The following is a 72,089-nucleotide window of genomic DNA, read 5'->3' on the forward strand; positions in this document are numbered from 1 at the left end:
AACCCAAGGTTCTCTTTCATTACCATGTTTCTCAGCAATAAAATCTTCTTTAGTGTACTTTTTATTTTTAGCATGCTTTTCAGGTTCTTCTTCAACCTCTTCTTTATCAGAAGCATCCTTCTTATCATTATCTTTATCATGTTCATTACCACTTTCAGTTTCAGCATCAGAAATAGAAATACTATTAGGATCATTAGCAGGTTCAGAGGATTCTACAACATTTTTATGTTTCTTCTTCTTTTTCTTCTTAGAATGAGCACTAGGTTCAATGCGTTGAGAATCTTGTTCAATTCTTTTGGGATGCCCTGCAGGATATAGAGGATCCTGGGTAGAGACACCACCTCTGGTTGTTACTTCATAAGCATGTTTCTCTTTAGAATTATTCCCCAACAAGTCATTTTGCACTTTAATGAGTTGATCGATTTGAATTTGAACCATATGAAAATGTTTAACAAGCATCTTAACATCATTGGAGGTTCTCTCTACAATATCATGCAATTCACTAATAGCTCGAGAATTTTCCATTAAATGATTCTCTACTCTCTTATTAAAATTTTCTTGCTTAACAATATAATTATCAAACTCATCTAAGCATTGTGCAGGAGGTTTCGAATACGGAATATCTTCCCTAGTAAAGCGTTGAAGGGAGTTTACCTCAATCATGGATGAAGGGGGAATTATCTCACATATATCTTCTATGGGAGGAAGATTCTTCACATCTTCAGATTTAATACCCTTCTCCTTGAGAGACTTCTTGGCTTCCCTCATATCCTCATCATTCAATTTAATTAAACCCCTCTTCTTTAATATTGGTGTTGGAGTTGGTTCAGGCGTAGTCCAATCATCATGATTCCGGCCTATTTTAGCCAATAATTCTTCAAATAAATGCCCTGGAGTTCTTTTCCTGAAAACACAACCAGCACAACTATCCAGGTATGCCCTAGACTCAATGGTTAGTCCACTATAAAATATATGAAGTAAATCATGCTTTTTCAAATCATGGTCAGGCCGAGCTCTAATAAGAGAGCAAAATCTCGCCCAAGCCTCAGGCAATTTCTCTCCATCTTCCTGGTCAAAATTATAAATTCTCTGCAAAGCAATATGTTGAGCACTAGCAGGAAAGTATTTACGGAAGAAAACATCAAGCAATTCTTTTGGACTTTTAATAGAATCAGGTGGCAAACTATTATACCAAGTTTTAGCGTCATCCTTTAATGAGAATGGAAAGATTTTAGCAACAAAGTAAGTACGCATCTTGACATCATCAGAAAACAAGCTACTTAGAGTAGATAACTCAATCATGTGTTCAACAGCAATTTCTTTTTCAGTACCACAAATGGGTGTTTTCTCAACAATAGCTATATGAGATAGATCAAGAGAAAAATCATAATCTTTATCCTTAATGTTTATAGGAGATGTGGCAAACTTAGGATCAGGAGACAGTTTATATCTAACAGCATGTTCTGCAAGCAACTTTTTAATTTTTCTTGCATCAGTAGTAGCATTGCATTTTTCAATAAAATCATCATTAAGCTCCACATAATCTTCATCAGGATCATCACTAAAATAATCAAGTTCAGGTGAATTAACAGGTGTAGTAGCATTTTCATTAGGAGTTTCAGTATTTTCAATTTGTCTAGACCTAGCAATTGTAGCATCTAGAAAAGATCCCAATGAACCACTATCATCAAGCACAGCAGAAATATTATCAATATTATGAGAGTTTTCAGATTCAGCAGAAGTACCCGCATGTGAAGCATGTGGCGGTGAAACAAGTTTATCAATCACAGATGGTGAATCAAGTGTAGCAGAGGTACTCAGAATTGTACCTTTTCTTGTAGTGGATGGTAATATGGCGACCTTAGTATCGCGAGTTTACCCATGATGGAGAATTTGCAGCGAACAATATCAATCCAAGTGAACTTCCAAATAAAGCTATGCTCCCCGGCAACGGCGCCAGAAAATAGTCTTGATGACCCACAAGTATAGGGAATCGCAGCAGTCTTCGCGGGTAGTATAACCCAATTTATTGATTCGACACAAGGGGAGACAAAGAACACTTGGAAGCCTTAACAGCGGAGTTGTCAATTTAGCTGCACCTGGAAACAGACTTGCTCGCAAGAGTTTATCAGTAGTAACAGTTTTATAGCAGTAGATAGTGAAATAACAGCAGAGTAACAAAGACAGCAGTAGTGATTATAGTAAACAGCAGGATTAAAATACTGTAGGCACGGGGACGGATGACGGGCGTTGCATGGATGAGAGAAACTCATGTAACAATCATAGCAGGGCATTTGCAGATAATAATAAAACGGTGTCCAAGTACAAAGCAATCAATAGGCATGTGTTCCAATTATAGTCGTACGTGCTCGCAATGAGAAACTTGCACAACATCTTTTGTCCTACCAGCCGGTGGCAGCCGGGCCTCAAGGGAAACTACTGGATATTAAGGTACTCCTTTTAATAGAGTACCGGAGCAAAGCATTAACACTCCGTGAACACATGTGATCCTCACATCACTACCATCCCCTCCGGTTGTCCCGATTCCTGTCACTTCGGGGCCATTGGTTTCGGACAGCGACATGTGTATACAACTTGCAGGTAAGATCATAAAACAATGAATATCATGATGAAACAATAACATGTTCAGATCTGAGATCATGGCACTCGGGCCCTAGTGACAAGCATTAAGCATAGCAAGTTGCAACAATATCATCAAAGTACCAATTACGGACACTAGGCACTATGCCCTAACATTCTTATGCTATTACATGACCAATCTCATTCAATCCCTACCATCCCCTTCGGCCTACAGCGGGGGAATTACTCACACATGGATGGGGGAAACATGGCTGGTTGATGTAGAGGCGTTGGCGGTGATGATGGCGATGATCTCCTCCAATTCCCCGTCCCGGCGGAGTGCCAGAACGGAGACTTCTGGCTCCCGCGACGGAGTTTCGCGATGTGGCGGCGTTCTGGAGGGTTTCTGGCGACTTCGACTTCTCCCCGTGTGTTTTTAGGTCGAGGCCGATAAGTAGTCCGAAGGAGGGCGTCGGAGGCCGGCCGAGGGGGCCACACCATAGGGCCGCGCGGGCCCCCCCCTAGGCCGCGCCGCCTTATGGTGTGGGGCCCTCGGGCCTCCACCTTACTTGACCTTCTGGCTCCGTCAGTATTCTGGAAAAATAGGGCCTTCTGCATAAATTCCGAGGATTTTCCCGAAAGTTGGATTTCTGCACAAAAACGAGACACTGAAACGATTCTGAAACAGCGTTAGTCCGTGTTAGTTGTATCCAAAATACACAAATTAGAGGCAAAACAATAGCAAAAGTGTTCGGGAAAGTAGATACGTTTTGGACGTATCAGAGATTCACGGAAATAGCTATGTAGTACTACTTACAGGGCGATCTTGAAATATAGGCTTCGGTTTCCATCGACCCGGAGCAGTATTGATGAAACGTTTCCAAGCCCTGCCGGCAAAGAAAAAATGAGTTATTGATTCAAATGAGAAGAGATGAAGATGCCGATACAATATTGATTGAAATTACCTCTGGAGCATGTAAACCATGTTTTCCCATTGCCCATGGTCTTCACGTTTCGATTCCATGATAAGTACTACTCCTTTGTTAAGCTGAATGATTAGGAGAATATAGGCAAAGCTGCACACGCATAACTCGCCGTATTATTTTCACTTCACATCGAGTAAGCGAAATCGAATGTATGTAAGACAGTTATAACACTCAGTCGAAGTTGTAAGGAAAGAATATTTCCTATTTGTTTGATTTCTTCTGTAAAAACCTTAGCAAGTTGTCCTCTGTGTCCTTGGCATACTCTCGAACCGTAACTTCATGAACAGTGTTTGGGTCAATGAACCCAATGTCATAGAGCCTGCCTCTTCTGCATTCGAGCATCTTCATTCTACAAATATATAGCATACAAAAAGAATATAGTGAGGATAATTGTTAGTGCAAATGAATGAGCTAAGCTACATACTTAATTACATAAATAAATCACTTATAGGTAGTAGCAACCGATGAGAGATTTGTCGAGGGCGTATTGATTGAATAACTGAAATAGTTCTTCAAACTCAATGTTTATCTCCTCCTCCCCCGGAAGTAATGCTCATATCTAACTCTCACTGTGAGGTAGAGATCCGAGTTCCAACAGGCTTGCAGGTATCATTCATGCAACTTTCGTATCTAAGTCCCTTGATGCGGGAGCTGTCCAGGTCTGACGAGAGTCTTCCCGTATGTGTATGTGTATTTTACTTCAGCCATTGGAAAGTAACCTTCGTACTGAAAATCTTCTCCAAGATCTCTAGCCTTCCTTTCGATCATCGATGCCGCCACCGGATCATCAAAGGAGTGCACGACCAAGGGGGTAACGATTGATTTTTCTGTTGTCCGAGTTGGGCAATTGTTTTCGCTTTTCTCGCTCTAGAGAACTGTCCAAGAGAGTAGTCATAATGAGTTGCCAACTGAGCTTTCTTTGCTCTCGTCTTGGAAAAGTGCTTCATTGTATTTGGTGCTATAAACAGATTTGGCGGAGGCTTCTTCGGCGCAAAATGCGCCTTCAGCTGGGTGTTTGCGATTTTGTCGTTTTGCTCATCTGTCCTCTCGTATGGTAAAAACTCAGGAGTCTTAGACCTCTTAGGAGTTGATGATCTCTTCGGAGCTGTAGTACTTGCCGCGGTACTCTTCCTCTTTGGCTTAGGTCGTAGACTCGGCGGAGTCTCCTGATGAGGAGGAGGCGACGAAGTATGCTCACGCGGAGGAGAATCATCACGCAGAGGAGAATCATCACGCGGAGGAGACTGCAGAGGCGGTGGAGGTGTCGGAGAATGAGATCGAGGTGGCCTACTTGGGTTCGAATCTGGAAACACAATGTTTTCCTTCCGCCATAGAACGGTGGTTCTAAGGGCTTCTCCCAGTTCAGTGATTTTCCCATCTTCACCTGCAGGGTGGTCAAGCATCAACGTCTCATATCCTACCGTCACTTTATCCACCACCACAAGAGCATAGCCATCTTGGACCGGACGACAATGGTAAGTTCTTGTAAGTAAGACATAGCCGACCGCCGCCTTCATGGATATGTTCACAACTTTTACATGCAGCTCACAAGGACGCCTCTCTGTGAGATCATCCACGAGGTAGCGAGGAGGCACCATCACCTGATCATCATTATCGAGCTGAGTGGAAGCCACGCTGCTTTTCTGGTGCTGAGATTTCTGCGGGTCAATAGCATCGAATGCAGTATCTTCATTGTGCACCTGAGATCGCTGGGTTGTAAGTACTTCGTTAATTTGGGCTTTAAGGACGCTCAGAGATTCCTCTAAGGACGATATGCAGTCTGCTTCCCTTGCCTTTCTCCTCGCATGGCTTTTATGAGGAAATCTCTTCCTTTTCCCGGGAAAGCCATACTTTCACGGAACGAAGCGTTCTTTGCCTCGTGTTCGTCCGTCGTGTTCTTTGTTCCCAAGGGTGCGTGTGTCAGCTCGTCGTTCTCTCTTTCGGGACGGAACCTCCCCTCCCGCACGTCCCTATGTGCAGCTATAGGGGCTTCACAAGGGTTTTTGAGATGTTCTTTATTATAAATACACTTCCCGGTTTATGGGTCCAACCTTCCCCCATTCCCGTAGAACCACTCCTTCGACCGTTCGGTCCAATCGAATGTCCCTATTTGGATCCCTTCGCTGACCAGTTCCGCCTCATCTACCTGCCACTTAGGCCTATTGGCCCTATAGCCACCTGGACTCGTAATTTGGTGATATTTCTTCAACGCAAAAATTTCCTTATTTGTTGCCGACCTTTTATCTTCTCATACACTCCAGTGAAGTCCAGAGTCTTCTTTTGCTTTACAAATTCCTGGTGCAATTTTTCTTGTAGTTCTTGAATAGTTCGGCTATCTTCTTTAGAGCAAACTCCTTGGCTGTCTCCTCCATCTGTCCGGCTCTATCGACATTCTCATCTAGAGGTACGTTGAAATGTGCCATGAGCCGACGCCAAAGGTTGTCTTTGGATACATCATCGAAATAATGACCTGCTTTAGCCTCTCCCTTTGGCTTGTGCCATTCTCGAACGGTGATCGGGATGCAGTCCCTAACAATCACTCCGCATTGACATATAATAATTTTGCAGCCTTGTCGGGAGAAGTCGGTCGGCCACTCTGATTGATTTTGACGATGTCGAAGCTAACACCTTCGGATAACTTTTTGGCCGGGCCTCGCTTCGACTTTATAGAAGAATTGCTCGATCCGCTGGGCTAAAAAAGAAAGAGTTCATCGTCAATATATATACAAATTAGTTAATGTATCTAGTCAGCAACGACTTAATTTATATACCTCGGTGGACTTTGTAATAACTAAGGTTCCATCAGCGGAGCCATTATGATCTTATTCTTGACTAGATAAACTTCGCTCAAGATCCTCCGCTTCCTCACCGGAGTCATTGAAATACGTGTCGGGGAATTTTCATTAAGATCATTTTCTAGCGCTGTTGTCGGGGAATTGCAAGAGAGCTACATCATAGTGGTTGCGGTGTGGTGAAACACAAGTCTAGTGTAGTATTTCAAATAAAATTAGCTTTTATGCAAATGAACCTACATCCTTCCTTTGAAGTCTCATGTAGATATATTAGGTCTTGCACGAGGATTTATGTTGAGTACTCAATGTACTCATGGCAAAACTTTTGCTGATATTTAGACTACTTTAACAATGGTGAAGTCTATGGAGACTGGTGATGCTAACGAGTGAGGTCTTGTGGACTATATCGACAACATGTGGCTGAGATGGAGTCACCACATTTTTTTTCAATCCGTTTTGCTATCAAGTTGAAATAAATGTAAAATTATATTTCACTTTCTATCTTAAAATTTGTAATAATTACTTTTTGCATGTTCTGCAAAGATATTCATTTTGTTGTGTCATCAAGTTAATCCAAGCATTGTCTAGTACCACAGGGGGTCGGAAATTTACGTTCCGGTCCTCACACTCGGTCACTGCCTCACGCTAAAACTTGATAAAATCTTCGCAATTATTATAATTTCATAATGTAAATCATATCCGGAATGCTTAAGACGTTTAAGTCGTTCATATGTTGACCAGCATTTGGCTCTAGCATAGTTTGAAGCAAATTCAGTACATTTTCGTATCTTTAGTAAGGTTACAGTTTCTTCAGTAACTTCAGTATTTTTATTATATTTTATAGTTTGTCTAGTATAGTTGGTGGCATGATCAGTTTGTGATCTATGGATTTTAGGTGAAGGACCAAATGAATTGTGTTATGCCGTAGGCGACCTTCTAACAACTGTGGTAGGGTACATATGAAAACAACAAGTTGCGTTATCGTGGTTGATGGATTCCTACATGGTGTGTTAAGTTTATATTCTAGTTTCATTTACTACTTTCTCTCAGTTTTGCAGTTGCATAACTCATAATTTCTCTTAATGTTGACATTGAAAAACACTTCTCTTTTGTAGATAACTAGTACTTGTATTAATGTATTTGACAATTAAATACATACTTTTTTAAATATTAACTGGATATTAGAGTATGTGATATTACATGTGGTTTTAAAATGTGTTCACTAGTTATATGAATTAATATTAAATAGTTATTAGGGTTTTATTTCCTTGTGATACAATAGTCAATCTTATTTGTTAGTAGTTACTAGTTTATAGGTTTTATCAAAGAGTATATTTAACCGGACTTTGTTCTTTATGTACAAAATGTTCCTTGTGCATTTAGAGAAATGTTGAACAAATTACCTTGTAACTGGCTAGTTGCCAGGAGCCTTAGATTCCACACATTTTATTTGTTCATGAGGAAGGATAGGTTAACTACATAAGTTTGTGGTCCTTATTGGAAATCTTTAGTCAGACCTTATGATATAGGGTTGGGAGATGTGCTGCATTTTGAATATAAGTCCATTTTGAGTCTTTAGACAACTTATTCAATGTAACAATTTACATGAATAATGTTGAGGAAAATGTAGTTGAAGATACTGGTATGTGCTGGCAAAAATTGTTTAATTCAATGTTTTGCTTCTTCTATTATTGTTTTTGTATATTACTTAACTTGTACTACGCTTCTTTGATCAGTTGTTGACGATCTGCCTTCTACCATAAGAAGCATTCTCTACATACCAATCTTCTCCGACCTCAATTCCATCATTGAGCAGGATATGGATGAAATATTATTTGGCATCTACAAAGATGTTTATGTCACAGAACATGAATTATATGAAGCAAATGGTGAGAAAAAAATTTGGGTGCACAAGATGGATGAAGACAATCAACATTTCAATGCAGTGGTTAGTTTCCACATCTATCATGTTTGTAGATTACTTTTAATATTTCTCCTATGTTTGTGTCACTACTAGGAAAAGAATTATATGCCCCGAGTTACTGTTGGCGTGCCAAAAACAGGTCAGCCGGTACTATATTACCGGCGGCGCACCAAATATTGGTGCGCCGGTGATGCCCAAATACCGTTGGTCCACCAAATATTTTGAGTGTCGGGGGTAAGCCGCGCCCTAGTCAGGGCCATGTCACCATCGTTCCCTACACAATATACCAGTGCACCACTATTGGTGCAGGCAGAATCTACCCCACCCCCTAGTGAATTACTTTTTCAGTTTGTTTAAAGATAATGATACAAACAACATAATTCAAAATCATTCGATATGTTCATAAGTTATGTCATCTATTTCTTAGAAAAAAATAAGAAAATTTAATTTTGATATAGTTTGCAAAATGGCGTCATGTTTCGGTAAAACGGCTCAGATTTTGCATACAACCACCGAGGAAAAAGTTTTTTATATAAAAATTCATCTACAGAACAAGTAACATCCGATTTCAAGGGCCCAAGGAAATTACCGATTTTTTAGAATCGTAAAATTCAAAAAGGAAAATAGAGTTTTCAGGTGTTTCAAATTTTGGCACATTTTTTTTCAAAAGGGATCATTTACCGCCGGTGCACCACCATATTGGTCCACTGACGGTAATTAACCTTCACTTTAATTTGAAATCAGCTGGCGTGACCAGCTTTTCCTTTCCCCTCCCCCCTTTTCCTCTTCCCCTTCTCCACCTTCTCCCTCCTCATCTTCCACTTCTCCACCTTCTTTCCCTCCTTTTAACATCCTTCCTCTCCCTCCCTCCAGCGACCACCTCCTCAAGCTACTGGATCCCTCTATCGATGGAGTCGCATGTTCTACCGAGTCACATATAATGATTTATTGGATTTGCATTTGTTTAATGTTATTTACATATGTTGATGTTACAACTTAAGTATGTATCTATCAAGTTTGCTCGGATCTGCGCTGTAATATGTATTTTAATGTATTTCCCATACTTATGTTTGGGTTACTTTCATGAAATGCCCCTAAATATGATATTTCAGGGGCTATTCGTGAAAAATGTACCTAAAATATTATTTGCTATTTTTGGAGGTACTTTTTAAAGTGTCTCTAAAAATAACATTTCTTCACATATTAGTCTTCCTCATTGATGAGAAAATGGTATCGTCACTAAATCTTTCAAATGAAACAAAACATAGCATCTGGACTATATGGGTTTGCCAACCCAACTGTACCATCAAGTGGCAGGAGGCTGATCCGTAATAGCCATCTGTTGGCGTCGAGACTTCTCGACGGACTTGGATTTAACAGTCATCGGCGTGCTCCGTCGCAAGCTCTCCCGCCACAATGCTGTAAGAGGCGTGCGCTCTCTATTGGCACGAGACGAACACCTCGACGTCTGGGGTGCCTATCGCAGCAACACCGTTGCCTGGTCTACTGGACCACCGAGAAATTTAGCCTTCCAGTTGCGACTTGGCGTCACAACCTAGTAGCATCAGGTGTTGCAGTTTCAATCCAACAGCAAGTTTTAGAGAAATATTTACTGCAGAGTGTTAAACTGCTAGCTACCATGACTTCCTCTGCACGGCGCTAGGTCAACTATTTCATGAGGCCTTCGGGTAATATACATGATACTACACAGGATATAAGACAGTAACTGAATATATAAGCATACGGGCTTAACTGGACCTTAGGGCATCCACAACGCCCGTATCTAAATCAGCGTAAGATGCACTGGTGGAAAAAGGGCCTTTGGCCGCGGTTCGCAACTGTCATTAGTCGTGGTTGCGCAACCGCGACCAAATTAGCGCGACTAAAGGCCCCCCCCCCCCCTTTAGTCGCGGTTGCTTACGAACCACGACTAAAGGCCCGTCCACGTGGGCGCCAGGCGACCGTCGGGGCGGAGGACCTTTAGTCGCGGTTCTTCTGGCCAACCGCGACTAAAGGCCGCCGCAGGTTTAGGGTTTTAGGCCCCCCCTAAACCTGCCCCCCCCCCCCCCTAAACATGTTTTCTGTTTAATTTGTATTGTTTTATTTCTTTTGTGCTTTATTGTAATTTTGAAGGAGTTTCACATATTCTACGGTACTACATACATGCATATGAATGTACAATTTCAAATAAATTTGAAATTAGAACCAAAAAGAATTCAAGAGGAATATACAATATATATTCAATATCATCGGATGACCATATACAAGTTTGAACAAGTTTCCATACATAATTTAATGCATGTATAGTTCTACGTCCTCGTAATGGTGTTCTCCTTTAGGATCGAGGACTTCCCTCCTGAACCATCCAGCTAGTTCCTCTTGAAGTGGTCGGAAGCGAGCTTCTGGACTAAGCATCATCCGGAGGTTATTCCTCTGAGCATTGGTATCACTCGGAACGCGCTCAGAGGTGTATCTCCGGATCATCTCACAGACATAGTATCCACATAGATTGGTCCCCAGTGGCTGAATATCGCTACCATTCTTAGCCTTTGACCGCATGAAATGTAGCTCTTTTTTGAATTCACCGACCTTTGTATCTGAGAACCGTCTCCAAACCCTACGAGGCAAAGAAAATTAAATGAACAAGAGAGTTATTAGTTAATTACTTGAAGCTTAATTAGGAAATGAACGAAATAGGCCGATCGATATAGAGCGCAAATGAATGAAAACAATTACTTTTGAATCATTTTTCTCATGTCGGCCCAACGCGCCGAATCCATATTCAGAGAGTCGTGGACGAGACATTCTTATTTGTCAACTTTAATTACTAGCAGAATCCAGTGGAACCTGCGGACACGATACATGCACAGTACGTCATGCATAACTCATCGATTAGCCGGCCACATACCATGCATGGAGTAAACAAAAGAGAATGTGCTCAAGACATAAACACTCACCCAAAATGGTAAGGAAATAGAATATCACTTTTGAGTTCCTGCTTTGTAAGAAACTGCCACAGGTCTGCCTCCACATCGGCGGGGTGATGCTGTAACGTATATCCATTAACGATGTGTGGGTCAATGAACCCAACATCATGGATGTTCCTTACTCTGCATTCCTTAATCTTCATTCTGCATGTATAATAGCGGACACAACAATATAGTTAGGACATATATATATATAGTGCAGGCAATATGAACGAGATGGGGAAGAAATAAATCACTTACAGAACGTAGCAACTGATGATAGATTTGTCGAGCTCGCGCAGATTGAAAAGCTGGAACAATTCACTCAGATGAATTTGTACAGAGTACTGTTTGAAGTGATGCTCATATCCAACTTCCGCATAAATATATTCTTTGGCGTTTTTATTTTCTATGTAACCCTTGTACCATTTCAGCAGACCTTTCATTTGTGGAGGTAGATCCTCTTCCTGCGCAGGCTCGACGAGAGGCCCATTCTTCACATATGTAAGTACTACCTCCTTCACTGGCGCCTCATCAAGGCCTAACAGTTCACGAAGAGTAATACCTAAGTTGGCCGCTTGTTCTCTGGCACTCGTTACAGTCAATCCCTATCCTGCCGCAGCTTCTATGATATCGGGGGCATCCGGACCGGCGGCTGGTACTATAAGCGGGGCAATCGATTGTTTACTTTGTTCCCCGAGCTGGGCAACTCGTTTCCCGCTTTTTTTACTTTCTAATTCCGCTTTCTCGGCCTCCTCTTTCTTCTCCTTGAACATGCGTGCCTGAATACGAAGTTCACATGCATAGTCGTCAGGGCAGATTCTTCGCGGCTTGGGACGGTGTGTTCAAAAATGACTTAGCCCACTTCTTTTGCTCATCAGAAAATACTGGCTTGGGCTCGGGCTCTCTTTTCTTCTTGCAGTCCGCCTTCCATTTCTCATATTCAGCAGTCGCGGCCGCCTCGACTTCCTCGGCACTACGTTCCCAAGGCCTCGTGGGGAGAGGCTTCAGTGATGGCTCCGGTACCTTTGTTATCTTAGGTACATAAGGGTCCGGGTTAATACTCCAGGACTGCTGCTTCTGCTTCTTCGCCGGAGGTGGATTGGGGGGCGGCGTCAGCTTACCCGCCCGGGGCGGACTAGGGGGCGGCGGCTGCTTACCCGCCGGAGGTGAATTGGGGGGCGGCGTCGACTGACGTGAAGGAGGTGTAGGTGAAGCACCACCACCACCACCGCCACCGCCACCACCACCACCGTAGGGGGGTGGACTTGTTGGTGCCTCGCCTGGAAACTTGATAAACTTCTTTTGCCATAGAATGAACTGGCGCTTGACATCTCCAAGTCTTCTCGCCCCTTCAGGTGTAGCAATGTCAATGTCCAGGTCCTCAAACCCTTGGACTATGTCCTCCACCATGACACGAGCATAGCCATCTTGAATGGGGTTGTTGTGGTGGAGTGCTCCAGGTAAACATGGTAAAGCACTGCCGATGGCTACCTTCATGGACATGTTCCCGATAGGATAATACAGATGACATTCTTTCATCTCCTTTATATCGTCCACGGGGTAGCGAGGAGGCTCCGGTGCAGTAATTTCGACCACCAGAGGCTCCGGTGCAGTAATTTTGATCGTCGGTGCACCAGCCGGTGGGGCCTCCGTGGAAGCCACGCTGCTTCTCCGCTGCTGGCTTCCGAGATCCAATGGATGATCTTCATGCTGTGCCCGAGCTGCATCTCTTTCGGCTACTAGTACACTCACAGTTTTCTTCATCACATCCATTTCCGATGCCAACCGTGCCACAACATCTGCTTCCCGATCCATCTTTCTCTTACGGCTTCTGTAACCGTACGGGTCATCGTTCTGGGGGAACCCTATTTTCCACGGAATGTGCCCCATGCCTCGTACACGTCCTCCGTGTTCAGGATTCCCGAGGGCTTTTGTCAGCGCGTCGTTCTCTCTGTTGAACTTGATCCTCCCCTCTTGAGCATCCCTCATTGCCTCAATAAGATTTTGGGTGGGTTTAATTATTTTGCCCCGGTAAACACACTCCCATGTCTCCGGGTTCAGCGATCCCCCATGCCCGTACCACCAGCTTTTGGCCCTTGGGTCCCATCCCTCCGTACCTGGACGGATTCCTCGCGCCCTCAGCTCGTTCTCCATCTTCTCCCACCTAGGCTCCCAAAGGCGATACCCTCCTGGCCCCATAATATGATTGTACTCCTTCTTAGCCGCATTTTCCTTATTTTTTTCGATATTTGAATGAACTGCTCCGATTTCTTTTGCTTCACAAATTCTGGCCAATCATGTTGCAGTTTCTCATATTGTCCTTTGAAATCCGGAGTCTTGTTCTGCTTGACAAAGTCATGGGTTAGATTTTGCTTGTATTTCCGGAATGCGTCGGACATCTTATGAAGAGCGAACTGTTTGACTAGCCTCCTCCTCTCCTTGTTTTCCTCAATCTTGTTACCCTCCTCATCGTATTTGTTGTATTCCGGAGGTAGAACGAAATGTTCCATAAGCTTCTTGAAGCAATCTTTTTTTGTTCTCTTATCGACAAAAGTGAAACCAAGACGTGCCTTCTTTGGCTGATTCCACTCCTGGACGGTGATCGGGACGTTGTCTCTAACAACGGCTCCGCATTGGCTGACAAACTTGTTGGCGTTCTTGCGGGGCTCCAGCGGCCTGCCGGTTGCTTCCTCGACAACCTCGATGGTGCATGTTTCTCCTTGTTTCATCGTCTTGGTTGCGCCACGCTTTGACGACGTACTCGATTGTTTCGACGATCCGGCCGAGGGCTAAAATAAGAAAGAGAGTCGCGCACGTTAGTACACACATATTTATTCAAATCAGTTAGTTTGTATCACCAGAGGCTCAATGTATATATATACCTCGGCGCCGGAGGTGGTTGCTACTTCCAATTGAAGATCGTCGTTTATCGACGTTTCTTCGGCATCATCTTGCTGACGGCGCCCTTCATCTTCACCGTCAAAGTTCAGATAAGAAGAGATATCATCTTCTTCTTGTCCGGTCGGCACATATAGAATATCGCCGTTTATGATGCCGAAAATATGGTCTTCAGCGTCCGGATCATAGTTGTCCATAATCGGGTCAGCTCTATCGTCCGCCATATGTCAGTCCTGAAAACATGTAGTCAAAACAAATTAATTAAGTGCAGAAGGGGGGCGGTGGCGGTGGCGAAAGGGCGGTGCCAAAAGGAGGGGGCCGGCGAGCTGGAAGGGGTGGGAGAGGGTGTCGCGGAAGAGCGCGAGACGGGGCGGTAGACGACGGCGTCACGGAGAGGGAGGCGAGGACAACACACACACATAACCCTCGCCGCCCCCTCTCGATCCCAAAAAAAACACCGCGCGTATACGGAGGGGCGACGAGGGGCTCGCTCCCCCCTGAGTATACGCGCGCGGTGGCGGTGGTGAAAGGGTGGTGGCGAAAGGGCGGTGGAGGTGCCGAGGACACATAACCCTCGCCGCCCCCTCTCAATCCCAAAAAAAACACCGCACGTATACGGAGGGGCGACGAGCTAGCGCTGCCCCCTCCGTATACGCGCGATGGTTAAGTTATGTGTCCTCGGCGCCCTAGTGCGTGTGTGTGGTTAAGTACGTCAAAATTATTAAGTCAAAAAAAGTAAAAATTTTAAGTCAAAATTGTTAAGTTTTAATTTTATTAAGTCAAGATTTTAGTTAATTAAGTAAATTTGTTGTTCAGTAAACAAAAAAGTGTAATTAAATTTGTAACTCCATTTTAGTTTTGTTTTTTGAATTTGTAACTAAGTTTTTTTTTAGTTTTTTGAATTGTTACTAAGTTCTTCACATATAATACACGTTTAAAATTTAATTAAGTTACAATTTTAATTTAAAAAACTTAGTTACGATTTTAAAAAAAACAAAAAAAAACCAAAAAACTTCTCCCTCTCCTCTCTGTACTGGTTCTCTGCCGAGCGGGGCGCACCCCGCGCGCGCGGCGAGGGCGCGCCGGCGGCAAGCTGTGCCCTGCAGAACGATGACCGGGAGAGGGCGCGCGGCAGCGGTCGCGGGGCAGCGGCGAGGGCGGCAGCGGTGCCGTCGTCTCCATCGTCGATGCGGCGGCGGCGGCGCGGCAGGAGATCGAGCGGCGGCCGGGGAGGGGGCTCGATTAGCGCGCGCGCGGATGGGAAGGGCTACGGCGGCGCGTGTTCAGCGACGGACGTGCGGTGTGTGGCGGCGGCGGTCGTGCGGCGGTCAGAGCGTAGCTGGCACGACCTTGAAACCATTCCGGATGCCGGTCATCAGGGTCTTTCAAACGTTGCTGGTCCTGCCGTGCTTCCTTTGTATCATTTGTCTTCCCATACACGCCCAAGAAGCTTAGGAGGTTCACGCAAATATTCTTCGTAACGTGCATCACGTCGATTGCAGAGCGGACTTCTAGGACTTTCCAATATTCTAGCTCCCAGAATGTAGATTTCTTCTTCCACATGGCTGCGTGCCCGTCAGCTCCCTTCGGAACTGATTGTCCGCCAGGACCCTTTCCAAAGATGACTTTCAAATCCTTGACCATATCAAATACCTCAGCACCAGTGTGTTCCGCAGGCTTCGGCCGGTGATCTGCCTTGCCGTTGTAATGCTTGCCTTTCTTTCTTACTGGATGAATTTTCGGAAGAAATCGACGATGCCCAAGGTACACGTTCTTCTTACAATTTGGCAAATGTACACTTTCAGTCTCATGTAAGCAGTGCGTGCATACATTGTATCCCTTATTTGACAGTCCCGAAAGGTTACTAAGAGCAGGCGAATCGTTGATGGTTACGAAAAGCAACGCTCGTATGTCAAATTCCTCTTCTTTGTGCTCATCCCACACACGGACACCAGGTCTGCCCCACAGCTGTAAAAGTTCATCAACTAATGGCCTTAGGTACACATCGATGTCGTTGCCGGGTTGCTTTGGACCTTGGATGAGCACTGGCATCATAATGAACTTCCGCTTCATGCACAATCAAGGAGGAAGGTTGTAGATGCATAGAGTCACGGGCCAGGTGCTATGGCTGGAGCTCTGCTCTCCAAAAGGATTCATGCCATCTGTACTTAGACCAAATCTTATGTTCCTTGCGTCAGCTGCAAAATCTTTGAACTCTCTGTCGATCTTTCTCCATTGCGTTCCATCTGCGGGGTGTCTCAACTCCCCGTCCAACTTACGGTCATCTTTGTGCCATCGCAACAACTTGGCATGCTCTTTGTTCCTGAACAGACGTTTCAACCGTGGTATTATAGGAGCATACCACATCACCTTGGCGGGAACCCTCTTCCTGGGTTTCTGGCCCTCAACATCGTCACCAGGGTCATCGCCTCTGATCTTATAACGCAATGCAGTGCATACCGGGCATTCATTCAAATTCTCGTATTCACCGCGGTAGAGGATGTAGTCGTTGATGCATGCATGTATCTTCAGAACCTCTAAACCTAGAGGGAAGACAACATTCTTTGCTTCGTACGTACTGGCGGGCAACTCGTTATTCTTTGGAAACATATTCTTCAACATTTTCAGCAAGTTTTCAAATGCCGAGTCAGCTACACCTGCCTGTGCCTTCCATTTCAGCAAATCCAGTGTGCAGCCCAGCTTTTTCAGACCATCATCGCATCCGGGGTACAGCGCCTTTCTGTGATCCTCTAACATGCGATCCAAATTCTCCCTCTCCTTTTCAGTTTCGCAACGTCTCCATGCATCAGCAATGGTCCGACCAAGATCATCAACGGGATCATCACGTGCCTCTTCTTCACCTTCCCCTTCACCTTCCCCTTCACCTTCAGCATCCTCCATGAAAGTATCACCGAAATGAGCAAGATAGTTTTCATCGATGAAATCATCCCCTTCTTCATCTTCTTCCATTATAACCCCTCTTTCTCCATGCTTGGTCAAACAATTATAGCTTGGCATGAAACCGTGCCGAAGCAGGTGCATGTGAACATCTCTTGAGGAAGAGTAACCCTTCTGATTCTTACAGTTAACACATGGACAGATAACAAAACCCCCCTGCTTGTTCGCATTAGCCACTACGAGGAAATCTTTCAAACCCGTAGTGAACTCGCCGGAGAGTCGGTTACCGTACATCCATTGCCGATTCATCTGCATTATTATAATATAAAATATATAATTAACCATCATGCATTTGTTAAACTAACTAGCTACACACATGCATATTTTATCAATGACACATATGAAAGGTTCAAGTTGCTAACCGCGACCGAGGAGGAAAAAATAAATGAGGAAGCTCAAGTGTGGCTCCGACACTTCATATCATGTGTGTTTCATGCTCTTGGGGCATTTCATCAAACACCTTGTGTGCATAAGAGGAGCCAAAAGCAAACCTACACCCCCTTGTGAAGTTTGTGAAGAGAAGTGGCACCAAATGGCTAAGTGCTGTGGGCTGAACGGTATATATAGGGGTGGGGCTTTAGTCGCGGTTGGCCTGGCCAATCGCGACTAAAGGCATTCGGGCACCTTTAGTCGCGGTTGGCCAGGCCAACCGCGACTAAAGCTCCTCCCGTCCACCAGCTGGCCAGCGAGCGCTCTGGGTCCAGGCCTTTAGTCGCGGTTCGCCTCCCGAACCGCGACTAAAGACTCCGTTAGTCGCGGTTCCTATACTTTCGCGACTATTGGGGCTGGACGGAATCCTCTTTTTCTACCAGTGATGTCTTCCACCTCAGCTAAGTGCAACGCTACCACAGTGGATTGTATCTAATTTCATTAATGCATGGGCCCGGTAAACAACCAATCAAACGAGGCTTGTGTGGTTTTGCTGTGCGCTCGCTGAGAGCGGATGAATGAATTTGCATCGGGTTCAATGATAGGAGTCGTATCGAAAATAAGATACGGTAACTCTCTCTCTCGTCTTTGATTAGGCTGCCACGTTGGATTTGATCCTAGCTGGCATATATTAGATACGATCTGACTAGGTGCGTTGGGGTTGCACTTACAGTGCTTGACAACTTCAGTCTACGTGTTCTCTATCTGGTCATAAAATCAGTAGCTCTGATGCTAGGATATGATGCATCGTTATCTTGAAAAGACAGGGACGGAGATTTATTGATTACCTCTGCAACTTATCCCAAAATTATGGAACACTACACGATGTTCTAGAGGCGCAATGGAGAACATTATGCATGCCCCTGCGACATATATTCCAAGACATAATCATTAATCACCCGCTGAGTTATCTCTCAACAAGAAAAGGCTTTTGATTGACACGACCGTGTTGCAGTTGCGGAACTACACGGAAAAATGTGGGCGGGCCACTTTGAAGAAGAGCCAAATAATATACAATGAATCAGACTTATGTAGGGCTAGGCTTTGGTATTTTGCTCCAAAACTGGGCGTTTGCTCCTACATAGGTCCGCCACTGCCGTGTTGGGAAAATGGGGTGGCATTTGGTGGTTTGGTCACATGACGTGCTGCCACTCTCCAAGCGCATCCACGGAACCCTAGTGCCGACCGTAGAGTTCGTCCTGATCGCCTTGTTTCGTTGCCTAATTAATCATGCTAGCTAGTTCTTCACAAGCTCCGGACACGTGGGCATCCACCTCTCTAGCCTACCATGCATCCACGAATTCACTGCTTCTACTTTGCGGGACAGTTCACAAGGCTATCATGCACTCTTGCTTCGTGCTAAGAAAACCAATAATTGATGCAGTCCTCACGAACATTTGTTCCTCACACATGCATGGAAGATGGCGACATGGGGCTAAAAGAAGTTGGTAAATCAAACTTGAACGTAAGCGGGACCAGGGAATATATATTCCATGTTTATTAATTTGAGATATATTGAGCAACCTCAGTTGTCAATTCAGATAGACATATACTCCCTAGTTACCCCACATTCTGGGTTAAGTCAAAGCCAATATTCGTAAAGGTTAATCAAGTATATGGGAAAATTACTAACATCAAGGATATAAAACAAATATTGTTAGAGTCCCCTTACAACATTGTAATGAGGAAAATTGTACTGAGGAAGGTCGATTATTTTCCACCTAAAATTTTGGTCAACCTATTTTTCCCTTTAGATGGCTGCCTTGGTCAGTTGTGCTTGGCATGGGAGTGGACCGGCCATGCCATGCATTTGCATGTGTGTGCAATATCTCTCCATTACTCTCATATCTTGCCCAACCAGTCAGATTCTCTGGAACTGGACCTTACCACACACCAACACGACCACTGATAGCTCTTAGATCTACGACGTGCACCACAACGCAGTTCTTCCCCTTCTATCCATGGTGACCACGTCACCCTTTGCACACCCCTGTGCTGCACACCATCTCCTTTCCTTGTCCTTTTAGACCATGATCCCGCACAGAGCGCTGCAGTAGCCCCTCCCTCTCTTTCACTCCCCCGTTCAGCCATACGCCCTCAGACCGCCGCCCAGGACCTAGCCTTGCCACGAATTTTCGTCAAACATCTCGGGGTTCACATCTCCACATGCAAAGCCAGGCAACAGCTAGCCTCCAAAACCGCTATCCACACGCAGAGACGCTCACGGCCAATGGTGAGGCCATGAACCTGTGCACCCCCCGCCCCTTTCCCGATCACGGTGCACCGACGACGTTCGGTTTATAGATCAAGCAAGAGCTCTCACTCACCCTCTTCATTGCATCCCCCTCACTTTCTGAGACCTCCAATAGCGGTCCAGGGCGTTGTTGTCCTCCCTCTGTCTTGGAGAACGTGCAAACGGACACCTTGGTTCCGATGTTGAAGGAAGAGGTTGAGCATGTCCATGTCGCACTCCGCCCTCCATCTCTAATTCTATGCCTTTTTACCCCTCTCTAGAAGCCTCAACTCTGACTCTTCATTGCCAGATGCTTTCCAGGAGGACGTCCCCGTTGAGTTCGTCAATGGTGTTCCCGGTCATATCGTGAAGCTCGCCCTTGGCCTTGTCGTCATCCTGGAGCCCGGCGACACGTCCAAGTCGTCATGGGGATCCACCCTAGACCGAAGGACTCCCGAGATCTGGCTTATAAAGGTGCGAAGATCTAGGTTTATAAGGAGTAGGCTAGATCAGACTCTACTAGCACTATTCTAATTGGTACAACATGCCTTACACGCAAAGATTCGACTTGCCAAGTGTCTACACCCGGATTTTTAAGCCCAGATGCCTATTATGCCATACCTCGCAATCCCAGGAATATTGTTTTTGCGAGACATAATAGATTGATATCACAACACATCATTCATTACATACCATAATCGTCTTACAAATAGAGGATCACATGATCCAGTCTTACAAAATAGTGGATCTAAAGATCCAAATACAAAACACATAGCGGAAGCGAAGTAGCGCGTGCGGTCCATCTGTTCCGCAGGCAACTTTTGACGTCAGGAGTAGTCCTAGTTATCGTAGACATCCTGCTGTCCATCTTCATGGTACTGGTTCTCCTCTTCATAGTCTGGCCATTTGAATAGCCAGGGACAAAGCCATGAGTACTTTATAGTACTCGCAAACTAATACTAAGGTAAGTACTATCAACTATGGTAAGGGGGTGCTAAGCTCTAGGTTTATTTGCATAAAGCCAATTTTATTTCATAAGCACTTTAGTAATAAAAGACTCTTCATTCGCTTAACTTACTCAAGTGGGAACATTAGTGTCATTCCCACAACTATGTTGTGATTCAAGTCAAAATTCACCTTTCAAGTTCAAGTCACAAGTCACCAGTCACATGTAATATTTTTGGAAAGTTCTGATGACGGAACAATATGGCCTTTCCAACCGTCCATAACCGTGGACATGGCTATTCAAATAGGTTTACACTCTGCAGAGGTTGTACACTTGTGCCACAATATTTGATTACATCCGTCAGGGATAGCCCTGAATAATCATACTCAGTATGCGGATCATCAACCATAACCTTTCACTTACATATCCTAGTATAGGCACCTCTCCCCATGAGCTTGGCCTCCCAGTGAAGACAAACCGTCAGCCTGGGAACTGCACAGGGCTTGGGCCGGACATTCACCTCATTTCACGTCATTTCACATCATTTCACTTTCAACGGAGGCAGCCTCAGCATAACCCCTATGACTCTTGTTTAGAGGGAACCCATAACAAGACACATAAACTTCCAGTTAAGCCCTACCCATAATCAGGTATTGTGGGGGTACTCAAAAATTGGAATGGTATCGCATCCGAACCCAACCATCAGTTTTTATCAAATTTACCAGGTCATTCACAAGTCGTATTCACCTTCAAAATCTTTCAATAGAATGACTCCTCATTCCAAGGTTTTCAAATTCATTGGTTTTCACTTGTTCCCATCTAGAGTAGTCACTTTTAGTTTTAGCACTAGCAACTAGTCATGAGGGGTGCTAACTAGCTTATAGCTTTCTAGGCTAAGTGTGATGCTATTGTACTACTCCATAGCTAAACCAAGTGAATCATGACTCAAAAAGTAAACTTTGATAAACCAAAATCAAAACTTGCAAGGTAAAAACTTGGGATGGGATCATTAAGCATAAGTATTAGGTAATGGTGCCTTGCTCTTGTAGATCTTTACGTTTGCAAGAATATTAACTTGCCTTCAGTGGTGTATTGATCAAAGTGGTCTTCTTCTTCCTGGAAGTAGGCCTCCTCCTCCTGGTACTCCTCGGTACTAGCGTCTAAAAACGGATACGAGGTAACAATCACCAAACAAAGCTTAAGAGCTAGACTAAGCACACAATTGGTTCATACAAGCTATTCTAACATCACCATAATATTAACACGTTGGTTGACTTTGTTTTCTTTTTAAGAAAAATAATTTCCTTTCATTACAAATATGGATTAGGGTTTCTATTTAGTTCTTTGGAGAAATATTTTCCTCTCATTGAATCTTGTTAAGATTTAATCTCCTCAAATAGTGATGTATGAACCCATGTTGACCAAGCTCAACCATTCATAATTATCATTTGGGAAAATGATTTAAATGAGGTATCACACCTCATACAATTTAACACTACTATACTTATAATTTAAAATTCAATATGAGATAATATATACCAAGGTCACTACTTCATGTGGGATTACTTGAGACCATGATTTAAATGAGAGAAATACCTCTTATATGATTTAATAAATAGTTTTGGATAATTTAAATAGACTAGAAATAGCCATAGAGCCATTATTTAATCTGGACCATGATTATGGGGTTCGTTGCATAGAAAATAAAAAATTTCCTACCGCAAAGACGAATAAATCCAAGATCTATTCTATGGAACACCCAAGATCTAATCTACAAGATCGAAGTAACGAGATGGAGATGAGACTAACCCTAGAAGATTCCAAAGCTTACGAGATTAATCTCGTTGTTGGTGTAGACGATCGTCCCCGGTGCTGCAATCCGACGGCACTTCCGTACTCGGTCGCGCGTACGGTGTCGATGAAGGCCCTTCCTCTCCCCGTTCCAGCGGGCAGCGGAGGTGTGGTAGATCTCCACGGAATCCCAGCAGCACGACGGCGTGGTGGTGGTGGTGGAGAAGAATTGCTGGAGGGCTTCACCTAAGCCTGCACAGCGTATGGAGGAGGAAGAGAGGGGGCGGCTAGGGTTGGATCAGGGGTGTGGTGGCCGGTGATAACCCACAAGTATAGGGGATCGCGGCAGTCTTCGAGGGAAGTAAAACCCAAATTTATTGATTCGACACAAGGGGAGGTAAAGAATACTTATAAGCCTTAACAACTGAGTTGTCAATTCAGCTGCACCTGGAAAAGCACTAGTAACAGGGGTGATGTGAAAGTAGCAGTAATATGAGAGCAGTAGTAACAGTAACACAGCAGCAGTAATAGCAATATGAGAGCAATGGCACCGGAAAATAGTTGATACTACTTCCAATGACATGTAGAACGAGTATATAATGATGAGAGATGGACCGGGGTTCCCAGCGATCTACACTAGTGGTAACTCTCCAATAAGTGACAAGTGTTGGGTGAACAAATTACAGTTGGGCAATTGATAGGATTCAAAGCATTAAGACAGAACATCCAGATTATTAATTATGTAGGCATGTTTTCCAATTATAGTCGTACGTGCTCCCAATGATAAACTTGCACAACATCTTTTGTCCTACCAGCCGGTGGCAGCCGGGCCTCAAGGGAATCTACTGGATATTAAGGTACTCCTTTTAATAGAGTACCGGAGCAAAGCATTAACACTCCGTGAAAACATGTGTCCCTCACATCACCGCCATCCCCTCCGGTTGTCCCAATTTCTGTCACTTCGGGGCCTTTGGTTCCGGACAGCGACATGTGCATACAACTTGTAGATACAATCTAAGAAATTCATATAGAGCTTAAATCTAAGATCATGCCACTCGGGCCCTAGTGACAAGCATTAAGAATAACAAGATTGCAGCAACAATAACTTCACAAACTTTATAGATAGACTAATCATAATGTATCATCCATCGGATCCCAACAAACACAACACCGATTACATCAGATGAATCTCAATCATGTAAGGCAGCTCATGAGATCATTGTATTGAAGTACATGGAGGAGAGAATACCAACTAGCTACTGCTAGAACCCGTAGTCCCTGGGGGAACTACTCACGGAGCATGATGGAGGCGGTGGCGTCGATGGAGATGGCTTCCGGGGGCACTTCCCCGTCCCGGCAGGGTGCCGGAACAGAGACTTCTGCCCCCCGAATTGAAGTTTCGCGATGGCGGCGGCGCCCCTGGAGTCTTTCTGGAGTTTCGTCAATTGGTACTGTGTTTTTAGGTCGAAAGGGATTATATAGGCGAAGAGGCCGCGCAGGAGGGTCGACAGGGTGGCCTCCCCATAGGGGGGCGCGGCCAGGGTCTGGCCCGCGCGGCCCACCCTCCTGGTGGCCCCCTGGCTCTCCTCCGACTCTCCTTCGGTGTTCTGGAGCCTTCCGGGAAAAATAAGATCTTTGGCGTTGATTTCGTCCAATTCCGAGAATATTGCCCGAACAGCCTTTCTGAAACCAAAAACAGCAGAAAACAGGAACTGGCACTGTGGCATCTTGTTAATAGGTTAGTTCCGGAAAACGCATAAAAACATTATAAAGTGCAAGCAAAACATGTAAGTATTGTCATAAAACAAGCATGGAACATCAGAAATTATGGATACGTTGGAGACGTATCAGCATCCCCAAGCTTAGTTCCTGCTCGTCCCGAGCAGGTAAACGATAAAAAGAATAATTTATGTAGTGACATGCTACTTACATAACCGTGATCATACTATTACAAAGCATATGAAATGAATGAAGTGACTCAAGGCAATGATCTATAGTTGCTAACAAATAGATAACATATAGCAAAACTTTTCATGAAGAGTACTTTCAAGACAAGCATCAAAAGTCTTGCACAAGAGTTAACTCATAAAGCAATAAATTTAAAGTAAAGGCATCGAAGCAACACAAAGGAAGATTTAAGTTTCAGCGGTTGCTTTCAACTTTCAACATGTATATCTCATGGATATTGTCAACATAGAGTAATATGATGAATGCAAATATGCAAGTATGTAAGAATCAATGCACAGTTGACACAAGTGTTTGCTTCTAAGATGGAAGGAAGTAGGTAAACTGACTCAACATAAAGTAAAAGAAAGGCCCTTCGCAGAGGGAAGCATTGATTGCTATATTTGTGCTAGAGCTTTGGTTTTGAAAACATAAAGAGAGCATAAAAAGTAAAATTTTGAGAGGTGCTTGTTGTTGTCAACGAATGGTAGTGGGCACTCTAACCCCCTTGCCATACAAACCTTCAAAGAGCGGCTCCCATTTTATTTTATTTTTGTGTGGCACTCCTTCCAACCTTTCTTTCACAAACCATGGCTAACCGAATCCTCGGGTGCCTGCCAACAATCTCATACCATGAAGGAGTGCCTTTTTATTTCAGTTTTATTATGATGACACTCCTCCCCACCTTTGCTTTCTCAAGCCATGGCTAACCGAATCCTTCGGGTGCCGTCCAACAATCACATACCATGGAGGAGTGTCTATTTTTGTTAATTAATTTGGGACTGGGAATCCCATTGCCAGCTCTTTTTGCAAAATTATTGGATAAGCGGATGAAGCCACTAGTCCATTGGTGAAAGTTGCCCAACAAGATTGAAAGATAAACACCACATACTTCCTCATGAGCTATAAAACATTGACACAAATTGAGAAGCATTTTGAATTGTTTAAAGGTAGCACTCAAGCAATTTACTTTGGAATGGCAGGAAATACCACATAGTAGGTAGGTATGGTGGACACAAATGGCATAGTGGTTGGCTCAAGTATTTGGATGCATGAGAAGTATTCCCTCTCAGTACAAGGTTTAGGCTAGCAAGGTTGTTTGAAGCAAACACAAGTATGAACCAGTTCAGCAAAACTTACATAAACACATATTGCAAGCATTATAATACTCTACACTGTCTTCCTTGTTGCTCAAACACTTTTACCAGAAAATATCTAGACCTTAAGAGAGACCAATCATGCAAACCAATTTCAACAAGCTCTACAGTAGTTCTCCACTAATATGTTTAAACTACATGAAAAAACTTAATCATGATCTACTTGAGAGCTCAAAACAATTGCCAAGTATCAAATTATCCAAGACATTATGAGGCATTTTCTGTTTCCAACCAAATAACCATAAGTATTGTAGCTTCCAACTTTTATCATTGAACATTAAAAGTAAAACGAAGAACAAGTGTTCATATGAAAAAGTGGAGCGTGTCTCTCTCCCAAACAAGGATTGCTAGGATCCGAATTTATTCAAACACAAACAAAAATAAAAGCACACAGACGCTCCAAGTAAAGCACATATGATGTGACCGAATATAAATATAGTTTCAATAGAAGAAACCTGATAAGTTGATGAAGAAGGGGATGCCTTGGGCATCCCCAAGCTTAGACGCTTGAGTCTTCTTGAAATATGCAGGGATGAACCACGGGGGCATCCCCAAGCTTAGACTTTTCGCTCTTCTTGATCATATATCATCCTCCTCTCTTGACCCTTGAAAACTTCCTTCACACCAAACTTCTCATAAACTTTATTAGAGGGGTTAGTACTCAAAAAACTTGAATCCACCTTGGTCTTGTAGTGGCACATTGCAAGAACTCAATAAAACATTAGCTACAGCTCTCCACGTGTAGAAAGCCTTGCTTAAAGTCCACAAGAGACAATACAAAAAACAGAGACAGAATCTGCCAAAACAGAACAGCCAGTAAAGACGAATTTTAAATAAATACTTCCGTTGCTCAAATCAGAAAACTTAAAACTAACGAAAGTTGCGTACATATCTGAGGAACATGCACGTAAATTGGCGTATTTTTCTGAGTTACCTACAGAGAAAACAGCCCAGATTCGTGACAGATAGAAATCTGTTTCTGCGCAGAAATCCAAATCTAGTATCAACCTTCGATTAGAGGCTTCACTTGGCACAACAAAACACAAAACTAAGATAAGGAGAGGTTGCTACAGTAGTAAACAACTTCCAAGACACAAATATAAAACAAAGTACTGTAGCAAAATAACACATGGGTTATCTCCCAAGAAGTTCTTTCTTTATAGCCATTAAGATGGGCTCAGTAGTTTTGATGATGCACTCGCAAGAAATAGTATTTGAAACAAAAGAGAGCATCAAGAGGCAAATCCATAACACATTTAAGTCTAACCCACTTCCTATGCAAAGAAATCTTGTACACAAATAAATTCATGAAGAACAAAATGACAAGCATAAGAAGATAAAACAAGAGTAACTTTGAAATTTTAGGCATATAGAGAGGTGTTTTAGTACCATGCAAATTTCTACAACCATATTTTCCTCTCTCATAATAATTTTCTGTAGCTTCATGAATAAACTCAACAATATAACTATCACATGCAGCATACTTTTCATGATTTCCAAACACACAATTTTTATCAAATTCAAGAATAGTGGAATTAAAACTTTCAAACTTACTTTTATTAATAATATAACAAGGTAGTTGATCAATCTCAAGAGATATGGGACTCATAGAATAAGTCAAGAATTCACCAATCCCATTTTCATTAGTAGTACAATTAATATTATCAAGTAACATAGGACCATCATCTAGAGCTTTATCATAAACATTTGCTACGCAAAACTCTTTAGTACCATGCATTTCGACATCAGGCACAAACAAAGCATTATCATAAGATTTATCAAAGTAGCATGGATTATCATAAATAACAGTAGCATAATTATTCTCGCAAGTTTTACTCATAGGGAATATTTCAAGAGAATCCACAGGAACATAACATTCAACCTCTTTCGGTAAGCATGGAGGACAATCAAATAGTGTAAGAGATAAAGAGTTACTCTCATTAGAAGGTTGGCATGGGTAGCTAATCCATTCTTCCTCCTTTTGTTCATCACTCTCCTCTTCTTTTTCATCCAATGAGCTTTCAGGTTCATCAATTTCCTCGTCTTTTTCATCCAATGAGCTTTCAGGTTCATCAATTTCTTCTTCCACAGGTTCCTGCAAATTGTGAGTGCATTCTTGTGCATTAATGAGTCTCTCTTTATAATCAATGATATAAGGATTATCACTGTAGCATTCTATGCAACAATTAAGGATAGAAGAGACATAATCTTTAAGGTCCTTACAAGCAACACAAGTTTCATAATTCTTAACCATGAAGGATTGTATCTCGGAGGCTCCCATAAATAAGACAAATTGTTCTACCTCTTCGAACCCATAATGAATATAGCAATTCCGATTATAGTTCTTAATTAAAAATTCCTCACTAAAGCCACATTGAAATTTAAGATGTTTAGTATCCTGTTGAGAGCAACAGTTTATATCATGGCGTTTAAGCAAGATTTTAGCCATTGTATTCAATTTTTCTATCATAGCACTCATTACTTTACCAGTTCTTGATTCTCTATAATTATTATAACATTCTATAAGCTCCAAGTAGGTTGTTGGCTCTCCCATAACAGCAGTTTTTAATTTTTAGGTTTTTCAAATTTTTATGGATTTTTGGGTATATGAGATAAATAAAACAAGACAAAAGGAAACTAAGCAAAAGTAAACTAGGCAAAATAATACTAGACAGAAATAAACTAAGCACAAATAAACTAGACAAAAGTAAACTAAGTAAGACAAAATAAAATAAAACAGAGAGAGAGGTAGAGTGTACTCCCCAGGTGAACTTATGAGTAGAGCTATGCCTCCCCGGCAACGGCGCCAGAAAACAGTCTTGATAACCCACAAGTATAGGGGATCGCGGCAGTCTTCGAGGGAAGTAAAACCCAAATTTATTGATTCGACACAAGGGGAGGTAAAGAATACTTATAAGCCTTAACAACTGAGTTGTCAATTCAGCTGCACCTGGAAAAGCACTAGTAACAGGGGTGATGTGAAAGTAGCAGTAATATGAGAGCAGTAGTAACAGTAACACAGCAGCAGTAATAGCAATATGAGAGCAATGGCACCGGAAAATAGTTGATACTACTTCCAATGACATGTAGAACGAGTATATAATGATGAGAGATGGACCGGGGTTCCCAGCGATCTACACTAGTGGTAACTCTCCAATAAGTGACAAGTGTTGGGTGAACAAATTACAGTTGGGCAATTGATAGGATTCAAAGCATTAAGACAGAACATCCAGATTATTAATTATGTAGGCATGTTTTCCAATTATAGTCGTACGTGCTCGCAATGAGAAACTTGCACAACATCTTTTGTCCTACCAGCCGGTGGCAGCCGGGCCTCAAGGGAATCTACTGGATATTAAGGTACTCCTTTTAATAGAGTACCGGAGCAAAGCATTAACACTCCGTGAAAACATGTGTCCCTCACATCACCGCCATCCCCTCCGGTTGTCCCGATTTCTGTCACTTCGGGGCCTTTGGTTCCGGACAGCGACATGTGCATACAACTTGTAGATACAATCTAAGCAATTCATATAGAGCTTAAATCTAAGATCATACCACTCGGGCCCTAGTGACAAGCATTAAGAATAACAAGAATGCAGCAACAATAACTTCACAAACTTTATAGATAGACTAATCATAATGTATCATCCATCGGATCCCAACAAACACAACACCGATTACATCAGATGAATCTCAATCATGTAAGGCAGCTCATGAGATCATTGTATTGAAGTACATGGAGGAGAGAATACCAACTAGCTACTGCTAGAACCCTTAGTCCATGGGGGAACTACTCACGGAGCATGATGGAGGCGGTGGCGTCGATGGAGATGGCTTCTGGGGGCACTTCCCCGTCCCGGCAGGGTGCCGGAACAGAGACTTCTGTCCCCCGAATTGGAGTTTCGCGATGGCGGCGGCGTCCCTGGAGTCTTTCTGGAGTTTCGTCAATTGGTACTGTGTTTTTAGGTCGAAAGGGATTATATAGGCGAAGAGGCGGCGCAGGAGGGTCGACAGGGTGGCCTCCCCATAGGGGGGCGCGGCCAGGGTCTGGCCCGCGCGGCCCACCCTCCTGGTGGCCCCCTGGCTCTCCTCCGACTCTCCTTCGGTGTTCTGGAGCCTTCCGGGAAAAATAAGATCTTTGGCGTTGATTTCGTCCAATTCCGAGAATATTGCCCGAACAGCCTTTCTGGAACCAAAAACAGCAGAAAACAGGAACTGGCACTGTGGCATCTTGTTAATAGGTTAGTTCCGGAAAACGCATAAAAACATTATAAAGTGCAAGCAAAACATGTAAGTATTGTCATAAAACAAGCATGGAACATCAGAAATTATGGATACGTTGGAGACGTATCAGCCGGCCACCCCCTCCCCTCTTTATATAGGGGGAGGGGCCAGCCTAGGGTTTCCTTGGCCGGCGCCTGAGGGGGGGAAATCTCCCCCCCCCCCCCCAATTCTTCCCCTTTATCTCTTCATTTAAACACTTTAATCTTGAGATAGATTCTATCTCTAAATTTAAACCATTTAAATTAGAGATAGATTCTATCTCTAGGGGTGGGCCGGCCTGGGCCCACATGTCATAGTGGGCAGGACCCACCATGCAATGTGGCGCCTATGTGGCCTCTCCCGGGGTGGTGGGCCCACTGGTGGCCCTCTAGATCCTTCTAGAAGCTCCGGTCAAAACACCGAACTTTTTCCCGAACCCCGGAAAATGACTTTCCTTATATGAATCCTATTCTCCGGACCATTCCGGACCTCCTCGTGATGTCCTGGATCCCATCCGAGACTCCGAACAAAACTTTGGACTCCATCTCATATTCCGAATCTACTTATGCGACATCGAACCTTAAGCGCGTCACCCTATGGTTCGCGAACTATGCAGACATGGTCGAGACTCCTCTCCGAGCAATAACCAATAGCGGGATCTGGAGATCCATAATGGTTCCCACATATTCAACGATGACTTAGAGATCGATTGAACCATTTACATACGATGCCAATTCCCTTTGTCACACGATATTTTACGTGTCCGAGGTTTGATTACAGGTATCTCCATACCTTGTTCAACCTCGTTACCGACAAGTACTCTTTACTCGTACCGTGGTATGTCATCTCTTATGATCCAATCATATGCTTGCAAGCTAATCAGACGACATTCCACCGAGAGGGCCTAGAGTATATCTATTCGTCATCAGGATGGACAAATCCCACTATTGATCCATATGACTCAACTCACACTTTCCGAATACTTAATCCCATCTTTATAACCACCCATTTACGCAATGGTGTTTGATGTAATCAAAGTACCCTTCAGGTGTAAGTGATTTACATGATCTCATGGTCGAAGGACTAAGGCAACTATGTATCAAAAGCTTATAGCAATTTGAACTTAATGACTTGATCTTATGCTACACTCATTTTGGTGTGTGTCCATTATATCATTCAACTAATGACATAACCTTGTTATTAATAACATCCAATGTTCATGATCATGAAACCATGATCATCCATTAATAAACAAGCTAGTTATACAAGAGGCTTACTAGGGACTCCTTGTTGTTTACATAACACACATGTATCAATGTTTCGGTTAATACAATTATAGCATGGTATGCAAACATTTATCATAAACACAAAGATATTATAATAACCACTTTATTATTGCCTCTTGGGCATATATCCAACACATGATCCTATGAAGCAACCATGTCATATTTTTACATATTCAGAAAGACAATAGGAATTGTGATTTTTGAGAGTTGGAATCAACTCAAAAGCATTTTTGGTTGATTTTTAATAAATGTTTGAAGCTTAAAAAGGCCCTGCATTGTTATTTTTATCACATTAATTCTACAATGAATCTAGGGTTGGGACTAGTGTAGTTCTTTAGATAATTTTCTAAGCTTTCCAAATATATAAAATTTATTAAATTTGGTTGAGTGGATTTATTTCTATTTAGTTTTGAATAGAGCATCAGTATTGAGTTTGAATTTAAAAGGAATAAACGAATTCAAATTTTGGGCTCAGGCGGGAAACCGAAATGGGCCACAGAGAGGAAAAAGAACTGGGCCGGCCCACTTTGCGTCCAGCGCGAGCAGGCCGCCTGATGAGGTGGGCTCCACCTATCAGCGATACATAAACACCGAACCAGTATGTTTTGATTTGGACCGTAGGATTAGATGACGATCGAGCAACGCAGAGACGTCGTCGTCTCCGGCGAGAGGGGACTACTAGCGCGGCGAGGGTTGGGGTCCGGCGAGGTTGCGTGGCGGCGTTGTCGAGGGTGGCGAAGCTCCTTGTGCAGATGGTGTTACCTGATGTGGCATCTATCTCCGGCGAGCTTCTGCGGCAGCTCACGGGCTCCGGTGATGCAATTGGAGGGCTCTGGTGGCTAATGTCGAACAGAGAGGGGTCAAGGAGAGCAAGTGAGAGGAGGGGAAGCTTGCAGTGTGAAGGATTTGAGAGGGGAGGGGCTCCTTTTATAGCGGCGAGGCGAGGCCGTGGTGCTGCGGAGAGGGCGGTCATGGTGACGCGTCTACAGGGGCGCAGAGGGGCTGGCGATGACGCGAGCGTGTTGGCGACGTCACGACGGCCACGCTGCGCTTGATTGTGGGGAAAATGAGGCGGTGAAGAGGGCGAGCGAGTGTTGTCTCTGTCGCGGGTACTGACGGATGTCGTCGACGGTGTCGTCGTCTACAGGGTTCCCGCGGGCCAGTGGGCATGTCTATGGCGTAGCTGGTGGCGTGGCAGAGCTGGTGGCGAGCGGAGAGAGCACGGGGTGGCCAGAGGCAGTGGGGGAGCGTCACGCTCTAGCACTCTCCGGTGCATGTCCTTGCGCACTCTGGCGTGCGCGGTGCGTCACTGGGCGTCCTCGTGCCGGCTCGTGGCGTGCTCCGTTTGGTCGACCAAGATGTCTAGCACGTGTAGGAGAGTGAGAGGAGATTGTTTGACAAGGTTTGGCACGGTGGAGTTGACCAGAGAGAAGAGTGGCATGGGTGAGTGGTGTCATGCCACGGCATGAACCAATGGTGATGAAATCTTGTACCCCTTTGTGTCTCTGAGGCTTGGCATCGTGCAAGGAGTAGATAGGGGTACTCAAGGTGACATAGGCTCGATGGTTTAGTCAATGGTCCACTGGATTTTAGGATGTATAGGGTTGGCAGCAAGGTGCACACAAGGTGCTCGGTCAAATGGCCGCAAGAGATAAAGTTTGTAATTTTGAAATGAATTTTGGTGGAGTTGATTCATATTTTATTTGGCACACAATGCTCGTGGTGGTGTGCAAAGTTGAGTTGATTTACAAAAATTCAAAATGTGTATGATCTTGTTTTTGTTTCAATGTTGCTACTTTGCTTGCTCATAATTTGAAATTGGGAAAGAATTTGGAGGGGTGGTTTTGAACAAAGTTGTTCACCTTGATGTGGTCTTGGATGAGGTGCAAAGAGTTGGGAGGTTTTAGTTTAGAAAACTCTTAATCCAGGGGCTCAAAGTGGGCATCATGAGATAAGTGGCAGATTTGACCATTATCTCATGTGAGCTCAATTTGAATTCAAATTTGACTTGATTTGAGTTTGTTTGATTCAAAAAGTGTTCTTAAGTGTTTAGTGACATTCTACAACCAATGGCACAAGCCAAATTGGCCTAGGTCAAGGTTTTGCAAAATGGCCTAGTGACATGTATGTGTTGATTTGGATTTTTCTCATTTTCTTTTTCTTTGACTTTCTTTGAACCCAAAAGGTGTGGTGTTGTGTTCCTTTTTATTATTTGAGTTTAGGATTGTGTTTCATCATTGCAAACAAAGGAGTAGGGCTTAGGCTCAAAATTTGCAACTTGGCCATATACCCACATATGACCCTATGTATATTTTTATTTCCTTTCTGTTTCACCTTTGATTTAGTTGATGATTACTAGGTTGGGTTTGTTGAGGTTTTTCAAGCCATCTAAACAAGGTAGAATATGGCATAGTTGATTATTTGCAAGAATAGCCATAGGCTTACATAGGCCCTTTCTTTTTAATTTAATTTCTTTTTATTTTGTTTTATCTTGGATGGTGAAAAGAAAAGTAAGGTTTAAGGTTTTCGGAACATTTGATAAGCATACCAACAATCATCATGGCAATAACACAAGGATCAAGAATGAGCACTATGAATAGTACCTCATTTAATAAAAGTTTTTGTTGGTTCTCATTTTTGGAAAAAAGGAAATTCATTTTCTTCTTATTTTGAAAATTTGGGATGTTACAAACCCTTCCCCCTTAAAAAAATCTCGTCCCGAAATTTTAAGAAAAGTTAGGTTCCTAAGAGAGATTGGGCAATTGGATTAACATGAAAACATACTTGGCATGACCTGAGGTGCTTCCTGTGCTTCTGTTGCATTCATGTGGTAGAGGCGGCCGTTGCGGTTGTTCGGGTTCCTTCTAGCTGCAAAGCGGTGCTGTTGCTGGGCAGGTGCAGCGGTATTGGGGGCGTTCTTTGCAAACCCTTTGGGGCTCTCATTGGAGTAGTGACCCACAATTCCACATTCATAACAAGTTATGGTTGACTTGTCTTTTGGGGTGACGGGAACAGCGTTGCTTCCAGTCCTTGGGGCAGTATTGAGGTTGTTGTTGTTGCCATTGGGGTGGTTGTTGTTGTTGTTGTGGTTGTTGTGGTTGTTGTGGTTGTTGTTGTTGTTGTTGTTGTTGTTGTGGCCTCCATTGTTGTTGTTGTTGTTGTTTGGACGGTAAGTCTAAGCAGGTGGCTTGTTGTTTCTTGGGGAAAATCCCCCAGATGAATTGTTGCGGTACTTCTGTGTATGGTGGGGTCCATTCTGTTTCATCATTCTTCTCTTGCGGTTCTTGTTGGCTTGGTGCAGTTTTCCTTCCATCTGGATGGCTGATTCCACCAGGGCTTCGAGGTCAGCAAACGGAATGTTCACTAACACAGTTTGCATCTCGTCATGCAGTCCGTTCAGAAATCTCTCCTTCCTTTTCTCGTTGGTGTCGGTCTCATCGGGGGCGTACGTTGACAGAGTGAGGAATCTGTCGCGGTATTCCACCACGGACATCCTTCCTTGCTTGAGTTCGCGGAACTCGTCTCTCATCTTCTTGATTAATCCCTGGGGCACATGATACTTTCTGAATTTGAGCTTGAAGTCTTCCCAGGTCATCATTTGTCCCGCATTCATTGCGCGGGCACTTGTCCACCAGGCTCTGGCAGGTCCTGACAGGTAGTGGGTGGCGAACAGTACTTTTTCTGCGGCTTCTACTCCCGCTACTTCCAAGCTGTTCTCCATGGTCTGGAGCTAGTCATCAGCATCTAGGGGTTCTTCTGTCTTGTTAAACATAGGAGGGTTGGTGTTCTGAAAGTTCTTGAGTTTTGATCCAGGGTGATCATGGTTTCCATGGCCTTGATTGTTCTGGGATATCTGCTGTAGTGCGGCAATATTGGCTTGTCGTTCAGCTCTCTCGGCTTCTCTATCTGCCATCATCATTTGGAGCATCTGCATCATTGCATCTTGGTTGGTGCTGCGGGTTGGTGGGGCCATCTGAATATTGAGGTAGATCATGAGATAAGAGGGAAATTTCTATGGTTTGTTTGGTTTAAGGTTCAAAAAGTTTCAAAACTTGAGTAGTGTTGAGGGGGTAAAACCAACAACACTTTTTCATTCATACCAAACATCACACATTACAAAGCTAACACACCGTTGGTTTTAAGAACCATTCATTCGCTCTACGATACAAGGGGACCGATACAAACTCACACCTACAGAAGTGATCAAGTGAAACTACTACTCATCATCCACATCTATCGGGATGCAGTCATCCTCTCTGGCCTCCAGAAACTCATAGTCTTCCATATCAGTGTTCTCATCTTCCTCGAAATCCTCATCATAACTTAGGAAGGCCGCTCCTCCCTGAATGTCTCCACCTTCTTCTGCTAGCTCCATCAGCTGGTCCTCTTGGGCCTTGCCCAGTTGCCTCCAAGGATACTATCTTTGCGCGGAGGCGCGCAATGGTAGCGTCCTTCTTGGCACGTGATACGTCTCCGACGTATCGATAATTTCTTATGTTCCATGCCACATTATTGATGATATCTACATGTTTTATGCATACTTTATGTCATATTTATGCATTTTCTGGCACTAACCTATTAACGAGATGCCGAAGAGCCAGTTGTTGTTTTCTGCTATTTTTGGTTTCAGAAATCCTAGTAAGGAAATATTCTCGAAATTGGACGAAATCAACGCCCAGGGGCCTATTTTGCCACGAAGCTTCCAGAAGACCGAAGGGAAGACGAAGTGGGGCCACGGGGCGCCGCCACACTAGGGCGGCGCGGCCTACAGGGGGCCCGCGCGTCCCTAGCGTGTGGGGCCCCCGTGTGGCCCCCTGACCTGCCCTTCCGCCTACATATAGTCTTCGTCGCGAAACCCCCAGTACCGAGAGCCACGATACGGAAAACCTTCCAGAGACGCCGCCGCCGCCAACCCATCTCGGGGGATTCAGGAGATCGCCTCCGGCACCCTGCCGGAGAGGGGATTCATCTCCCGGAGGACTCTTCACCGCCATGGTCGCCTCCGGAGTGATGAGTGAGTAGTTCACCCCTGGACTATGGGTCCATATCAGTAGCTAGATGGTTGTCTTCTCCTTATGTGCTTCATTGTCGGGTCTTGTGAGCTGCCTAACATGATCAAGATCATCTATCTGTAAAGCTATATGTTGTGTTTGTTGGGATCCGATGGATAGAGAATACTATGTTATGTTGATTATCAATCTATTACCTATGTGTTGTTTATGATCTTGCATGCTCTCCGTTATTAGTAGAGGCTCTGGCCAAGTTTTTACTCTTAACTCCAAGAGGGAGTATTTATGCTCGATAGTGGGTTCATGCCTCCATTAAATCTGGGACAGTGACAGAAAGTTCTAAGGTTGTGGATGTGCTGTTGCCTCTAGGGATAAAACATTGATGCTATGTCCGAGGATGTAGTTATTGATTACATTACGCACCATACTTAATGCAATTGTCTGTTGTTTTCAACTTAATACTGGAAGGGGTTCGGATGATAACCTGAAAGTGGACTTTTTAGGCATAGATGCATGTTGGATAGCGGTCTATGTACTTTGTCGTAATGCCCAATTAAATCTCACAATACTCATCATATCATGTATGTGCATTGTCATGCCCTCTCTATTTGTCAATTGCCCAAATGTAATTTGTTCACCCAACATGCTATTTATCTTATGGGAGAGACACTTCTAGTGAACTGTGGACCTCGGTCCATTCTTTTAATTGAATACAATCTACTGCAATACTTGTTCTACTGTTTTCTGCAAACAATCATCATCCACACTATACATCTAATCCTTTGTTACACCAAGCCGGTGAGATTGACAACCTCACTGTTTCGTTGGGGCAAAGTACTTTGGTTGTGTTGTGCAGGTTCCACATTGGCGCCGGAATCCCTGGTGTTGCGCCGCACTACATCTCGCCGCCTTCAACCTTCAACGTGCTTCTTGGCTCCTACTGGTTCGATAAACCTTGGTTTCTTACTGAGGGAAAACTTGCCGCTGTACGCATCACACCTTCCTCTTGGGGTTCCCTATCAAGACTATTTTCTGGCGCCGTTGCCGGGGAGATCAAGACACGCTGCAAGGGGAGTCTCCACAATCCAATCTCTTTACTTTGTTTTTGTCTTGCTTTATTTTATTTACTACTTTGTTTGCTGCACTAAATCAAAATACAAAAAAATTAGTTGCTAGCTTTACTTTATTTACTGTTTTGCACCCTATATCAAAAACACAAAAAAATTAGTTACTTGCATTTGCTTTACTTATTTCAACATGTTTCCTTTTAATTTCACTGTAAAAGATATACCGGTGGGACAAGGGTCTATAATTGGAAGAGATAATATAGAAGAATTTTTCACCCACGTTAGTATGCATGAAGATCTTAAAGATATACCCCTTGCAAAAGCTGTCCCTACTTATGAAGATGCTTCTGTTTGTTTGGTACGCATGATGGAAGCTAGATTTATTAGTCTCAACCCCATGATACAACACATGTTTCTTACACTTTCTGATATGGAGAGGGGAGAGAAGAGAGATTTTGTTCTAAAGGACTTAGTGCGAGAATTTGCGGATATAGCTAAAGAAGCTAGAAAAGTTTTTAGTAAGCATGATAGGCTTGGCATGATCACCGATTTTAAAAGAACACTTGAAAAAATGGATATGGATAGAATCAAGTACACTAATAATGTTAATGATGGTGGGGAGATTAAAGCGCCAATACCCTGTAAGCTCCTAGCAATGCATGAGGCACTAGAAAATAACTATGCTTGGCTTGTTCCTGAAAATTTGTTTGATGAGAGTAGCAAGCCCAAGACTAATGAAAAGGGAGCCGCTGAAAGTTATGTATCCAAAATACTATGCATGGTTGAGAAAACTCCACAGCCCGCTGTGGATGCACCATCTTTTGATAACACTTGATATACACTTTCTGCGCCTAGCTGAAAGGCGTTAAAGAAAAGCGCTTATGGGAGACAACCCATGTTTTTACTACAGTATTTTTATTTTATATTTGAGTCTTGGAAGTTGTTACTACTGTAGCAACCTCTCCTTATCTTAGTTTTGTGCATTGTTGTGCCAAGTAAAGTCGTTGATAGTAAGGTTCATACTAGATTTGGATTACTGCGCAGAAACAGATTTCTTTGCTGTCACGAATCTGGGCCTAATTCTCTGTAGGTAACCCAGAAAATTATGCCAATTTACGTGAGTGATCCTCAGATATGTACGCAACTTTCATTCAATTTGAGCATTTTCATTTGAGCAAGTCTGTTGCCTCTTAGAAATTCGTCTTTACGAACTATTCTGTTTTGACAGATTCTGCCTTTTATTTCGCATTGCCTGTTTTGCTATGGTTGATGGATTTTTCGATTCCATTGACTTTCAGTAGCTTTGTGCAATATCCAGAAGTATTAAGAATGATTATGTCACCTCTGAACATGTAAATTTTAATTGTGCACTAACCCTCTAATGAGTTGTTTTGAGTTTGGTGGAGGATCAAGAGAGGGAGATGATACAATATGATCAAGGAGAGTGAAAGCTCTAAGCTTGGGGATGCCCCGGTGGTTCACCCATGCATATATCAAGAAGACTCAAGCGTCTAAGCTTGGGGATGCCTTCATCGACAACATTATCAGGTTCCTCTAGTGAAACTATATTTTTATTCCATCACATCTTATGTGCTTTGCTTGGAGCGTCGGTTTGTTTTTGTTTTTGTTTTGTTTGAATAAAATGGATCCTAGCATTCTTTGTGTGGGAGAGAGACACGCTCCGCTGTTGCATATGGACAAATATGTCCTTAGGCTTTACTCATAATATTCATGGCGAAGGTTGAATCTTCTTCGTTAAATTGTTATATGGTTGGAATTGGAAAATGATACATGTAGTAATTGCTAAAATGTCTTGGATAATGTGATACTTGGCAATTGTTGTGCTCATGTTGAAGCTCTTGCATCATATACTTTGCACCCATTAATGAAGAAATACATAGAGCTCGCTAAAATTTGGTTTGCATAATTGGTCTCACTAAGGTCTAGATAATTTCTAGTATTGAGTTTGAACAACAAGGAAGACGGTGTAGAGTCTTATAATGTTTACAATATGTCTTTTATGTGAGTTTTGCTGCACCGGTTCATCCTTGTGTTTGTTTCAAATAAACCTTCCTAGCCTAAAATCTTGTATCGAGAGGGAATACTTCTCATGCATCCAAATCCTTGAGCCAACCACTATGCCATTCGTGTCCACCATACCTACCTACTACATGGTATTTCTCCACCATTCCAAAGTAAATTGCTTGAGTGCTACCTTTAAAATTTCCATTCTTTATCTTTACAATATATAGCTCATGGGACAAATAGCCTAAAAACTATTGTGGTATTGAATATGTACTTATGCACTTTATCTCTTATTAAGTTGCTTGTTGTGCGATAACCATGTTCCTGGGGACGCCATCAACTACTCTTTGTTGAATATCATGTGAGTTGCTATGCATGTTCGTCTTGTCTGAAGTAAGGGAGATTTACCACTAAAATGGTTAGAGCATGCATAATGTTAGAGAAGAACATTGGGCCGCTAACTAAAGCCATGATCCATGGTGGAAGTTTCAGTTTTGGACAAATATCCTTAATCTCATATGAGAAAATTAATTGTTGCTACATGCTTATGCATAAAAGAGGAGTCCATTATCTGTTGTCTATGTTGTCCCGGTATGGATGTCTAAGTTGAGAATAATCAATAGCGAGAAATCCGATGCGAGCTTTCTCCTTAGACCTTTGTACAGTCGGCATAGAGGTACCCCTTTGTGACACTTGGTTAAAACATGTGCATTGCGATGATAATCCAGGTAATCCGAGCTAATTAGGACAAGGTGCGGGCACTATTAGTATACTATGCATGAGGCTTGCAACTTGTAAGATATAATTTACATGACACATATGCTTTATTACTACCGTTGACAAAATTGTTTCTTGTTTTCAAAATCAAAGCTCTAGCACAAATATAGCAATCGATGCTTCCCTCTGCGAAGGACCTTTCTTCTACTTTTATTGTTGAGTCAGTTCACATATTTCTCTCTACCTCAAGAAGCAAACACTTGTGTGAACTGTGCATTGATTCCTACATACTTGCATATTGCACTTGTTATATTACTTTGCATTGACAACTATCCATGAGATATACATGTTACAAGTTGAAAGCAACCGCTGAAACTTAATCTTCCTTTGTGTTGCTTCAGTACCTCTACTATGAATTATTGCTTTATGAGTTAACTCTTATGCAAGACTTACTGATGCTTGTCTTGAAGTACTATTCATGAAAAGTCTTTGCTTTATGATTCATTTGTTTACTCATGTCATTTACATTGTTTTGATCGCTGCATTCATTACATATTCTTACAATAGTATGATCAAGGTTATGATGGCATGTCACTCCAGAAATTATCTTTGTTATCGTTTACCTGCTCGGGACGAGCAGAAACTAAGCTTGGGGATGCTGATACGTCTCCGACGTATCGATAATTTCTTATGTTCCATGCCACATTATTGATGATATCTACATGTTTTATGCATATTTTATGTCATATTTATGCATTTTCCGGCACTAACCTATTAACGAGATGCCGAAGAGCCAGTTGCTGTTTTCTGCTGTTTTTGGTTTCAGAAATCCTAGTAAGGAAATATTCTCGGAATTGGACGAAATCAACGCCCAGGGGCCTATTTTGCCACGAAGCTACCAGAAGACCGAAGGGAAGACGAAGTGGGGCCACGGGGCGCCGCCACACTAGGGCGGCGTGGCCTACAGGGGGCCCGCGCGGCCCTAGCGTGTGGGGCCCCCGTGTGGCCCCCTGACCTGCCCTTCCGCCTACATATAGTCTTCGTCGCGAAACCCCCAGTACCGAGAGCCACGATACGGAAAACCTTCCAGAGACGCCGCCGCCGCCAATCCCATCTCGGGGGATTCAGGAGATCGCCTTCGGCACCCTCCCGGAGAGGGGATTCATCTCCCGGAGGACTCTTCACCGCCATGGTCGCCTCCGGAGTGATGAGTGAGTAGTTCACCCCTGGACTATGGGTCCATAGCAGTAGCTAGATGGTTGTCTTCTCCTTATGTGCTTCATTGTCGGGTCTTGTGAGCTGCCTAACATGATCAAGATCATCTATCTGTAATGCTATATGTTGTGTTTGTTGGGATCCGATGGATAGAGACTACTATGTTATGTTGATTATCAATCTATTACCTATGTGTTGTTTATGATCTTGCATGCTCTCCGTTATTAGTAGAGGCTCTGGCCAAGTTTTTACTATTAACTCCAAGAGGGAGTATTTATGCTCGATAGTGGGTTCATGCCTCCATTAAATCTGGGACAGTGACAGAAAGTTCTAAGGTTGTGGATGTGTTGTTGCCACTAGGGATAAAACATTGATGCTATGTCCGAGGATGTAGTTATTGATTACATTACGCACCATACTTAATGCAATTGCCTGTTGTTTGCAACTTAATACTGGAAGGGGTTCGGATGATAACCTGAAGGTGGACTTTTTAGGCATAGATGCATGCTGGATAGCGGTCTATGTACTTTGTCGTAATGCCCAATTAAATCTCACAATACTCATCATATCATGTATGTGCATTGTCATGGCCTCTCTATTTGTCAATTGCCCAACTGTAATTTGTTCACCCAACATGCTATTTATCTTATGGGAGAGACACCTCTAGTGAACTGTGGACCCCGGTCCATTCTTTTAATTGAATACAATCTACTGCAATACTTGTTCTACTGTTTTCTGCAAACAATCATCATCCACACTATACATCTAATCCTTTGTTACAGCAAGCCGGTGAGATTGACAACCTCACTGTTTCGTTGGGGCAAAGTACTTTGGTTGTGTTGTGCAGGTTCCACGTTGGCGCCGGAATCCCTGGTGTTGCGCCGCACTACATCTCGCCGCCTTCAACCTTCAACGTGCTTCTTGGCTCCTACTGGTTCGATAAACCTTGGTTTCTTACTGAGGGAAAACTTGCCGCTGTACGCATCACACCTTCCTCTTGGGGTTCCCAACGGTCGCGTGCTGTACGCGTATCAGCACGCTGCTGGCGGAGTGTCTTGCGCTCATGGGCAAGGATCATGATGGTGTCGGTCTGCTGCACTATGTGGGCGTGAGTCTGGTTGGCGTAGACGCGACAGTTGTCCAGCTCCTTCTGGGGCTCGTGCAGCATAAAGTCCACGTGCTCCATGTGATACTTCAGCTTCGGGTGGGGTGACAGTGCCCTGGGTCCTCCGATGGAGTCATGCCTTGCAAAGTGAGCAAAGCGAGTCCCATAAATCTCAGTCACATGCTGCCCACACAGACGGGCAAGTGCTTCCTGCATGGCTCTAGCTAGTCCATCTAGCCAGTTGCTTTCCATGACAGAGAAATGGATCCTCTCAGAAATAGGAGGCTCCCTCTTGCCACTCAGGTCCGCAGTGATAACCCACTGAAGTTCCCTTCCGGGCTGGTCGTCCACTTGAGTTCCAAGGAACTCCAGGTGCGGGCGTCCGAGATGCTCAGACAAAGCGTCTAAGTCCCTCTCGAAGATCAAGTTCCCACCATTCCCCAACTGGTAAAACTTGGTGTTGTGGGGCAACGCCATCTGAAAGAGAATTGGGTGAGTAAGTTAGAGAAGTGCAAGTGTGTCAAATTTTATGTATAATTTCAAGAAAAGTATAGCATGAGTTTCTCTTTTGAAAAAGATCTCAAAGGTAAGAGTGTGAATAAGTTTTCATAAATTTTCACTTCATTGGGTACGGAAGCAAGCTGGCGGCGAACGAGAGCGGGCAGCGGGAGTGGGAGGACTACCTGTTCCACCTCGTGCACCCCGACCACGCCGCGAACCACGAGAGGTGGCCGGCGCATCCGCCGGAGTACGTCCCCGTGACACGGTAGTTCGGGGAGCTCGTCAGCGGGCTCGCCTCCAGGCTCCTCGCCATCCTCTCGCTCGGCCTCGGCGTCCCCGCCCCCACTCTTGAGCACCACCTCCGCCTAGTCGAGCCCACCCAAGACAAAGTCGCAGACGACGACTGATAACCCACATGTATAGGGGATCGCGGCAGTCTTCGCGGGAAGTAAAACCCAATTTATTGATTCGACACAAGGGGAGACAAAGAATATTTGAAAGCCTTAACAGCGGAGTTGTCAATTCAGCTGCACCTGGAAACAGACTTGCTCGCAAGAGTTTATCAGTAGTAACAGTTTTATAGCAGTAGCAGTAGTGAAATAACAGCAGCAGAGTAACAGAGACAGCAGTAGTAATTATAGTAAACAGCAGGATTAAAATACTGTAGGCACAGGGATGGATGACGGGCATTGCATGGATGAGAGAAACTCATGTAACAATCAAAGCAGGGCATTTGCAGATAATAATAAAACGGTGTCCAAGTACAAAGCAATACATAGGCATGTGTTCCATATATAGTCGTACGTGCTCGCAATTAGAAACTTGCACAACATCTTTTGTCCTACCAGCCGGTGGCAGCCGGGCCTCTAGGGAATCTACTGGAGATTAAGGTACTCCTTTTAATAGAGTACCGGAGCAAAGCATTAACACTCCGTGAACACATGTGATCCTCACATCACTACCATCCCCTCCGGTTGTCCCGATTTCTGTCACTTCGGGGCCTTTGGTTCCGGACAGCGACATGTGTATACAACTTGCAGGTAAGATCATAAAACAATGCATATCATGATGAAACAATAACATGTTCAGATCTGAGATCATGGCACTCGGGCCCTAGTGACAAGCATTAAGCATAACAAGTTGCAACAATATCATCAAAGTACCAATTACGGACACTAGGCACTATGCCCTAACAATCTTATGCTATTACATGACCAATCTCATCCAATCCCTACCATCCCCTTCAGCCTACAGCGGGGGAATTACTCACACATGGATGGGGGAAACATGGATGGTCGATGGAGAGGCGTCGGTGATGATGATGGCAATGATCTCCTCCAATTCCCCGTCCCGGCGGAGTGCCAGGACGGAGTTTCTGGTCCCAGAGACGGAGTTTCGCGATGTGGCGGCGTACTGGAGGGTTTCTGGTGACTTTGACTTCTCTTTCACGATTTTTAGATCGAACCCCTTAAGTAGTCCAGTGGGGGGCGTCGGAGGCCAGCCGAGGGGGCCACACACTAGGGCGGCGCGCCCCCCCTGGGTCGCGCCGGCCTGGTGTGTGGGGCCCTCGGGCCTCCACCTGGCTTGCCCTTCTGGCTCCCTGAGTCTTCTGGTAAAATAGGCCCATTGATATAAATTCCGAGGATTTTCCCGAAAGTTGAATTTCTGCACAAAACAAGACACCAGAGCAATTCTGCTGAAAACAGCGTTAGTCCGTGTTAGTATCCAAAATACACAAATTAGAGGCAAAACAATAGCAAAAGTGTTCGGGAAAGTAGATACGTTTTGGACGTATCAGCTCCCCCCAAGCTTAGCTTATTGCTTGTCCTCAAGCAATTCAGTTAACAACTGAGTGCGATAAAAGAACTTTCACGAACACATTTTCTCAGATGATGTAAATATTCTCAGGATATGGCTAACACTTAGGCAATTCATAATAAGGTACATGCAAATAAGATCATCTAACAGCTATGTCAATCATGGAAAGGTACCAACAATTAATAATAAGCATCATGAATCATGTCTATAAGCAGGATTGCAATGTTCATAAAAGAGTATGATAAAGTGGTATCTCGCTTGCCCGAATTTGAAAAGCAAAACATAAATGCCCAGGCACCTCTGAGGTTCATAGAAAGACTAGAAATAGAGATTGTCAAAGATAAAAGCATCAAGGTTATACCACAGTCAATCATATTTTGGGACAAGCATATTATACTAAGAATGACAGTTGTGCTCTCAAGAAAGTGCTCAAAGAAAGGATGGAGACACAACATAAAAGTAAAAGATTGACCCTTCGCAGAGGGAAGCAGGGATTAACATGCACTAGAGCTTTTCATTTTTAAAACAGGAGTAAAATCATTTTGAGAGGTGTTTGTTGTTGTTAACGAATGGTAATGGGTACACCAACTACCTCGTCAACCAGACTTTCAAGAGCGGCTCCCATGAAGGACGTTATTTCTACCAGCAAGGTAGATCATCCCTCTTCTCTTTTGTTTACACATGTACTTTAGTTTTATTATGGGTGACACTCCCCCCAACCTTTGCTTACACAAGCCATGGCTAACCGAATTCTCGGGTGCCTTCCATCAATCTCATACCATGGAGGAGTGTCTATTTGCAAAATTAAGTTGCTTACTGATGAATCAGAGCAAAACATGTGAAGAGAATTATTAATGAAGTTATTAGTTGGGGCTGGGCACCCCGTTGCCAGCTCTTTTTGCAAAATTATTGGATAAGCGGATGTGCCACTAGTCCATTATGAAAGTCCGTCAAGAGTAAATGACAAGGTTGAAAGATAAACACGACATACTTCCTCATGAGCTATAAAACATTAACACAAATTGAGAAGCATTTTGAACGTTTTAAAGGTAGCGCATGAGAATTTACTTGGAATGGTTTGAAATGCCATGCATAGGTATTTATGGTGGACACTTTGGAACAACTTGGTTTTCAGGTGTTTGGAAGCACGAGCAGCGTTCCCTCTCAGTACAAGTGAAGGCTAGCAATAGACTGGGGAGCGACAAATCAAGAGAGTAGTTACTGTCATAATTATGCTTGCGGCAAAATAAATTAACGGAGGCATAAAAGTGATACAAGAACTCTGAGGCAAAGTAAATCATCGAGGCTTAATTGACTTTTGTTCAGTCATATGCATGCGTGAGCATGTGCCAAGTCGATTCAAATGAATTATTCAGAGGAGGATACCACAATGTCATACCTATTTATGAATAAAACAATGCAAGCAAACATCCATGACATGCTACTCATATTAATAAATTGGAGCTAAACATGAGAGATCATGAACTACTAGACTTTCTTAAATGACATATACCTCACATGAACCAACTAAGCATGCTCACATAGATGAGTATATGTACAAAAATGAAAACAAATAGAGTTCATACCAGCCTCTCACCATAGTCGAATTGTCGTAGATCGTCATTATTGCCTTTCACTTGTGTAGCTTGTATAATATGAAATGAAAACCACGCTCCAGCCACCGAAGACCATTGAACTCATAGTGAATTTTACAAACCAAAGAAGAACAACAAATATTTTTGGTGTTTTCGAATTGGAAACAAGAACAAAAGAAACAAGCCAATAAAGCAAAATCTTTTTGGATTTTCTTATAGCAAACCAACGATAGCAAATAAAGCAAAATAAAAGCAAGAAACCAAAATAAACAAATGGTGAAGAGAAACAACTGAAATGTTTTTGGTCTTTTTGTGTTTTAGGAAAGAAACAAAGCAAAAAACAAGAAATGATAAACTAGAAAAGTCACATAAACACAAAGCAGCAGAAATTCATCAAACTTGACAGCAGTACAGTACTTGATTTTTAAGAAATTCTTCCACTGCTCAAATCGAAAAGTGTTCAACTAATGAAAGTTAGATAACAACCTGCGGAACATGCAAAAAAATTGGCTTCGCAAAATATCGTTCTGGCTATTTTTGAGAATTTTTTTTGGTAACAGTCCAGAATCTGTTTTCAGGCAGCACTTCCCCAAATATCATCTCCCTCTCATTAGAAAACCACTTAAAGAAACAAAACAAGTATATACAAGTATCCAGCAACCATAATATGCAAAGAATGAGTGATGCCGGTATACCTCCCCCCAAGCTTAGGCTTTTGGCCTAAGTGGAGTTCAACCCCAGCGAGGGTCGCTGTTCCACGCCGGTGGATCATACATGGCGTAGTCATAGTGAGGTCCCTGTGCAGAAGAAAATCGTGGAGGCTCCACATGTCCAAAATGTTGATGCGAAGAACTTGCTGCATCGGATGACGAGTCGAGGTGTTCCTCGGCCTCCTCTGTGTTGTCTCTTACATGATGGCCTCCTCCCTCTATGTGTGCATTCAGTGCACCTTCTGTGACTGACCAATCCTCCCTGGAATCAAGGTTAAATAGAACAGGCGCAGGAAATCTTACTAGTTTTTCAGTTTTCTTAGTTATTCTTCAAGCTTTCTTATAAAATGTCATCTTGTAAAATAGGTTACCCAAATTAGATGAATCAGAAACAAATTCATGTTTAATCATGGAGACTATGTCAAATTTTTCCATGGGAAGTTGAATATCAAGATGGTGAGGTTCTACTCCATGCAAAGCTAGTAAACGAGAGGCGATGAGACCTCCACAAATTCCACCCTTCTCACGGTTAGTAGCAAGTCTATAAGCTATCAATGCACCCAAATTATTAGCCCTATTGCTTTGCAGTGCAGCAGCTAGAAAAGCTAAATCCTGGATAGATAATTTACTACCATTCTTTCTAGCAAGTACGCACTTGGTAATGAAATAAGCAAAGTAGCGGATAGCTGGGAGTTGAATGCTACTGATTTTACCACCATCCTCTGAGAAGCTCCTTCCATGACAAATCCTCTTGAAAAGGTTTAAGAGCTCTCGCGGCGATCCCCTTATCTTCTCGCATGATCCACATTGCGGTACTCTAATTGATGTACAAAAATCATTGAATGGCAAGTTGACAGTTTTATTATAAATTTTATACTGAACCATGGGGTTAGATTGCGACCAATTGAACTTAAAATCATGCACAACAGACATAGTCAATTTTGCATATTGGCATGGTTCTCCGTCAACAAAATCATTCAACCCTGCACGAGAAATTAGATTATGAATATCTCCCAAGATTCCTGCACTTCTCATGAAATCTGTGCACGGGTAGTAAGAGGGGTATACTCCTTCGCGGTTCACTCTCATGACTTGTTGCACCTCCAATTCTTGTTGGTTTAGTTGATGTCTATTCCACTCCATTTTCTGAAATTTTCAACAAACATTATAAAATTTGATTTGGTGACATATAATTGAGGGAAACTACTATAGGAACTTGCTAGAGTACTAATCATGCATCAAAACTAGTTTATACAACTCAGAACAAGCATGCAAGCTCACTAAACATGTTACCTATAGCAGCAAAATATTCAAGATATAATCAACCAAACAAAATTCTACTTGGATAATCGGAGGAGTCACATACCGGAGAGCAAATGTGCCAAATTTCAGACATAAATCTGGGCTGAGCAAAGAGATCGAGAAATCGTGAGCTCTTGAGCAGAAACACGAGTGAGAGAAAGCTGGTGTTGATTTTTTCGGGAGAGAGAAGAGTGTGGGAGGAAGAGATGCTAAAGTGGGGCAAGGGGGAGCCCACACACCAGGGTGGCGCGCCCCCTTTCCAGGCCGCGCCGGCCTGTGGGGTGCCACCATGGGGTGCCCCATTAGTCATCCCCAGGTGCTCCCGGGTGCATTTTCGAAAAATAGGACCAACGGTATAATTTTTGTAAATTTTTAAAAACTTTGAAAAATGCACATTTCTGGGTATTAAGTTTATTATTACTGGCCAGAATTTTTTTTGAAATCTCTAATTAGCTAAGGAACTTTGCAAATCAAAAGTGCTACAGCAAGTAGAACAAGTGGAGGAAGAAAGAGATGTTGTTTACCTCCTCTATGCATATAAAAAGTATTTGTTAACAAGGTTGATCAGGTCTTGCCACCAAATAAATTTTACATAGCATAAGAAGAAATAAACCTCAAATCAATCATGTTACCTTGAATTGTATTGATATGGATCCAATCATAAGATTTTGATATCCTTCTTTAGGCTCATATATAGGACAATCAATAGTTCCAACTTTGATAGTTCTCACATTAGAAATGGTATTAACTCCACATACTTTATCAATCCTCTTGGGGAAATAGACGGTATGCTCCTTATCATCAACATTGAAAGTACTTTTCCTTTATTGCAATCAATAACAGCCCCTGCGGTGTTAAGAAAAAGGTCTCCCAAGAATAATAGACATATTATCATCTTCAGGCATTTCCAACACAACAAAATCAGTTAATATGAAGCAGTTATTAGTAACTTGAACAGGTACATCCTCACATATACCAACAGGAATAGCAGTAGATTTATCATCCATTTGCAAAGATATATCAGTAGGTATCAACTTATCTAAGTAAAGTCTCTTATAAAGAGAAAAAGGCATAACACTAACACCGGCTCCCAAATCACATAGAGCAGTTCTAACATAATTATTCTTAATAGAACAAGGAATAGTAGGTATACCTGGGTCGCCCAACTTCTTTGGAACTTTGCCATTGAAATAGTAATTAACAAGCATAGTGGAAATCTCCTCATTAGAGATTTTCCTTTTGTTAGTGACAATATCTTTGATATACTTTGAATAAGGAGGCAATTTAATAGCATCGGTCAAAGGGATTTGCAAGAATAAAGGTTTCATCCAATCACAAAATTTATTATAGTGTTCTTCTTCCTTTGATTTTAGTTTCTTAGCAGGAAAAGGCATTTGCTTTTGCACCCAAGGTTCCCTTTCATTACCATGTTTCTTAGCAATAGAATCTTCTTTAGTATACTTTTTATTTTTAGCATGCTTTTCAGGTTCATCTTCAACCTCTTCTTTATCAGAAGCATCATTCTTATCCTTATCATTATCATTATCATGTTCATTACCACTTTCAGTTTCAGCATCAGAAATAGAAATACTATTAGGATCATTAACAGGTTCAGAGGATTCTACAACATTTTTATGTTTCTTCTTCTTTTTCTTAGAAGGAGCACTAGGTTCAATTCGTTGAGAATCTTGTTCGACTCTTTTGGGATGCCCTTCAGGATATAAAGGATCCTGGGTAGAAACACCGCCTCTAGTTGTTACTTCATAAGCATGTTTCTCTTTAGAATTATTTTTTAACAAGTCATTTTGCACTTTAGTGAGTTGATCAATTTGAGTTTGAACCATTTGAAAATGTTTAACAAGCATCTTAATGTCATTGGAGGTTCTCTCCACAATATCATGCAAATTGCTAATAGCTTGAGAATTTTCCATTAGATGATTCTCTACTCTCATATTAAAATTTTCTTGCTTAACAATATAATTATCAAACTCATCTAAGCATTGAGCAGGAGGTTTCGAATACGGAATATCTTTCCTAGTAAAGCGTTGAAGGGAGTTTACCTCTATCATGGATGAAGGGGGATTATCTCACATATATCTTCTATGGGAGGTAAATTCTTCACATCTTCGGATTTAATACATTTCTCCTTGAGAGACTTCTTGGCTTCCCTCATATCTTCATCATTCAATTTAATTAAACCCCTCTTCTTCAATATTGGTGTCGGAGTTGGTTCAGGTGTAGTCCAATCATCATAATTCCGGCCTATCTTAGCCAATAATTCTTCAGCTTCGCCTGGAGTTCTTTTCCTGAAAACACAACCAGCACAACTATCCAAATATGCCCTAGACTCAACGGTTAGTCCACTATAGAATATATCAAGTAAATCATGCTTTTCCAATTCATGTCTAGGTCGAGCCCTGATAAAAGAGCAAAATCTTGCCCATGCTTCAGGCAATTTCTCTCCATCTTCCTGGTCAAAGCTATAAATTTTCTGTAAAGCAGCATGTTGAGCACTAGCAGGAAAGTATTTCCGAAAGAAAACATCAAGCAAATCACCTGGACTTTTAATAGAACCAGGAGGCAAATTATTGTACCAAGTTTTAGCGTCATCCTTTAATGAGAAAGGAAAAAATTTAGCAACAAAATAAGTACGCATCTTGACATCATCAGAAAACAAGCTACTCATAGAAGAGAGTTCATTCATGTGTTCTACAGAACTTTCTTTTTCAGTACCACAAAAAGGTGTTTTCTCAACAATAGCTATATGAGATAGATCAAGAGAAAAATCATAATCTTTATCCTTAATGCATATAGGAGATGTGGCAAATTTAGGATCAGGAGATAGCTTATGTCTAACAGTATATTGTGCGAGAAACTTTTTAATTTTTCTTGCATCAGCAGTAGCATTGCATCTATTAATAAAATCATCATTAAGCTCCACATAATCCTCATCAGGATCATCACTAGAATAATCAAGTTCAGGTGAATTAACAGGTGTAGCAGCATTAGGAGTTTCAGTATTTTCAATTTGTCTAGACCTAGCAATTGTAGCATCTAGAAAGGATCCCAATGAACCACTATCATCAAGCACAGCAGAAATATTATCAATATTATGAGAGTTTTCAGATTCAGCAGAAGTACCAGCAAGTGAAGCTTGCGGCGGTGAAACAAGTTGACTTATCACAGATGGTGAATCAAGAGTAGCAGAGGTACTCAGAGTTGTACCTTTTCTTGTAGTGGATGGTAATATGGCGACTTTAGGATCGCGAGGTTTACCCATTATGGAGAATTTGCAGCAAACAATATCAATCCAAGTGAACTTCCAAATAAAGCTATGCTCCCCGGCAACGGCGCCAGAAAACAGTCTTGATAACCCACAAGTATAGGGGATCGCGGCAGTCTTCGCGGGAAGTAAAACCCAATTTATTGATTCGACACAAGGGGAGACAAAGAATACTTGAAAGCCTTAACAGCGGAGTTGTCAATTCAGCTGCACCTGGAAACAGACTTGCTCGCAAGAGTTTATCAGTAGTAACAGTTTTATAGCAGTAGCAGTAGTGAAATAACAGCAGCAGAGTAACAGAGACAGCAGTAGTAATTATAGTAAACAGCAGGATTAAAATACTGTAGGCACGGGGATGGATGACGGGCGTTGCATGGATGAGAGAAACTCACGTAACAATCAAAGCAGGGCATTTTCAGATAATAATAAAACGGTGTCCAAGTACAAAGCAATCCATAGGCATGTGTTCCATATATAGTCGTTCGTGCTCGCAATGAGAAACTTGCACAACATCTTTTGTCCTACCAGCCGGTGGCAGCCGGGCCTCTAGGAAATCTACTGGATATTAAGGTACTCCTTTTAATAGAGTACCGGAGCAAAGCATTAACACTCCGTGAACACATGTGATCCTCACATCACTACCATCCCCTCCGGTTGTCCCGATTTCTGTCACTTCGGGGCCTTTGGTTCCGGACAGCGACATGTGTATACAACTTGCAGGAAAGATCATAAAACAATGCATATCATGATGAAACAATAACATGTTCAGATCTGAGATCATGGCACTCGGGCCCTAGTGACAAGCATTAAGTATAACAAGTTGCAACAATATCATCAAAGTACCAATTACGGACACTAGGCACTATGCCCTAACAATCTTATGCTATTACATGACCAATCTCATCCAATCCCTACCATCCCCTTCAGCCTACAGCGGGGGAATTACTCACACATGGATGGGGGAAACATGGATGGTCGATGGAGAGGCATCGGTGATGATGATGGCGATGATCTCCTCCAATTCCCCGTCCCGGTGGAGTGCCAGAACGGAGTTTCTGGTCCCCGAGACGGAGTTTCGCGATGTGGCGGCGTACTGGAGGGTTTCTGGTGACTTCGACTTCTCTTTCGCGATTTTTAGATCGAACCCCTTAAGTAGTCCAGAGGGGGGCGTCGGAGGCCAGCCGAGGGGGCCACACACTAGGGCGGCGCCCCCCCCCCCCCCTGGGCCGCGCCGGCCTGGTGTGTGGGGCCCTCGGGCCTCCACCTGGCTTGCCCTTCTGGCTCCCTGAGTCTTCTGGTAAAATAGGCCCATTGATATAAATTCCGAGGATTTTCCCGAAATATGAATTTCTGCACAAAACAAGACACCAGAGCAATTCTGCTGAAAACAGCGTTAGTCCGTGTTAGTTGTATCCAAAATACACAAATTGGAGGCAAAACAATAGCAAAAGTGTTCGGGAAAGTAGATACGTTTTCGACGTATCAACGACCAGGACAAGGAGCAAGAGGAAGAACTCCTCGACCTCTTGCTGAAGCTTAAGATCAACTACTACCCGGTATGCCCGCAGCCGGACCTGGCCGTGGGCGTCGAAGGGCACACCGACGTCAGCGCGCTCTCCTTCATCCTCATCAACGGCGTGCCCGGCCTACAAGTCAAGCGCGCCGGCCGCGACGACGAAGGGTGGGTGATGGCGCGCGACGAGCTGGGAACGCTGGTGGTGCACGTCGGCGACGCGCTCGAGATCCTCAGCGACAGGCGCTACACCAGCGTGCTCCACCGCGGCCTCGTCAACCGCGTCGCCACGCGCGTCTCCTGGGTCATCTTCGCCGAGCCACCGCCGGACCGGGTGCTCCTGCAGCCCCTGCCCGAGCTCCTCGCCGACGGCCAGGAGCAGCCGTGGTTCCATTATCCTCCTCGTCTTCCAGTTCCAGTTCCCGTCCTCGTCTTCTCATCCACCACCATGCCACCGAAGGCGAGGAAGCCGCGGGCGAAGAAGGAGCGGCCGCCGGGTATGTCGAACGCATAGTGGGTGGCGGACGAGATCCGGCGCCAGGTCGAAACAAGTGGCAGGGTGGAGAGGGAGAAAAAAGCCGCTGCCAAGAGGGCGGCGGCGGCCCAGGACGAACAAGCGAGGAAGATCAGCATGGCCATGAGCATGGGCCATGCTCACGGCGGCGGCGGCGCCATTTTCCCCGGCCAATGGCCGGCGCAAGGTACAAGCAGTTGCCCATCGACTTTCTCCCCTTCGATCTACTCGCCGTCGCCGCCTGCCATGTTCCAAGAGGACGCCTACGTCCAACCGTCCAGCGACGAGGGCCGCTCCCGTTCGGTGCGATGGCGGCGCCGAACGATGAGGAGATCCACGAGATGATCACCTCCGGCTCCATGGCCGCCGCTGCGAGCCCGGGGTTCTTCATGGCCGCCGCCGCTGCGAGCCAGGGGTTCTTCACGCAAGAGGAGGCGAGGGCGACGACAACTGTCGCGGCGCGCAACGAGTATGTGGAGGATGTGGCCGACAGAAGCCAAGCCATCGAAGAAGAAGACGAAGAAGAAGAGCAGCCAACTAAAGTCGCCGCCAACCTGAGCCACGGTGCTTAGATCTGAAGATGTCGAGTTTGTACTTCCCCGACTCCCTTCTGAAAGCGGCCAATACGAAGTCCGCTCCGCCATTGACACCGTCAGGCAAGACACCGACAAGGTCTGGGTCGATGCTCCATCTAGCGAAGTGGGAGCTGACTTCGGGAAGCGGATCGAGTGAGGGCTGGCGCCCACGCCCGCCGGCCCTGTAGATGAAGTAGTGTGGCAACGGGTAAGGGGAGATGTTCAAGCTGAGGAGGGCGAGGTTTCCGGTCGACCAAACAATCTTGGGCTCGCTGTGGAAGGGGCTGGCGGAGAGGTCGATGCAGCGCACGTAGAAGTAGGAGAGGCCCGGGAGATCGGCGATAACGAAGGTCACGCTGATAGTTCCTGCTTCCTTGGTGAAGGTCTGCGCGGTCGTGTGGTTATCGGCTCCGCCCAGCAACCCATATCCGGCGGCGTCTTTGGCGTCCCCGGCCAGGAACACGTACCCATACGAGTCGAGGAGGGCACAGATGGGACGGCCGGGGAAGGGGCGACGGCTCGATCCGGACATCGAAGGGCAGGCTGTTCCCAGAGGAGAGGGGCGGCCGGAGGGTAGGCTCCGAGAGGAGCAGCAGAGCGGCGGCTGGATCTTGGATGGTAGGCCTCGCTTGGATTGTTGATCAATTAGGCGCTTTTGTTGTGCCCCCGGAATTTGAGCAGAGCCTCAACCGTTCCGTATAGGGAGCGACCACGAACCAAGTGCAGGTCTCCCAAACAGATACGGACCTGTACGTATCTTAAACTCCTCAAAAAAAAAAAAAAACTCCCGTCAAAAGAAAAAACTGTATCTTAAACTCAGGAGCCTGTGGATCGTTGGAATTTTCTAGCGCCTCTAATTTTCTTTTTCTTTTTGTACCCCTTACATCTCATAAAGCTTGTCTTAACTTTATTCAAATTTCGGTGTATCTAAATAGTATCTAGATGGGATGCGGTACTTTGATGGTGTCCACTGTTGAGCACTTTATTCATTCCTCTTTGATGAAGATAAATACAATATTATTTTGACATATCAACCAAAAATATTAAAAACAATTGGTAGTCAAAGTTTTAAAAGTTTAAGCAGTTATGTTTTTACCAGAGTGTGTGAATGTGCCATCTTTCAAATGAAACAAAACGTAGCATCTGGACTAGATGGGTTTGCTAACCGAACTGCTCCATCATCATCAAGAGGCAGTAGGCTGTGCTGCAATTGCCATCTGTTGGCGTCTAGACTTTTTGACGGACTTGGATTTACCAGCCATCAGCCCGCTCCGTCGCAAGCTCTGCGAGGCGTGCGCTCTCTATCAGCACTGGACGAGCACCTCGACGTCTGGGCTGCCTATCGCAGCAACACCGTTGCATGGTCTCTAGACCATTACAAACTAGTAGGTTTCAATTCAGCTGCAGATTTCGGAAAAATATTTACAGAGTGGTAAATCTGTTTTTGCGAAAAGAACTACCATTAAGAGTACAAAGCACCTCTAATAAAAGAAAATTACAATAAAATCTTTGAGATGTCCTGCGTATTCAACCTTCAGACCATGCATGTTGACAGCGCACCGTCACTGCTGCTTCTCCATGAGTTGGCCTGACGTTGTTGGTTGGAGACGTGAAGTTGACAAACGGGTCAAGAATGTCGAGAGAGATGCAATGCTCGATGTATTGATTGGATGCATATGATGGCGGTACATATATAGGCCACGTCCTCGACTATACAAGGAAGGAGGCGGGCCCAATAGTAAATACAAAGATATGTATCGCTATACAATAACTACAGAGGATTCACATCCGGATATACAAAGATATGTATCTCAACACACCCCCCCCCCCCCCCCCGCAGTCGAAGCATCGCCTGCTCGAACGCATAGACTGGTCCGGAACTCCTCAAAAGATGCCGTAGGAAAACCCTTTGTCATGATATCCGCAAATTGTTGGGAAGTGGGCACATGAAGAACTCGAATGTGTCCAAGGGCCACCTGTTCCCGAACAAAATGGATGTCCAGCTCAATATGCTTGGTGCGGCGATGGTGGACCGGGTTGGCGGAGAGGTAGACAGCGGAGACGTTGTCGCAGTAGACCACGGTGGCTTTGGCGACAGGACATGAGAGCTCAACGAGGAGTTGCCGCAGCCAGGAGACCTCAGCAACCGCGTTAGCAACAGCCCGGTACTCCGCTTCGGCGCTGGAGCGAGAGACCGTGGGCTGTCGCTTAGATGACCAGGAGATGAGCGAAGGTCCGAAGTAGACGCAGTAGCCAGACGTGGAGCGACGCGTGTCTGAGCAGCCGGCCCAATCGGCGTCCGAGTAGGCGACGATGTCCGTGGCGGTGGAGGCGTGGAGAGAGAGAGACCGAAGTCCATGGTACCACAAATGTAGCGGAGGATCCGCTTGACCGCAGCCCAATGAGGATCCCGTGGAGCGTGCATGTGAAGGCACACCTGCTGAACAGCATACTGCAGCTCTGGGCGAGTCAAGGTGACGTACTGCAGGGCACCGACGATGGAGCGATAAGATGACGCATATGTGGCCAAGGAACTGTCTGTGGCGGAGAGCTTGGACTTCGTGTCGACCGGCGTGGCCGCGGGTTTGCAATTAAGCATACCGGCGCGGTCCAGGAGCTCATGGGCGTACTTGCGCTGATGAAGGAAGAAGCCGTCGGTGCGACGTAGGACCTCGATGCCGAGGAAGTAGTGCAGGGGCCCCAAGTCCTTGAGGGAAAACTCAGCGCGAAGACGCTCTGTGAGCTGTCGCAGGAGGTCCGTGGAGCTGGCCGTTAAGATGATGTCGTCGACGTAGAGCAGCAGGTACGCGGTGGTGGCGCCGTTGTTGTACACGAACAGCGATGCATCAGAGCGGGTGGAGCGGAAGCCGAGTTGGTGAAGAAACGTTGCGATGCGCTGGTACCAGGCGCGTGGGGCCTGCTTGAGACCGTATAACGAGCGCGAGAGCAGGCACACATGGTCGGGGTGGGCGCTGTCGACGAAACCAGTGGGCTGCTGGCAGAAGACCTGTTCCTCTAGATGGCCATGAAGGAAGGCGTTGGAGACGTCCATCTGATGCACGGGCCATGCACGGGAGACCGCGAGCTGAAGAACAGTGCGGATCGTCCCGGGTTTGACAACCGGGACGAAGGTGTCGGTGAAGTCGACGCCGGCGCGCTGGCGAAAACCACGAACCACCCACCGCTCCTTGTGGCGGTCGAGAGTACCGTCCGGATGGAACTTGTGCTTGAAGACCCACTTCCCGGTGATGATGTTGGCGTGAGGGGGGCGGGGAACAAGCGTCCATGTCTGGTTCCGCTGCAGGGCGTCTCGTCATGCATGGCCGCAAACCACTGTGGGTCGCGGAGAGCAGCCCGGGCAGAGGCGGGCAGGGGCGACGGTGTGGCTGGTGAAGGCGCGGAAGTCGACGCGGTGCAGACATACTCGTCTGAGGGGTACCGCGTGCTCGGGACGCGAATCCCCGCACGGGCGTGCGTGAGGGGGCCCATCGCCGGCGGCGGAGGAGGCGGAGACGGGGCCAGAGGCGAGGCATCGCCCGAGCTGGGGCTCGAGGGCAACGTGGTAGAAGGCGCAGATGAAACGGCGGTGCCCGAGGCAGTGCTCGAGGGCGACGCGGGCGGTGTCGAGGGCGAGGCAGTGGCGCCCGAGGCGGGGCTCGAGGGCGCCACGTGTGAGCCCGAGGCAGTGCTCGAGGGCGTCACGGGAGGCGTCGCAGCTGGAGTAGAGAGAGAGCGCGGGGGCGCTGCCGAGCCAGGGACCTCCACCAAGGTAGGGCCGCGACGCCGCGGACTGTCAGTCGCGGGAGAAGTCCTCACCTGTTCCTGCGCAAATGGAAAACAATGCTCATCAAAGTACACGTGTCGGGACTTCTAAAGAAAAACACACGGAATGGAGCGAGGTTCGAGTTTATGAGGGGTGGTGGCAGCGGTGCTAGGGAAACAACGACAACCAAAAATGCGGAGACCGTCGTATGAAGGGGGTGAGCCAAACAGGAGGTTATGGGGTGTGTAATTCCAGCGAGGGCTACACAGGCGTAGGTTGACTAGGAGGGTGGCGGTGGAGAGGGCGTCCGGCCAGAACTGGGGGGGCATGTGGGCGTGGAACAAGAGGGTACGGACGCAGTCATTTAGAGTGCGGAGGACGCGCTCGGCGCGACCGTTCTGCTGGGAGGTGTATGGGCAGGTTAGGCGAAAGATGGTGCCGTGGGTGGAGAGGAGGGTGCGGATGGTGGTGTTGTCGAACTCCTTGCCGTTGTTAGTTTGGAGGGCGAGGATGGGACGACCGAACTGCGTAGACACATAATAATAAAAGGCGGTGAGTGTCGAGGTGACGTCAGATTTCTTACGAAGAGGAAAAGTCCAGACAAAGTGAGAAAATTCATCGAGAATAACAAGATAATAAAGAAAACCAGAATGACTCGGTATAGGGGACGTCCATACATCACTATGAAGTAATTGAAAGGGAAAAGATGCAACTGTGGATGAAGTACTAAAAGGAAGCCGAACATGTTTGCCTAGTCGGCAGGCGTCACATGAGTGAGCCGCCATTTTATTACATGAAAAAGAAAAGCCTCTCATTATTTGATGGAGCGAGGTGGAGCTGGGATGGCCAAGACGAGCGTGCCAAAGGTCGACGCCGGCAGAGAGCGCCCGAGGTGCATCGTGAGTGGAGGGAGACGGCTGAACGGGGTACAGGTCGTCGGGACTCTCACAGCGGTGCAAAACCATCCGGGTATGGGCGTCCTTTACAGAAAAACCAAACTCGTCAAATTCCACAGTTACAGAGTTATCACGAGAGAGAGTTTTGAAGGAAACTAGGTTCTGAACAATTTGTGGTGAAACTAAGACATTATTAAGAGACAATGGTGTAGTGTTAGAAGGAAAAGGAGTGGAGCAAATATGAGAGATGGGAAGACCAGCACCGTTACCGACGATGATGCGAGAGGAAGTGGAAGTCGGAGATGAAGTGGAAAGGTTACCCGGGTGAGCAGCCATGTGTGCGGAGGCTCCGGTGTCCATGAACCAGTCGCCACCGCCAGAGTAAGCGCCCGGCGAGGGGGCGTGCTGAAGGACAGCTAGTGTACAGCGCGGGGTCCCAGTGGGCTGTCGGGGCCGGGGTTGGAGGAGTCGGCGAAGGGGTTGGAGCTAGGGGTTGACATGATGGGGAAGGGGAGGCGGCGCGCGGCTAGAGAGGGAGGAGAGGCGGCGCTGCTAGGGTTTAGGGGTGGGGGGGTGCGGCGCGCGGGGAAGAGAGGCGGCGCGCGGCTAGGGTTTAGGATCTAGGAGGTGTCTGATACCATGTAGAGAGAGATGCAATGCTCGATGTATTGATCGGATGCATATGGCGGTACATATATAGGCCACGTCCTCGACTATACAAGGAAGGAGGCGGGCCTAATAGTAAATACAAAGATATGTATCGCTATACAATAACTACAGAGGATACACATCCGGATAAAAGATATGTTTCTCAACAAAGAAGACCACATTTATCCCAGAGACGAAGAAGAAGAACCGGAGAGACCCCCCCCCCCCCCCCCCCAAGCCAGAAGAAATTATCAAGAAAACACCACTTCCACAAACTTCTCGACGTCGCCACCGAGATGGGCTTGAAGCTAGGGAGACATAATTGGATAAGACGTCGCCGCCACCACCCGAGCGCCGCCCCACCAGACCTTAACTCTAAATCTAGGAAAACACAGCCCTCCCGCCGACGGGGGCCGAGATCCACCCTGCCTCTATGGCCCGAAGGCCACAAAAGCGAGGCAGAACGGCGACGCCAACAGCAGGCGGCCGGAAAGCTCTAATCACCTTGTGATCGTCCGTCATGTGTGTACCGGTGTATTAACGGAAAATTTTAGATTACAGAGTGCTAAATTGCTAGCTCATGAGGAGACATGATTTCCCCTCGTGGCTAGGCAAACTATTTCATACATGGGACAGAGAACAGTCACTGAATATAAGCACACAGGCTTATCGGGAAATTAAAATTCTTGACAACTTCAGTCTACGTGTTATGTATCTGATAATAAAATTAATTAGTAGCTCTGATGCTACGATATGATGCATCATTATCTTGAAAAAGAGAGGGACGAACATTTGCTGATTACCTCTGCTACTTATTCCAAGAATATGGAACTCTACACACAATGCTCTAGAGGCAAAGTGGAGCACATGATGCATGCCCCTGCGACATATATTCAAGGACATAATCATTAATAGCCCGCTGAGTTATCTTTTATCAACAAAAGGCTTTTGATTGATACGACCGTGTTGGGAAAATGGGGTGGTATTTGGTGGTTTGGTCGCATGACGTGCTGCCACTCTCCAACCCTAGTGCCGACCGTAGAGTTTGTCCTGATCACCTTGTTTCGTTGCTTAATCATGGTAGCTAGTTCTTCACTAGCTCCGGACACGTGGGCACGCAACTAGACTACCATGCATGCAGCCACGTCTACTTTCCGGGACAGTTTACAAGGTTATCATTCACTCTTGCTTCGTGCTGAAAAAAACCAATAATTGATGCAATCCCGACAAACATTGTTCCTCACACATGCATGGAAGATGATGACATGGGGCTAAAAGAAGTTGGTAAATCAAACTTGAATATAAGCGGGATCAGGGTATTCCATGTGTCGTGTAGAAATTGAACTCGATCTTTTGCGGGATGTAATCACTATGGGACAAGTCAAGGTGCCACGGTCAAATGATGTGCCGGTAGCTTTTTTTGTGGGATGTACAAAAAAAAAAGGCCGTCAACACAGGCTCGGTCAGACCATCGGCACAGGGGACTCCGCCGTGTTGGCGAGGCGATGCAGTTATTTTTTTGCCCTCTAGCCCTATGCCAACGGCCAGGCCATCGGCACAAGACCAGATTTCTTGTCTCTCCATGCACCCCTCACAGTGGATCGTCTTTTTAAGTTTTAACTCAATGGCAAAAAATGATATAAAATTCAAAAATAAAATCCTTTGAGATGACCATGTGTTATGTTATCTAGTTGCAAGAGAATTTAACAAAAATGAATTTCGACCTTTTTTTGCAAAATTGCGTCATGTATCGGTAAAATGGCATTGCATACGATGTTTGACAAATATCAGAATAATCGTGGGAAAAAGTTACATCCGAATTCACCTGGGTTTAACCGGTTGCCATTTTTTAGATTCTCCAATTTTCAAATCAAAATATGAAAGCAGGAAGATTTTAGTTTTTGCTAGAAATTCAGGATTATCTATTTTTTATAAAAAATTAAATTAATAATTTCATCCTGCATAAAGATTATTATTACTTAATCATCGATTTAAATAATTTTTAAAAATTCAAAATTATAAAGAGTTGAGATATCACAGTTTAAGGGTTAATACGATTAATACGGTAGTATTATCAACAAGGTGTCATTTCTTTGTTGGAAGCTCAACCGGAAGAAATGGAGAAGTTAAGCGTGATAGAGTTGGAGTAATGTGAGGATGGATAACCAATTGGGAAGTTAGATCATTAGTGTAATTTGACTTAAGATTAAGTGTAGTTAGAGTTAAAAATTATCCATGTGAGAGATTAAAAAATTTGAAAAAAAAGCATTTGGAAAAAAATGAAAAAATTTGAGACAGAATTCCCAAATGGTCGTTAGTTCTATGACGATGGCTAAGTTGTTGTGCTGACGGCCATCCTGTGCCGACGGAAAATGGGTCTACGCCGATGCCATATTGTGCCAACGGTAAGGTGCCGACAGTTTCTGGCCGTCGGCACCTTGACTGATTCCCGTAGTGAATTATTTTTTGAAATGGAGAAAAATCCCATGCTTGTTCCTTAAAGGGATGCATACGACAATTATGTAGATTTATTCAACAAAGATGCATATATCACAATACCTGAAGCCATCACTTAACACCTAGAAACCAGATAATGGATGAAGTGACATGACAGCACAGCCTCATTCCCGAAAAAACACGAACAACCACGCCAGGTAATAACCGGGGACATTTCTGAGTCACCCTGTGGCGACAATAGGGCACACAACCGGTCTAGCACACCCTTGGAGAGTGACTTACACTCTTTCTTTAGAAGTCCTCGCCACCATCACCCGCTGGTCCATCTTATCCACATAGCCTTTGCCAGGCATGTCGTCGACGCCAGCATGGCGCACGACAACACTTCCACCCAGCACGAGTCCATCACATTGCCTCTGACACCGAGATCCCACTGCACCATGCCGCGAAGACTAACCACTGTCGACGCGGTAGATGCACACTACTCCACCCCAGCACCACCTCCACCTAGTGTCTGCTCCAAAAATGATGCCTCGGGCAGGGAGAAAGGTGACGCGCGCCGCCTTCGTCCGATCCAGGAGACCCAAGTGTTAGGTTTTCCTCGGAGCAACCCAAGCAAGAACCACACTGCAGGAACGACGCCTTCAATAAGGCATCGATGAATAGGTGCTACCATCGGACGTCGTGATCAAAGTCGGGGCCGGTTTTCACCGAAAGCAACGCCTCACTATCGGGGACTAGATGTCGGATCGCGAAACCGTCAAACTAGCCACAAGACTAGTCGATCTCCTCTTGCGAAAAAGGAGACCACCACTTCCATGGCTTCCTCATGAATCATGATGCACACCCAACTCAGGAAAATGCTTCGGATGCCAACATCGAAGTTGCCCAGATGCAATTCATGGCCCAACGAAGCCACCGAGGCCCCTAGGGCGCCTCCATTGCCTGAACCACTACCGCAAATGGCCGAAGCGAGCGTCGTCGGTGTGCCTCCATGGCGGCCAAGGAGCTCCACCACCGCTGGCACACTACATGGGCTTTTCCCGGCAACGCCTCCGACGCGGTGGGTGGAGATGCGCCCGGCGGAGGGGTGAAGGGAGGCTGGCGGACGACACCCCGGTGCGGTTTGGGGCACCGCCGCACAGGGGTGGATGGCAAGGGTTAGGTAGGGAGGGTCGGGTCCTATTCTCAGTTAGCGGGAATATAGCTGAGAAGATATTTGCTGAATTTGTGATTTATACTCCTGTTGCGGTCAGAAACCCACCGGCGAGCAGCGACGGGCAACACAGTAGAGCCGGGAGGCTCCTAGGACTGCGGCTGGCCCTGGTCCCTCCGAGCGACGGCCCACAAAGACTCGGCACGCACGTCCGATGCTGGTGCAAGGGCGTGCCACCTGACCTATACCTGGTCAGGAAGGTGATGGAGATGCCTCGCTTAGTTTCCTGCATGGCATACACGTAAACATTAAATACGAGCCTCGATCGGCTCTCAGGTTGTCCTGTGAATCGGCTCAAAGAGCCGATCCACCCATGATTCGCACGAGGTGCACGAATATATGGTGGTCCTGCTTGATCAATATAAAGCTAAAACGATCTACTACGATTTAGGGTTTTCACCACATAATCGGAACGTCCTACTCGTGATTGAGCCTGGCGGCCACGCACGGTGATCGTAAACCGTCCCTAGACAAGGCCTAAAAACCAACACGAGGTTGATCCCCGGAACATCCTGTCTAGGGCTAGCAAACTACACCCTACGCGCCACTGGATCCTTCAATCCGTTTGTAAGGCCTAACTATGCAGATATTAAACTAATCTTTGAAGAACAAGGAGCAATCATAACGGGTTGGATCTACTAAATAATGATCAAGCGGGGTGCCGCCCCTACACCTAAGATAGGTGTAAGGGCGGCTAGATGTCTCAGGGTTGCACGACGACAGCATATGATACGATGAACAATGCTAACCCTAACACATCTAAGATAACTACGTTGCTCTCCATCAAAAAGGCTTCAGTACGAGCAACGCATGAACAACGAATAAACTTGTACTGCCTAGATCGCAAGATGCGATCTAGGCAGCATGATGCTTACCCGGAAGAAACCCTCGAGACAAGGGAGTTGGCGATGCGCCTAGATTGGTTTGTGGTGAACGTGATTGTTGTTTATTTCATAAACCCTAGATACATATTTATAGTCCGTAGACTTTCTAACGTGGGAATAATCCCAACCGTGCACGAGCCAAACTCTAACTAACCGACACGTATCCTACTATATTACAGATACACGGGCAAACTAGCCCAAACTTTGCATATAAGGCCGATTCACGTATGTTCTTCCATGTATATTCTTCAAGCCCATCTTGATCGCGGCCCACCTCTGATTCGGTCAAATTCTGGTGATAACACATGCCCCCCTGGTTTTGGAATTGATAATTCCAAAATCACTCTGCTTTCCTCCGTCGGGTCATGTCGTGGCAGAACCGTCGCAGTATCCATCATCATGATGCCCTGCCTTCCCAACTTCTCCGCGTGACCTGGCAGTTTTTTTTTTCGTTGGGCACCACTTCCTCGGAAACTGCTGTGGCATTGAATTTCCACTATATCCCCTTTTATTTAACCGCTCCAAACAGTTTGCTTCTCCATCCCCTTTGCATTAGCACTCCAAAAGCCCTCCTGCGCCACCATGTCTTCTTCCTCCTCTGCCTCATCGGGTTCTTCCGCCCAATCCTCCTCCTCCCGCGAGCCGACGCCAGAGTGGAACCCGGAGGAGGCCCATGCGGCCAACATCCGCCGCGCCATCGAAGCCGGGGAGGAATCCAGTCACGATTTCTCCGTCTGGTCTGAGGACGACAAGTCCTTGACCGACGGGGAAAGTGACCTCCGCTTCCTCGCCGACGGGGAAACGGAGGAGGAGAGCGATGACGATCGCTTCTCCTGTGATGACTTCACCTCCCCCGAGGAGGAGGAGGAGGAAGACGACAACTCCTCCGACGAGCCGCCGGCCAAGCGCTTCTGCCCCTGCCCCTGCCCGGGGAACCTCAGCGACTTCGACAGCGACGACGACGACGCTGACGAGGAGGACGAGGACAACGAGGGCCCGGCCGGCGGCCGCTGCAGCAGCGACGACGAGCCCACCGGGAGTAGCGCCGACAGCGGCGACGACAGCGACGACGAGGGCAGCGACGGCCCGTAGATAGGACCCTTAGCATAGGATCAGCAGTAGTAGATGGGGCAATGTACCCCCTAGTATTTCCTTTTGAGAGCAATCAGCTCTTTATGTAAGAAATCCTATTTATCAATGAAGAATTTCCCCCAGTTTGATCTTGCCGATTTCTTTTAAGCTAATTTAGCCGATTCCCCTTCATACTGACTTTGCCGATTGTTCACTTGGCCAATGCTCAATGAGCCGATAGCAACGCATCGGTTCTTCACAACCATCCTACAATTCTCTAACTGATGACTTTGAGATCTGGTGGATAATGTGGAGTCTTCAAGAGAGCCCTCAAATTCCTCCCACCAGGTCCAGTGATCCTCTTCTGCAAGAACTCACCATTTTGAAGAAGGTTGCGACGAAGGGTCAGCCGATGACACCCCAATCGGCTTCTAAAACAGAGCATCTACCAGGCCAGCTGCCCCCCGAGCCTCAATCAAGGCGAGAATATCGGTGAGGATGCACAGATCAGTCAAAGGGCTTTGAACTCAGGTAATTCTGAGACAGCCACCATGCCGAGCTAGCCAAACTTGCCCCCATCGATCGCCTCTTCTTCCGTTGAAAGCCGATATTGCGGACGAAACACCGACGGCCTAATGAGTAAAAGGTTGGAGGTTGGCCTTGAGGCTGAACTGAAAACCGACCTGGCCGAAATCCGTGTCTTGAACACGCAGCTGGTAGATCTTGTATAATTGTACTAGAGTCGATGGCTGTGCATCGGCTTTGTTTCTTAGCTCTAAAGTCGATGTCCGTGCATCGGCTGTATACCCATGAGAATTTTTTTTTACTGGCCGATTTTTCTATCGGCCCCCAATATTTCACTGCACACATCTGCACATGTTCGTCTGACTAAGTGCCCCCCGAGCCGAATCTGCCAGGTAACTGCAGATATCGGCTCTGTAGTAGTCAAGGCACTGTATTTGAACGTCGGCTCCAGTAGGACCAATGCTGATTTTTTAGCTCATTAGCCGACGTAAAACCGCTGCCCATTAGATAGACGTTGAACACAGGCAGAATGTGTGGTGAGGATAATTTTGGCCGATTGCTGGAATCGGCCTCCACGTTGATCGGAGTGCTCAATGAAGGTTTTGCAATGTTCCTGCATAGATCTTTGGGGGCCGATCCCAAGGATCGGCCTCGCCACGTTTGTCCATAGGTTTGTTCTTGCTATACGGTCAGGCCGGTGGATAAGACCAGCCTAACCCCATCCTTTGTCACGTCGATGCGCTCGCAGTCGTCCAAATTGATGCCTGAGAGTGGCTCTTGGCCTGCTGTTTTCCAAGCGTTCATGCCAGCCGTTGAAATCTCGGCTGAGTCATCTGCATGGACGACCTCTACCTCATCTCCATCCCACTGTATTACGCATTGGTGCATCGTGGATGGAATGCAACAGTTGACGTGGATCCAATCTCTTCCCAGCAGGACAGCATAGGTGCTCTTGCTATCGACAATAAAGAACGTCGTAGGGATGGTTTTCCTTCCTACGGTCAGATCCACGTTCAGAACATCTTGTGCGTCAGACGCTTGGCCGTTGAAATCGCTCAGCGTCACGTTGGTCTTGATCAGATCCGAGCTAGAGCGTCCCAACCGACGTAGCATGGAGTATGGCATAATGTTGACTGCCGCTCCGGTGTCCACCAGCATCTTGTTGACAGGCTGCCCATTGATATAACCTCGCAAGTACAGGGCCTTCAGATGTCTGTAGCTTCTTTCTCGTGGCTTCTCAAAGATAACCGGCCGTGGGCCGCAGTCAAGTTGTGCCACGGGTGCCTCGTCTAATCCTGGAGCACTAAACTCCGTCGGAAGGATGAACACCATGTTTGTGCCAACCGATGTTTCATCATCGGCTTTCCTTTGCTTGGGGCGCCACTCCATTTTTTGTGGTCGACCCTCTTCATCCAGGGTTCGCTGAATTTTCGGGGCCAGATCAGGCCGCGCCTTCCTTAGCGTGTGCAGGTATAACCTTTCGGCTTCCTCCAAGCCACACAGTCGCTGAACCCTACGCTTTTGGGAACGGCTGAGTCCATCAGGGCACCACCTTGGCCGGTGGTACCTGTCTTCTTCTTCTTCATCATCGTCTTCCAAATCCTCGAGATCTTCCACCCGAGGGGACTCAGCGTGCTTGTTCCGAGGTGGGAGAGGCCCTAGATGTTTGAACACGGACACGTTAGCTGCATCCTTCCTCTTCTGTCTACATTCTGGGCAGTTGCCGATTGTAGGCAATCGGCTCATTCCTGAATCCCAGCAGTGTCTGAAGAAGGGGCAGTCCCAGTGCCTATCCTCGTCGTCTTGCTCTCTTAACCTTTCCTTGGCGTGGCGCTCATATCTCTCCTTGTCGCGATCATGCCGACGACTTCTCCTGGCGTCCCTAGCCAGACGATCTCTTTCATCATCGTCGTTGGGTCGTCGGCGTTGGTCATATTGACTCACATACTTGTTGAGGAGGTGATCAGAGAGAGGTCGCTGATATCTCACGTTCCTCACTTCTCCCTCTGTGATGTAGCGCTTGCCATCGTGACGGAGCCGATCGCGTGGAACGGCTTCCTCTGTGTCCTTGCTACGAGAGGAGCTGCCCTCGTCTCCGTCCTTACCAGAGTGGTGTCCAGGTCCTACAATGTTGATGTTGAACGAGAATCTTGGCTGGCATCCTCCAGGGTAAGTGCACTCCACCATGTTAACGGCGGGGAAGGGGTGAGTGTCGACTTTCATGGCGTAGTGGTTGAAAATTAGACGTCCTTGTTCTATCGCCATTTGGATCTGCTGACGCCACACCCTGCAGTCGTTGGTGGTATGGGAGAACGAGTTATGCCATTTGCAGTATGGCTTTCCGTTCAGCTCCTGTACCGTGGGGATTTTGAGGCCTTCAGGTATCTTCAGCTGCTTCTCCTTGAGTAAGAGGTCGAAGATTTGCTCAGTTTTAGTCACGTCAAAATCAAACCCTCTGGGCGGACCTGGTGGCTTAACCCATTTGCAGGACACGGGGGTTGCCTCCCGAGTCCATTCAGCCACTGCTACCTCTTGATCTCCCGCCGAGCCTTCGCCTTCATCCGCCTCAACCAGGACTACCGCACGCTTGAATTTGTCCTGGTACAAGTCTGGGTGGCGCTGTTCATATAACGACAGTTTCTGAACCATGTGCGCCAGTGAAGGGTAGTCTGCTTGGGAGGCCATATCCTTGATTGGTGATGCAAAGCCCACCACTGCCAACTCGACTGCTTCTTTTTCAGTCACACGAGCCGAATAACACCGGTTCCTAACAGTTCTGAAGCGCTGGACGTATTTTGCCACAGTTTCTCCACGCTTCTGACGTACTTGTGCTAGATCGGCAATGCCGGCCTCGGAAGCCTCTGAGTGATACTGCATGTGGAACTGCTCTTCCAACTGTTTCCACGTCCGGATTGAGTCTGGTGGCAGCAATGTGTACCACCCGAAAGCCGATCCTGTGAGGGACTGTGCGAAGAACCTCACACGCAGCTCATCTGCTGCTGATATCATGCCCAGCTGTGCCAAATATCGGCTCACATGCTCGATGGAGCTGGAACCATCTGATCCATTAAACTTGGAGAAATCAGGGAGCCGATATTTGGGTGGTAGCGGGATCAACTCGTACTCGTTGGGGTACGGCTTGGAATAGCCGATTGTCCTCCTTTTCGGCACCATGCCGAACTGGTCTCTCAGGATGGTACTGATCTGATCCGCGGTGCTGGCTGCAGGAGTCGAACTCTGAAGATTCGCCGGAGTGGCATACTTAGCCAGCCATGCTTGCTTTTCCAGCTCTGAGCCAACTGCAGGAGCTGAGCTCTGGAGGTTTGTCGGAGTAGCATACTTAGCTAGCCACGTCTGCTTCTCAAGATCTGTTCCCGAAGTTCCTCCTGTTGTTCCAGAGGTCCCTGCTGTTGCAGTCTGGTTTGTGAGTGTCCAATTCTGCGATGCGGCACGTATGTGCACGTGTACCCGTGAGGGATCTCCTTCGGCGCCTCATGCAAGAACTGGTAGTCACTAGGGTCACCACCGATCTTGTAGACGACGTATGCCGGTGAACTCGGCACTTCCGGTGCTGCCAACGCGAATGGCAGAGGTGGACGGGACTGGAGTGGCATCTCTCCTTGGTAAGTCCCGAGAGCTGGTCCTGATGGAGAGTACTGATGCCTCATGATTTCCTGGATCACCCGCAGAGCGACACGCTCCAAAGTGTTCACCAGGCTCTCAGAATGGCGGTGTAGCGAATGAGCCACCATGAAGTTAACCTCCTGACGCAGGGACCTGGTGCGTTCTTCTGACGGGGCGGACAGGTCCACCCCATCGAGCGCGCCTTCAGGTGAGAACCCTTTCCACCGGATGCCGTGTGAGCGGGTTCTGTGAAAAGAGCCGATGAGGTCGGCTTCGAGGATCGCTTTGACCTCGTCATACTTCTTCTTGAGCTCCTCGGTCAGATCCTCGTACGTGACTGGGGTGCCGTCCGCCATCTCAGATGTAGATGGCGATGCGGTTGATGTCGAAGACGGTCCCACCGGGCGTGCCAGAATGTGTTGCGGTCAGAAACCCACCGGCGAGCAGCGACGGGCAACACAGTAGAGCCGGGAGGCTCCCAGGACTGCGGCTGGTCCTGGTCCCTCCGAGCGACGGCCCCAAAGACTCGGCACGCACGTCCGATGCTGGTGCAAGGGCGTGCCACCTGACCTATACCTGGTCAGGAAGGTGATGGAGATGCCTCGCTTAGTTTCCTGCATGGCATACACGTAAACATTAAATACGAGCCTCGATCGGCTCTCAGGTTGTCCTGTGAATCGGCTCAAAGAGCCGATCCACCCATGATTCGCACGAGGTGCACGAATATATGGTGGTCCTGCTTGATCAATATAAAGCTAAAACAATCTACTACGATTTAGGGTTTTCACCACATAATCGGAACGTCCTACTCGTGATTGAGCCTGGCGGCCACGCACGGTGATCGTAAACCGTCCCTAGACAAGGCCTAAAAACCAACACGAGGTTGATCTCCGGAACATCCTGTCTAGGGCTAGCAAACTACACCATATGCGCCACTGGATCCTTCAATCCGTTTGTAAGGCCTAACTATGCAGATATTAAACTAATCCTTGAATAACAAGGAGCAATCATAACGGGTCGGATCTACTAAATAATGATCAAGCGGGGTGCCGCCCCTACACCTAAGATAGGTGTAAGGGCGGCTAGATGTCTCAGGGTTGCACGACGACAGCATATGATACGATGAACAATGCTAACCCTAACACATCTAAGATAACTACGTTGTTCGCCATCAAAAAGGCTTCAGTACGAGCAACGCATGAACAACGAATAAACTTGTACTGCCTAGATCGCAAGATGCGATCTAGGCAGCATGATGCTTACCCGGAAGAAACCCTCGAGACAAGGGAGTTGGCGATGCGCCTAGATTGGTTTGTGGTGAACGTGATTGTTGTTTATTTCATAAACCCTAGATACATATTTATAGTCCGTAGACTTTCTAACGTGGGAATAATCCCAATCGTGCACGAGCCAAACTCTAACTAACCGACACGTATCCTACTATATTACAGATACACGGGCAAACTAGCCCAAACTTTGCATATAAGGCCGATTCACGTATGTTCTTCCATGTATATTCTTCAAGCCCATCTTGATCGCGGCCCACCTCTGATTCGGTCAAATTCTGGTGATAACAACTCCCTAGTTACCCCACACTCTGGGTTAAGTTAAAAAAAACAATATTCGTAAATGTTGATCAAGTATATGGGAAAATTACTAACATCTACGAGTTCTATTATAATCTTTTGGATGCGAGGCTGGGAGTCTCATATAAATATTATTAGAATCACCATACACATATTTTCACATTATATGCATTTGGTAGTATAGATATTGATATTTTTTCTATATACTTGGTCAAACTTTATAATGTCTGAATGATATTAAACCCAAAATGCAGGGTAAATAATACTCCTTTGTTCTATGAAACACGTATTAACTCAGTGTTCAGATATAATCCATATTTAGACAAACGTAGGACATATTTCATAGAACCGAGGAAGTACATAGATGAATTATGAAGGGAACATTGTAATGAGGGGTGCATTATTTTCCACCCAAACTCACTGGTAAACGGAGGGGACTGTGTAATTATACAAAATATCACATTTGAGAGTGGCAGCTTTCAAGTTAACCATAATATTTTATAAATACTACAAAGCTCCACTGGTACAATAGTCCGTCATTGCAAATTATATCATTGACGAGTTGGATGCTTCCGCCCAGTTCTTCCGCATCCAGGCATCCAAGCGGCAGCAGCGGAACCACATCGCCTCGCTGCGCAATGGCGATCGCGCTCCGTTCGAGCAGGTTGATAAGGAGGACCTGGCCGCAGAATTCTTCCCGGACCTGCTGGGCCAGCCCCGGGCTCGGGCCCATGACCTCTCCCTGGATGCTATGGGTTTGGCCCCTGTAAATCTTTCGGAGTTGCAGACCCTCTTCTCTGAGGTCGAGGTCTAGGCCGCGGTCAAGTCCATGCCAGCAAAGAAATCGCCGGGGCCCGACGGCCTCTCGTGGGAGTTCTTCCGTGCGTGCTGGGCAACCGTCAAGGAGGATGTCCTCGTTGATGTGACGGCTGTGTCCCTTGGCTGAGATCAGGGCCTCGGGCAGCTGAACTCCACGTTTATCACTTTGATCCCCAAGCGGGAGGGTGCTGCGGACCTCAAGGACTTCCGCCGATCAGCCTTGTCCACAGTTTTGCTAAGCTCATCGCCAAGATCATGGCTCTGCGGCTTGCGTCCAGGATGGCGGAGCTTGTCGGCTGCAAACAGAGCGCCTTTATCCGTGGTAGATGCATCCAGGACAACTTCGTCTTGGTGCACCAATCCACGAGGCTGCTCCACCGGAGGAAGGTGCCTGCCCTACTCCTCAAGCTGGAAGTGGCGTGCGCTTTTGACAGCGTCTCCTGGTTCTTCCTCCTCAGCATTCTGCAGCAGCGGGGCTTTGGCCCCAACTCCCCA

At 45.6% G+C, this 72,089-nt stretch overlaps 1 pseudogene; it reads left to right on the forward strand.

Moving 5' to 3' along the window:
* The first annotated feature begins 42,252 nt into the window (after nucleotides 1-42,252).
* LOC127347238 (leucoanthocyanidin dioxygenase 1-like) lies at nucleotides 42,253-53,530 on the forward strand (annotated as a pseudogene).
* The last annotated feature ends 18,559 nt before the right edge of the window (nucleotides 53,531-72,089 follow it).

This window comes from Lolium perenne, chromosome 4 (assembly GCF_019359855.2).
Source record: "Lolium perenne isolate Kyuss_39 chromosome 4, Kyuss_2.0, whole genome shotgun sequence".
NCBI classification, from domain to species: domain Eukaryota; kingdom Viridiplantae; phylum Streptophyta; class Magnoliopsida; order Poales; family Poaceae; genus Lolium; species Lolium perenne.